General features: G+C 42.0%; 1 protein-coding gene across 1 annotated transcript; it reads left to right on the top strand.

The window, feature by feature from the left end:
• Nucleotides 1-2621: 2621 nt before the first annotated feature.
• Nucleotides 2622-14161, top strand: LOC308287761 (rac GTPase-activating protein 1-like; the record flags this gene model as incomplete). The annotated part of the gene is made up of 17 exons (XM_080729014.1): nt 2622-2744; nt 3339-3452; nt 4783-4985; nt 5804-5949; nt 6369-6438; nt 6767-6820; nt 7006-7083; nt 7205-7322; nt 7494-7645; nt 8679-8843; nt 9159-9254; nt 9425-9623; nt 10037-10142; nt 10388-10520; nt 10721-10832; nt 11229-11337; nt 14071-14161. The coding sequence occupies exons 2-17, from the start codon at nt 3359-3361 to the stop codon at nt 14159-14161; spliced, it is 1926 nt and encodes a 641-aa protein (XP_080585140.1). The 5' UTR covers nt 2622-2744; nt 3339-3358.
• Nucleotides 14162-60948: the final 46787 nt, after the last annotated feature.

The raw sequence follows: 60948 nt of genomic DNA, 5'->3' as shown, positions 1-60948 counted from the left end.
GAGCATAATGCAAATATTCAATGTGACTGTCGTAACACTTCACCCATTTTCAACATTCTCTTAATGTGTTGGTCTTTACTAATGGTCATTGTAAGATAGCACAATTTACGTAGACAAACTCTGTCTCATTGTTGGGCTATGGACAGTTCAGAAAGTTTCCAAGCTGTGAGAAACTACAGTCTTTCTCTTCCTGGAAAGCTGTTCTTGCATTAATACCAAAGGTTTGATATCTTGTTTGAAATGACCAAACAGGCCTTCTGATGATGTCACTGGTAGGCAAGTTTCTGAACTGTCCACAGAGGCAACTGTCCAACTGAGACAGAGCAAGTAGACAGAAATGGTGGCATCTTATACAGTAATGAGCACTAGTGAGGACAGGGTGAAAATGGGTGACGTGGTCCTTTAATAGTGTGGAAAAATAGATTTGTCAGGTGGACATGTTCCAATTATTTGGCCTCATTAATAATGAATTAAAAGCTAATTGTATGGGGCCATCAGAAACATTTAGGTAAAAACAATTATCTTCTGAGAGGAACTGCTCCATTTCGCAACAATAATGATTTCCCGGATTACTTTTGGCAGCACATTCTTACTCTTGACGCCAAATTGTACTTAGAGAGAGAGAGAGAGAGAGAGAGACACACACACACACACACACACACACACACACACACACACACACACACACACACACACACACACACACACACACACACACACACACACAGATAGAGAGAGAGATGAGTTGTCAGTCCAAGAGAAAGTATGAAATGGTTGGTGTAAAAAGAAGTTCCAGGTAGTTAAATAATGTGCTTATATAGAGTTGAATAATTGATAAAGACAGAGAGCCTGTATTGACTGGCAACTCCTATTATCTCAAATCAACTCTAATGGACTTGCAGCACTGAGAGGCATTGTAAAAACAAAACACACTACTAACATTGGCACGCACACACACACACACACGCACGCATACTAACATTGGCACGCACACACACACACACACGCACGCACGCACGCACGCACGCACGCACGCACGCACGCACGCACACACACACACACGCACACACACCCTCTCTCTCTCTCTCTCACACACACGATCAAGACCAACCTGCCACCCAACCTTATGGCAGGGCGATTACGACAGCATGAGGGCCAACATCCACAGAAAAAGTATGGGAACTCCTTTTTTGGGGGTCAGTTGTGTTAATATGAAGTCCATCTTCCCCTTCCACGCGTGACAGGAGGTGGAGGAGATGTAGGCCTCCCTTCTCTGATGCACTAGAAATGACAGGCCTTCAAAGAATAAGGACGTTTTCAATGACAGGTTAGCTGGCAGTGACATTCTCGACCTGCTCAACTGTGCATAAGCATGAGCACACACACACACACGCACGCACGCACGCACGCACGCACGCACGCACACACACACACACACACACACACACACACACACACACACACACACACACATACAGACACACTCACAGTTGAGCAGGAGAAGGAGGGGGTCAGACCAGCTCCCTTGAATATTTGTAATGCTCCAACTATTTGTCTAATAAGATTAGGACTCTATGATATTGGTTGTCAAATATGTTTATATGTTACATAAATGGTAAGTTATTTAATTGAAATACACTAATTGTATCTTTGAATGTCTGTGTTCTGATCATTAAGCCTTACTACACAGTTGCTGCACTGCACCTAGATATGTCAACTGGAAATGATTAATGATGCTACAGGACAGGCGCTCTAAAGAGGACACACACAGTTTGCTACACGTGATAAGGTTTTCATGCACACATAATGTTACTATAGCGGCTATAGCCATCATTCTGACACCCCTGCTACAGCCTATCTAATCTTGATATAGTGACAGCAAACTATGCCTACTGTATATTTGACACACAGATAGCACACACGCACGCACGCACGCACGCACGCACGCACGCACGCACGCACGCACGCACGCACGCACGCACGCACGCACACACACACACACACACACACACACACACACACACACACACACACTTCAATAGTTGCTCTGTTGATTATTTTGATTTGGATTCTAATCCACAGTTAACATTTTTATATATAAAAAAACTAAACTATAAGATACAATAAAATGGTTATGTTATATATATATATATATATATATATATATATATATTGGCAGAATCTGTTTTGTGCACCTTTGACAGCTGTTTCACTGTGCAATGCATATGAGAATAACATCAATTTCTAATCAATTGAGCAATTATTGAAGCTATCTCCCCAATAATCCGAAGGGTACGTTTAGGTCTGATAAAGTGATAAATTGTGTACCGTGCATGTTAGGATCATGTATACTTTACATTATTTCAACCCAAAACACCAAAGTGTCCATATTATGCTTTAATGACTTCCACACAGTCAAGTCAAATTTACAGAAAGACTAACTATTGGATATTGTGCCGTTACAACACCGCCCCCCGCCGGAGGGGGCGACAGAGTGCACTCTAGTCTCTTCCAGGAAACGGAAGCAGAAAGGAGCGCTGTTTTTGAAACTTCAACGCACAGCAGAAGAGAGTCGAGTCGAGACTAGACTAGTCACTAGAGTTAGTAGTCTTTAGTTTCGACACACTCACAGTCGCACACAGGTGTGGCTTTCATGGACAAACTGTCGTGTAACTCTGTTCAGTGATCTAATAATCTTAGTTCTTCTTAACCTCTGGAACCCGGAACATTACAAACGAGAACTGGTGAGTACGTTTCTTTCTGTTTTCTACTTTATAACCGACATTACGTGATGGGACGTTAACTGCTCAGCTATTCCAACTGAAGCGGTGGGAAAGGTACTAAGAACACATGTAGGCTACACATGTGTTGTACTTAAACAATTCTGCAATGTAGAAATACTCCGTTACAAGTAAAAGTCCGACATTTAAAATGTACTTGAGTAAAAGTACAAAAGTATTGCTATCAAAATGTTCTTGAATTACCAAAGGTAGAAAGTACTCATTATGCAGAATGTCCTGTTTAAGTGTTTTGTAAAGTAAGAAGAGAGAGTTGCCACAAAGTAACCAGTAACTAAACTAACGTTTTCAAGTACTTGTAGTGGAGTAAAGGTACAATATGTAGTGGAGTAGAAGTAAAAGTATTGGACATTGGAAATACTCAAGTAAAGTACAAATATATTACTTAAGTACAGTACTTGAGTAAATGTACTTAGTTACTTACTTTACACCACTGGTTTATATAGTAACTTTATTATGTCTCAATGCAACATCAGCCAGCTCAACTTCACCCATTTCTCTGTGCTAAATGCTAATGCTGCTATCTATTCTATGGTTTAGCTGATCTCTAGTATACAAACATGATGATGGAGTCGTCTGGTGGTGTGAACCTGCACAACCAGTTTCAGAAGCTGCTGCAGCATGTGGAAGTCCTGAACGAAGGCATCGAACCACGTAAGTAAACCACTGGTCTGGTATCAGTGGTATGGCTCTGGAATGTGACACCTCAATGTGTGCTTCACTGCTTGGATGTTGATCGGTGGAGGATAAAATAACTCAAATGTTCTACTAAAGTAAAAGTATGAATACTACCCAATGTCGAGAATACTCTTATTATGAATAGTTCTTGTTTACTTGTAACATACTGTTACAAGTAAATGTCTGGAATTCAAAATTCACTTGAGTAAAAAGGTATCTTAAAAGTACCAAAAGTAGTATGCAGAATGCAGTATAAATTGTAGTATGAACATCTTTTGAAAATAGCAGATCTGATCTACAAGCTCACAATGCACATTGCTTAATACAGTTTAGAAATACATTCTTACTGTTTGTTACTCAGTCACATACAGTAGCTATATTGAATAAAAAACATGGTATGGAATGGATGATGGTGGTGGCTACTTTTTGTTTCACCGATTGGGTCTGAAAGTTGAATGAATGTCGCTGCTTATGGAAATCATAATATACTGTAGGTTAAATCCTAGTGATAAAAAAATAAAGCATCCAGGATACTGGTTAGATTAACTGTGCAGTCTTTGAATATAAACATGACCACATCTGTAGTCTAGCGTATTCTGTGTGCATGTATATTGTGGAAAGTGTAGGTGGGGTGCAGCCCAAGACAGATGTGACTGGGAGAGTCATTGTGGTGGGGGTTAGAAGTGGCTTTTCAAGTAATTCAAATAATTGAGAACATTACCATTTGAATAATAAAGGAGTATCACTATTGTTCTTCTATTTAGTTTGCATTTGACTGGGTATTGGGTAAAGGTTTCCTTAAATGTCCCTTTCTGAAGGACAGTTGTATTATTTTCATTGGCACTAAATAATAGACTTTAGCCGACACATTATAATTATTTTAACAGATCACTAGGGCTGTCACGAATCTCACAAATATGACATTTTAGTTGACAATTAACTGTCGCTCAAATAATTGATGTCGTTGAACATGAAGGGGAAAAAAACGTTACTGTTTGGCTTTCAAGTCTGTTTTGTAACGATAATCAAAATCTAATGTTTTCAAATAGAGAAAAGTAAAATTTGCCTCTGAGATGTAGTGGAGTAAAGTAAGTACTCCAGTATGTGTAAAATACCTCAAAATTGTACGCGAGTAAATGTACTTAGTTACACCACTGGTTTTGATCTTATTAACTCTGATTCAGGTTCTAAAGGGGTTGATTTGACAAACACATTATAAATCAAAAACATATATTCCTGTAAGAAGGTTCTGGCTAAGGCAAATCACGTAAGTAAACAAGCTGTTCTCCTGTGTCCATCAATCCAGAGTTCATCCAGCTAGCGATGAACTTCGAGGAGTGCCGTAAGAAGTGGTTGCAGGCCGATGTGGAGCTGGGCTCCTGTAAGGAGGTCCTGTCTAAGGCAGAAACAGAGAGGGGGTCCCTGGAGGTCAAGTTGAAGCACGCCCGGAACCAGGTTGACGTGGAAATACGACGGCGGCAGAAGGCCGAGGCAGAATATGAAAAGCTGGTTAGTATATTCATTATTATTACCCGGCTTGTTTGGAAGCTTGATTCTGATTGGTCGAGCGCTGAAATCAGCGGTGAATTATAGGCGTATAATGACTGCTCCGCTCTATAATTCACCGCTGCCTAATCAACGGCTCAGAGCAGCTGCTGCATTCAGGCTGCACTGCGTGGATTTAGTGCCGTATCCAACATCTTCCATGTAAACACACACAGCGTCATTTACAACTAAACGTTGCTCTGGAGAATGTTTTTAAAAACATTTGAGGCGATAAATAGACGACGCAGTAACAGAAAATGGATTCTATTTGATCTGCACTTCCTTGTTTTCCAAGGCGACCGTGTTACGCTGGGGAGGACGCACTTTCAGCCATCTGTAAACAAGGAAATACTTGTTTTTTTAGTTTTGAGTCAAATTATACATTTTATTTATTAGCCGGGTAATAAGTCACTTCAGGCTGATAATTCCCCTCGGCTCCGCCTCTGGGAATTATCAGCCCGTCGTGTCCATATACGCCATAATGACGCGCACTGCGCGCAGCAAGACCTTATCGCATACTTAAACTTCCGTGTCATATTAAAATCTAAATGGTTTTCTGTCGATTTTCACAATGCCCTTAAGACTGTCGGGTTGAATTGCTGGAGGATTTTCGATCATTAATAACTGTCCTGATCAATAACTTATGCATATGTTCATACCTTATTTTGATGAAGATAGGCCACTGCTTTATAAGCCAATGCATTACTTACTTATGTCCATTAACACTAATAATAATAATCACACTAATAATGTTTCTGTTTGCTTGTTTACGGTGGCTCCAGGAGCGTCAGCTGCAGCTCATCAAGGACCTGTTGATCTCAGAGAGCAGCAGCAGCAGTGTTCACCTGAGCGAGGAGCAGCGCTCTGCCCTGGCCTTCCTCAGCGCTCACTCCCAGGTCGCCAAGGCTAACCTCAACAACAGCCGCAGGTGAGTGAGTCCTATTAAGGATGGGACGATATGAAATATCATGCCACGATTAATGTGACCAAAAAAAGTTTGATTTACTATATTATCGCGATAATCAAAATATCCCCAACATCCATTATCCTGGGAAGAAAAATTTGCCAAAAATGGCAGATCTACAAGCTCAACCCGTTGTGAGCTTGTTGTAGATCGGCTATTTATTAAGAGATTTTGTATTCTCAGGTCCGTTTTACAAATTATAAAAGGGTTTAAGTGGTACCAGATATGCAGCTCGGCAAAAAAAGTTGAATTGATCCCAGACTAGTGCATGACGGAGGATAATTTCATGATAAATTTTAATCTCCACGATTGTGAGTGTTTTTTTATTACGATAATAACGATTATCATCCCATCCCTACTCCTGATTGTGTGCTTTCTCACAGGTTAACCTGTATTAATGAATCAGCCTCCATGCTGTCAGACATCAGCTATGACCAAACAGATGACTCTGTGGTATGTTTAACCCTTTTTATATACGTATCCTATAGTTGTGTTATTTATTGTATAATAATGGCAGTAATCCACTGATTCAACCCCATGACCCCTATACTAGTTTCCCTATTCTGGACATGGTCATAATAGGCGAAAATAGCTGATCTGCAAGCTGACAACCCATTTGGTGCTAACTAGTGCTTAGCTTGTAGATGGGCTATTTTTGGTGAAGAGATTTGGTAATTATTACTACCATAAACGATTTGAATTTTAGAACTTATGTACAAGATTCATTATATTCTTCCATCAAATTAAAATTACTTGTATGTTTATCAACATCTCTCTCCAGGACTGGGATGCCTCTGTGATGAAGAATGTGAGATTACGCAAACGTCAGAAAAGAGTGAGTGTCTCATTTCAGTACGATTTTTCTACAAAGCCTATTGAGGTGTCATTTGCCTTAATATATGCAGCCTGTAGGTTTGATGGTCAAACAAACATTGACAATGGCTTGCTAGACACTTTTTTTTAAGGATATCAAGTTCAGTTAATGTTAAAGAGTATTTTGTCCTTTTTTCCCATCCTCAGCGTTCCTCCAGAAAACTCTGCGATGCTCCTCCACAGGCAGTGAAGAAACCCCGTTCCACAGGCCGTGCGGCAGAGAGGGTAATACTGACCTCTGGCACTAGCATGCTCAGATTTGTGATGTTTTTTGTTTAGTTTTTTTGTTCATCATTTGAAGAGGAACCGTGTTTGTTGACGATGAAATGCGTGTCTCATTATTCAGATCAATGAGTCTTTGGGAACCAAAACCACCATCACTGTCGTGGCCAATGGTGGGCCTGCTGAGACGATGGTCTCCACCATTGAGACGGTGCCTTACTACTTACGCACTAGAAGGACTGGTGAGATTGAACCTTCTAATCTAATCCATCTTCATTTGAGCCTTGATCAGTGATCATGATCTCACTGAAACCTAGGTTGTAAGCAGAAATATTCTGTTTTTAAACCAGTCTTGACCACAAGTGAAGTTTGGTGATTTTGAGGTGTGACACATCATCATGATTTCTCTCCAGGCCCAGGTCCAGCATGGGCCGATACCACCACTACAGATCAGTCTGATACGGCCAGTGAGGCTCCCAGTACGCCAAGCACTAATGTCCCACATCCGCCCAGAACTCCCAGAGCCAATGGCGGAGGAAAGAAACACCAGTTGATCCCTAAAACGGTACATATTTCACTGACCTGTTATGACTCATGAGATGGGTGTCAAGTCCAGCATTACCATAGAAGACCCAACCCCACCTCCTTTGGTCTTATTTTGTTCAAATCAAATCCCTTGACGCATTTCACAGGCAAGCTCCAGCTCATGTCCATATGGTCTGTGGCCAACATCAAACTGATTCATATTTTCTGATTTCGAAATTGATCTGATTTGTATTTAACCATAAACAATACATTTAATTGAATAATCAGTTTAGTGATGTATTATTATTAGTTCATGTAGACATTTGCTATTCACATCACCAAAATGCAAATGCATATCCTTTAACACATCGGGTGCCCACGTGGTGTCTACAAGCCAATCTCTTTGATGTCGCTGGAGGCCCACGACGCGTTTGACGCGTTGTACAGTAAACTATACTGTACTGTAGCTACTGCACTTGGCTGCCGCGGTGATGAAACAAACTCCATTTCCCAACATGCAGCGCGCAATTACGTCACCCGGACGCGCTGTGTGTCTCGTTGACTTCCTGTCTAACGGCTGCACAAAAACGTGGTTTTCTCCTAATCTAGCTTTTAAATCACTTTCATTTCAAAACGGCAGCCTCTTCTACCTGCCATAACACAAACAATGTGGCTTAGAAATGATAAAAAACGGTCCTGACTGAAAGAAAAGATTTTCGCGAAATAAACAGGACATACTCCGATTACATTTACTCGGATTACTTTTCTCGCCAGTACTCTCGCCGGTAGGTAGAATGACGCGTTGCCATGGGCACCAGCAACACACACACGTCATACATCCGGGCACTCGATGTGTTAAATTAAATTAATAATATTTTTCATTTACATTATGACTATCTTACTGTAATTTTGTGGTCTAAATTAATCAAATATTCAAAAAGTAATTGGCAGATTAATTGTGTATACCGTATTAAGTGTTAGTGTGAGTGTTAGTTGCAGCTTGTGAACTGAAATGTCTGCTCGCCTCATCTGGGTGCTATCTAAACTGTCGTGCACTCATCTCTTGCATCAAGGTTATCAAGTCTGAGTTCTGTGTACCATGTGGAAGGAGAACCAAGTTTGGCAAGATGTACCTGCGGTGCCAGGACTGCAGGATGGTGACCCACCCAGAGTGCAGAGACCGCTGCCCCTTGCCCTGTAACCCTAGTGCTTTTGGCACCCCCATGAGGACCACAGAGGTACTGCGTTGCATTTTGAGGCACATGGCATGCATTCATTTCCTCCATGTTTCAATGTTTCTTCACTATACCAGTGGTTCTCAAAGTGGATTTCAGGGACTCTCTATGTTCCTTTATGGGGGTCTACATTGACCCTTACAAGTCTGTAACTTTGACAGTGTACAAATGGAACCAAATGGACCCTAACAGGCCCATTTGGTTCCATTTGTACACTGTCAAACTTAAGGGGAGACCTTCAAATGTATACGTTTGAGAACCTCTGCACTATACTCACACCAAAGCCTTTTCATCCATGTATCCTGTGTGCAGGCTGCGGCGACGCTGGCTGACTTTGCTCCGCCCACTGCTCCCATGATCCCCATCCTGGTGATCCAGTGCATCAGGGAGATTGAGCGTAGGGGAATGCGTGAGGTGAGGATGGCTCCAGGCCTTCATTATCCTTGTACAGCCCTCATTTTCCCTGTCTGTATTGTAGGAGATATGCTCTATTTTTAGTCATTTTAATTTAATGCACCTGTATCAACTGTGAATGGGTCAAACAAATGACTACTTCTTTTCTTGGATCGTTTCCTTTTCCACAGGTGGGCCTGTACCGCCTTTCTGGCACTGACCGCCTGGTCAAAGAGCTGAAGGAGAAGTTCATGAGAGGGAAGACTCTGCCTTCCCTAAACAAAATAGACGACATTAACGTCATCACGGGCGTCCTCAAAGACTTCCTCAGGAACCTCCCGGAGCCCCTGCTCACCTGCCGCCTCAACAAAGCCTTCATGGAGGCAGCAGGTTAGTTCCTGAGATGCTACCAGAACTGAAAATTACATGATTATTCCTCTTCTGAAAGTGACAGTGACTGTCTTTGTGTGATTATTGCTCTTTCTAATACAGCGTTGTTGTGTAAAGATCATTAAAGTATCTTAAATGGTGTGTTATAATTTAAAACAAGCCTTAAAAGGTCTTAAATACAGTTACATTTAGAATGTCTGCTATACACAGTTAAATTGAGAGTTTAACTTTAATTCACTGACTGGAGGCCTTCAAAAATATATGGTTTTTGAAATATCTTCAATTTAACCTTCTGAAACGCACAGTCACACAGTTGAAGCTTAGTGTCTCCTTGGGTAGTCATAAAGGACATCTTGCTACAGCAGAGGTCAGAGAATCCCAGCTGTCAATCATTAGTCTTGTTTTGCCCCCAGAAATCCAGGATGAGGGCAACAGCCTGGCCATGTTCTACCAGACTGTCAGTGAGCTGCCTTACCCCAACCGTGACACCCTGGCCTGCTTGATGATTCATCTACAGAAGTAAGTCCTTTTTAAACCCATTTCATTTAGGCGTGTTAGAAGTCGCCCTAATGTATCAAACATGGCTAAATAATAATACACATAGCCAGGATAAGTTGTGTCCAGTTGCTTGCTTTACATTTGTGAGAGGAGTGAGTGGCTTATTGGAAGCAATGATTCATGGAATCATTGTTTTCTATTGTCATTATTATTGCCCCCCCTTTGACTTTTCATAATATTAACTTGATGACCCCACTCCTTCCCAGGGTGTCCCAGTTTACGGAAAACAAGATGGACGTGAACAACCTTGCCAGGGTGTTTGGCCCCACGCTGGTAGGCCATGCTGTCCCTGACCCAGACCCAATGACCATCTTACATGACACCAGCAGACAGCCACGGGTAAGTACAGTGGAGATGACTGAAATGATGCTCTGTGGATGTGAACAGTGTTTTCCCATTTACAACATGTGAGCACTGATCCAGCCCGTTCCTGCTTTGCTTCAAGATATTCAAATAAACGTTAATAATTTGCCACATGACTTGACCTATTAGGCAAAACTCCCTCAGAAAAGCATCTGACCAATAGCTCCTGTTCCCAGGTGATCGAGCGCTTGCTGAGTATCCCAGCCGAGTACTGGAGTCAGTTTGCCCATCCAGATAACATGAACATGAACAACGGTGAAGACATGCACACACCTGATCCCCACCAAGGTAAATAATCCTAATGGAGTATATTGACCAATGAGAGTTCTGCTATTTTATGTGGGAGGGAAGAGATGGACATGGGCATAAACTACATTTGTTGTACAACGAATGGTACTGCCACAGTCCTGCCCTTTTCTTACACACCTCGTATGTGCATAACATAAAAACATATTCTTGACATATCTCTAGAATAATTGTGAGAAACAAGACCTAGATGTGTCCCTACTCATCAATGGGACTGTTTGTAATTATAAACTTTTGTTCAAAGTGCTTTATAACACAAGAAAACAACATTCAATTCAATCAAAAATGGAAAAATATGGGGCGGGTGATAAAACGTGGATAACGAAGAAGAAAGAGACTCATTTTAAGATGTACTGTATTCATGGTCATTCTTTGCAGTGAGCATATTGGGACCAGTGACCACTCCAGAGCACCATGCGATGACTAAGACCCCGTCTTCCAGCTCGCTCTCCCAGCGCATGAAGCAGACCCTCTCCAGCACCACCCTGTAAGTGCACACTCATACATACTGTACTCTGATTATTAGGGATAGCATAACTCTTTTACAGTTAAAGAAAATGAGTTACCGGTAAACACTAGCGGTTAATGGTGACCGTTAATAAGTCGTTTTAAAATGCGCCAGAACGGCTTGGAGCGATCAAGGACAGTCCTCCGCACCAATTCCGCACCTGTTGGGGCCGCTAACCACGTCAGTAGGCTACATTCCCATCGCTGACACACACACACACACACACACTCTCGCTGAGTCAGAGCAGACTTTGTGCTCTGATTCTGAACACCCATCCACTCACCCAAAGATGAAATAGCTTTACTCCTACACATGAAGCAAATATGGATTTCATCGCAAACCCCCAAAGAATCCATAATGCAATTTCTGGGTTGCAACTCTCCGCCATACGTTGACAGAGATGAGCTTGCCTTGTTCGTCAGGAAACACACAGCGATTGGATTTTCCAAAACAGATCCCATCACCTGTCAAATTGAACCCTGTTTTAAAGAGAAAAAACACAACTTGCGAGTGTTGATGCGTGACCGCATCAACACGTTTTTAAAGGGTAAAATTGTGCATTCTTGAACACATTTCCTTAACGGTTACGTAACCGATAAGGCATTTCGGTTATCGGTTAAAAAAAATGTCTCCATCTGGCGATCCCTACTGATTAAACGCTATACTGTGTACTGCAATCATCAGTTTTATTTGCTATTATATAGTGTGTAGTGTGTTGATAATATGATTTAGGGGCATGCCAGGGATGGGGCGATATGAAAATTTCATGTCACGATTATTGTGACCCAAAAAATGTATGTGCGATATTATCGAGATAATCAAAATATAAAAATATAACATTATCCTGGGTGGAACATTTGCCAAAAAAGCGGATCTACAAGCTTGTAGATCGGCTATTCTTTGGCAAAGCGATTTGGTAGAGAGTGAAAAAAAGACTGTATCAAGTACTGTGATTGCTGGACTATAAGCCGTGCCTGAACATAAGCCACGCCAGCTAAATTTAGAACGAAAAACAAATGTGTACATACATATACAGACCTGCCAACCCATACGCATTTTGCGTAGTAAGCACGCATTTTTAGTCTCTGTACGCAGGTACGCAAACTCCTCTAACGGCTACGCATTATCGGGTGATGGTATTCACAACACATTCTGCATTGTGTTCGTTGTGTTGTGGGCCAAAGTGAGGCAAACATTTTTGCTCCATGCCGTGTAGTTCCTCCCAGGCACCACATGAATGGTGTGTGAATGGGGCGCATGGCGCTGGGGAGCACTAGAACGGAAGCGATGCTCGTTTTATCGACAGAAGAAGAATGATTGGCGGACTGTTTGTTTTGGTAATAGAGTTATAGAAGAAGGTTTTGGTTTAGTTCAGCATGCACGCATCTCACAGCAACGCAGACGAGTTATCGATCGGATACATAACGGCGATATTAATCAGATTAATGTATAAAGAAGATGATACGGAGAAGGGCCGTGGTGTTGCGCGAGTCGATGCACAGCGACTGTTCGCCCTGTAGTGCTGCCAACGAGTCTAACAGGTAATAAACTTTTAAAACCCTCCTCTGAGGTGAATTCACATGTCATAGCAGCCACGATGGTGAGAATTGGTGAAATCTTGTACTATGCCTAACCTAACCCTATCTGGCGACGCTGGTGAAACGAAACAACGAGCTGCTCCGGTCCGCCTGGAGTTATACTTCGTCATACGACGGTTTTGCAGCGAGCAACCAGTCGGAAAATGTCAAAACGTGTGACCCATCGAGTATGAATGAATGAATGAATTAGGCCTATGTGTATTGTCAAAAACATTAACAGTGAACACATTTATCACCTGTGAATATATGAATGACATTAATGGTCTATCAGTATCAACAATGAGTAGCCTACAGCCTATATGAATGAATATACAGACTAGGCTGTATGTGATCTATACACAATGTAGGCCTATATATCAATTAATGGATGGAATAGAAACCTACATGAGTTGAATACTTTCAACTTAATGCAAATCATGCACAGAAAGGTGGTTTTATTTAGGCTGCTCAATGAACAATGTTTAACAAAGACACAGGTAAATATTTAAAGGTAAATAGCCTACCTGACAATGTAAAGCTATTTTGCTATTTGAATAACATGATTATGTTGATGTATGTTCATTCATTAAGTCACTGGTGAGACTGTTTTGCTAGTCTATTGTTAACTAACTCTGAGCAAGTGCAGTTAGTATATTTTATTAAAGATTTGTCAACAATATTGCCAAAGCAACATTACTGTATTGCCTGGTAATACTAGGCTACTTTTTCTCCTGACCAAATGGCATTTTTATTTAAAAGGTTGTTCTAACATCTTGCCTCCTCCTATTAGTGTAAGTCAAGACATGCAATGTGCTACATTTCTGGTGTGAAATTTTGTTAACATAACTGTAAAGGTCCCACCCAAAAAGGTGCATGGAACCCCCCAAAATATACGCTGTTTTGTGCGGGAAAACAACAAAAATTGCAACGCGGGCGCTGCGGGCGCCGCGCGGGCACTTCGTGCCCGCGCATGAGTACTCAAAAAAATTTGCCAGGGTTGGCAGGTCTGCATATACAGGCTGCACTTGACTATAAGCCGCAGGTGTCTCTTGCGCTTTCTGCTATTTTTCTGTAAAAACTGCCTAAAACGGAAAATATTGTGAATTGGACTGATTTTCTCTCTTAACCCTTGTAGATTCGGTAGCAGGAGTAAAGTATCGACTTCCTCAAGTAGACAAGGCTCTACCCGACAGAATGGCTTCTTTGCCTCTCCACAACTGAAGTGAAGGTGAACGGGAGAAGAGTATTGTACCACTGGGTTATCTACAGCAATAACTGTATAATGCACATATAATCATATGGGAAAACTACTGTGCAATTTAAATTGTATTTCTTAACACTAACTTTCTTGCTCTGAAAAAAGACATTTATACATAATATATATATTAGCGTTGATTAACATACTGTGCGTGCAAACACTGCGTTCGGCTGTGCTTTAATAATGAAACAACTCCTGAACCATATACTCCAAGTGCCATTGTCTGCTATACCTTTTATGAGCTATGCAGTCATTCAATGTGTTGATGCATCATCTAACCTGTGGTTCTAACTGCAGAGGCAGGTGCTCTAGCACATTTGAAGCATACCTTTGCGTTTAACTGTTTTTATGATTTCTGTAAAACTGCTACAAATTGTTTTTATGTTATAGATTAGTTTGTCTATATTTGTGTCGCATGAAACTTTTTTTTTTAAAAACAATGTAATGTAAAGTGGCCTTGACTTTGTATTACTGAGGGATTGTATTACACTTTGCACTGTATCTGTGGAGCCAGCCATATATAGGTATTGCCTGAAGATGCACACTAGTCTATATACCACAAGAGGTTGCCATTGCGTCATTTTTGATATTGCTAGCATGTAAATATGATTTCTTCACTGTAAAGAGCTAGTCATTTCCAAACACTCCTTTTTGTATGATGATCAACAATCATAATAAAAAGGATTACCACTTTTCACTGCCCTCATTGAATTTGACGAGTAGGAAGGCGACAGATTATTTAAATCAATAGTATGTAGAAGTGGGGGATATGGTGTAGGGAACACACCCAAAACCAAACTAAACAGACACTAGAAGAGAGACAGAGGACCGCCCTAAACCTCCTCTGGGGAGGTGACATTTCTGTCATCATTAACTCAGTCGGTGCCATATTTAAAGTGGGATGACCTCTTATATTGCCGGTTCGCCAACAAAGGGTTAAAAAATTAGTGTGCACGCTGGTGCACACATTCGTGCACAGATCATGCACTATGCATGTGCATGCTTTTCACAGCTTTCAAACAAAAAAATCCGCTTGGAAATCCGTTCAGGCATTCAGGAGAAAGGAGCCCTTATGTTTTCTTCAAATGTAAACAAACATGGCTGCCATGTTTGAAAGATGGGGTTGGTATGGGGGTTAAACATGCAATTTCGTGATCGCGATCATGCCTAGTACACTGTTGGAGGACCAAAATTTTTTTTTTCAAAATTTTTTTTTTCAAAAAAATTCTTTTTTTTTTTTTATTAATTTTTTAAAAAAGACGTTCAGAAGACGTCTGGCAGGGAGGTCCATAGTGAAAAAGACGTTTTAAAGACGTTTTTATCATAGAAACTTCTTTTTTGGCAGGGTATGTTAAGGACCCTCCCCTTCTGATTGGAAAATAGTAGGAGAACACAATAGTTAGGAAGACTGACAGCAATCTGATCATACACTGTATATAAACCCTTTTATTTGACTAGGAATTCACATTGAGATTGAACATCATTTTTGTGAGACCTAGCCAAGATGGGACCAAATCAGAACAATACGGAACACGGCAACAAGTACACAAACTAAATTGATTAGAACAAAATAAACAGCAATAATTAATACAGTGTTTCTAAACATCAGGTCATAGCATATTCATTATCTGCCCTTTAGAATCCACAATCGAGTGATGGTCAAATGTCTTTCTTTCTTTGGCTGCAAATTGTAGCTAATCTCGGCTGCTATATTTCAGCAGGTACCGATATACAATACAACCACTTTTGACATTGTTACTACTATGCAAGAATAAAAACGTAGGTTTTATGTATATGAGCAGTTTACCAAGATTAACGTAATGAATAATTCTTCCTGTGTATTGCCAGGGATGCCCAATCAACTACAAAATACTGTGGTTTAAACAATGTTTACAGCTCTCTACTCGGTTGTACGTATTATATTTTGTTGTGTTGGGACTTGGGATTGTGTCCTGCACTGTTGCATATTGAACTACTACGCACATGAATGCATTGATTGTGTGGACTGATAAAATTAATCCATCCTTTGTTCAAACTGAAATGAGATTATACAAAGCCAGAGTTGAACTAAAAATAATCAAAAGACGTGTCCTTTTGTATTTGAGGGTGTGTTATTTTTTTTGCACACTTGGAGTACATAGTAATTGTAATTGCACAGAATATATGTGCCTAAATCGGGTGAAGCATCCATTTGGCAAATGGACTTTTACTTATAAAAAATAAAAGGCAATCTGGAATGCAAAATGTGCGTAAATCCTTTTACACTTTCACAGTTAAATTATTGCCCAATTACATACAGTAAATGTGTCATGTAAGTTGTTATATTCATGTAACCTAATGTTTAACATACTTCATCTTCATTTTCCTCCGTGTAAATTAAATGTTTCCCATTGTTATGCAAGATGTACTTCAGTGAAAGGGATCAGAACATACTAGCAGTTATAATCCCATAGACAGGCAGACGTGGAGTTGAATGATAATGGAATTTGGCTCATTGTTCCAACAGTCATTACAGCCTATCTCCATAATCTATTGGCTGAGTGGGCAGGCGATGAGGTCCGATATTATGAATTAAAGAAGGGATCATTTATGCTTCTTACAGTTATTCCATTAACAGTAGCCGTGGAGAGAGAACCAAGTCAGCCTGAACTCATTGACATACATTTTATACAGCTTCATTCAACACAGTGCTTTGGCAACACAAAAGGCCCTTTGAGATGTGAGCCTGGCTGGTTGGAGGAGAAATGAGAATATGCTATAGTGAAGTCTTCTACGAAATAAGCGTATTCTTTGCCTCTCTCCCTCACATGCACGTGCGTGTGCACACACACACACACACACACACACACACAGATGCACACCATGCATGGCTCAGAAAAGGCCCTTCAAAGAATGTTTGAATTTCAAATCAACATTAATAGTTCATTAGCCTGAAATAAGGTCTCCTGAGTGTAAATCTGTCCTCTCACTGGGGGATTTAGTGTTTATTTATACTGTACGGTGGAGTAGCATCCAGTCAGCGGCTGCAGACATCAAACAGCTGGCAGTGCGTAGCTCCGTATTCCACCAGGCCCCAGTGTGCATTGATAGATCTCAGCCAAGCTGTGGGACTACAAGGGCCAAATGAGTAACTAGTCCAATTAAGAGCTCTTAAATAAATTACAATGTAAGCTCGTAAACACACAACAACATCGCTATTTAATTCCTCTCTTTATATGGTGAACTGCAGGCGGTAATGACAAGAAAAAACAAACAGTTATCAGCATCCCTGGAAGCTGAATACAATTCATATGCATGCGGTTATTGCTCTTTATTGATTAATGTTAAGTCAATAGGTACTGTACCAGTCATGTGACTGAATGGTGACTGGAATATTACTTGCTTTAGTTTGTGTTCAATAATGTCAGCACAGCACAAGTCAATACCTGACTCCAAGCCTAGCCAATTGAACCCATTTAATCAATACACACATTGTAAATCAATCTGTGCATTTGTACATTCCTGTCATGTTAACCCCTAAGAACAAAAAGAAAAAATATATATTCATTGCGTGTGTGTTTTGTTTATACAGGAGAGTGAAGTGAGTAGAGAGTACTGGCACTTTATGGCGCAACACAGGTCCTGGGAATCAAACTTGGGATGTTACAATGAGGTCTGTGGTGTGCCAGCCCGCAATTAACATTTTTGCGACCAAAGGTCGCAGTTTACCATGAGAAATGTCACAGCTTGTCTGCGTGTAGACGTGAAGCCGTGTGTGTACACATTTTTACAGTCTATGGGTTGGCTCCCTTGACACATCACTGTGACATCACAAGTAACCTATCACCTATGTAAAAGTCCATATATGGTTATTCCCCAGAATCCCTTTTATGCCCTTATATGAAGATCCCTGATGTCATCGATATATATCACTGGCCAGATGGCCAAGACATGGCCCATATCTGTGTGGCTGGTTCAGATAGGGATCTCCATGTATGTATGGGCATACAATATATTGTATGTTGTGATGTCATGGGAACCACTCTAACAGAATCCCTTTTATGCCCATATATGGAGATCCCTGATGTCATCAGTATTAAGTGTCACTGTCAGGTTTGAAGTCTAGAAAAGGAGGATGAAAGATTGAGCAGGGTAAACACAGCTGCAATTTATATAACAATAATGGTTACATTTAATTTATGTGTACCAGTTCGCAAACATTTACAACTAGGCTACTATTGACTATATTGTCAGTGTTTGCTCTTTGGCTTACCCAAATCAAACATAATTACAGCTTGCAGCTGTCATTACCATACTATGACATGCACGCATGCCTGTAAAACGGTTCTATTGGTATTCCAAGTTTTGACACTGTTGTTATATGCGACTGTTGAATTATGTGACCGTTCTTCCAGATCAATATCCTTTCCAAGAGGTGTCTTAAACTTGTGGCATTAGGGAGACAACTACTGACACATGCTCCATCCATTTTAATGTTATTGTTTAGCAGTAGGCTATATAAAAAAATAAATCACCATAAAGCCAAACCCATGAACCCATGGGGCAGGCATCTGCACTCTATACACCCACACCTACAGTCACTTGCAAATAATGATATGGCAATTTAGCCTCCAATGTCCCCTCTTTCTATTTGTTCTCTCCCTCTCCATCCCTCCTTCCCTCATCCTCTCCCCCGCTACCTCTCCCCACCCCTCCTTTGAATTGAATCCCCGTCTTCGTCGGCTCCTGTGCATGGTCGATACCTTGTTACCACAGAGAAATCAATTATCTCGGCCAAGCAGCAGGGGAAAGAGGCAATAATGAAAGAATGCCCCTCCCTCCCAGGCAATAGCCATAGCCATTAAATATGAATTTATCATTGGCTGAAGAGAGTTATGAAGCCAGTTGTACGTATAGGCCTGCCTGAGTGTTATGCTCTCTTTCCATTGTGAGCTCCAAGGCGTTAACTGGTTTTAAGCGTTTGTCAAATTGAGGACATTATTGTGTCCCAATGCTGTGCCCTAAACTTAAAATGTAACTTTTACAATGCTGGAATAAGAAGGGTGTGTTCTGGAAAGTGCCATATCCATTGTCTGTCCTGATTGACTGATTGATTTAATTGATTGAATACTTTATTAGAGGTTTGCATAGGAAATGCACGGCACAGGACAGTACAGTTCAGATACAAGGTCTACTAATAGGATTTAAACCCAAGAAAGCACAAATTCACAATGGCTTGTTTATATATTGGTGTCTACCAGTTCAGTCCCCAAGTCCCCAGCAGAGTTGGTACTGAATGCATAGTAGCTAGACTACCTTTCACCAAAAAGCTATTTAGGGTCTCTGTGGTGTATTTCCACCTCATACACTGAATCTGAATGATAGATGTGTCAAACCGAAGCCACGGTGTGATGGCAGACAAACATGGCAACTGGCGCCGGACTGGAGTGTGGAGGATGCCATGGCAGAGGCATTTCAATTAGACATTTGAGCGGCATTTTCTCAGGTGACAAGGAAGGCGGTGGCGGTGCCACGGATGCCTGCAGGGGTGTCGCACCAAATTCTGGGCCCTGGGAACAAGGATTCACTGCGGGCCCCCCGACGCATTTATCGTATTATTAATATTTACGCATTATCTTGTGCTTTAACTAGTGAAAAATAGCAGATCTACAAGCTCACAACGCGGCACCGAGAGCCGCACTGCGAGCTTGTACATCTGCTGTTTTTGAAAAATCATGAAAATGTGTCTTTGAATATTTCAAATCCTTCTAAGGTTTTTTGAAAAACCTATGTCAGTGGTGCTCAAACTTTTCATGTGAAGGACCCCCAAAATAACGTGTATTTGGCCATGGACCCCCATCAAAAAATATCTATTCCCAGGGAACCCCCAGAAGCAAAATTTGAGTTACAAATGTTCGCTTAAAAAATACATATATTCAAAGATTTGCACAGATTTTCACGACTTGTCAAACATAGCAGATCTACAAGCTCGCAGCATGGCACTCTGTGCCGCACTGTGAGCTTGTATATCTGGTATTTTTCAATAGCTAAATTATAAAATAATCAAGGCCCCTCCACCTTGGGGCCTAGTAACTCAGTCCCACTTTTCCCCCCCTTGTGACACCCCTGGATGGCTGACTGGGTAGGCGGGCAAGCCGGCGTTCTCTGCCTACTCTGCCTGCCCATTTGGGCCTTTAATGAGCCATTCCCATGTCCTGTCTGACAGCTGCTGCGAGGAGGGCACCATAAGAAGAAAAAAACCATCGCGGCCATCACCACCACAGTTGAGAAAAAGGGAAAAGTGGGCAAATGAGATGGAGGGAGGAGACAGTGGGTGGATAGATAGGGAGGAAAATGTGTAATTCGTGCTTGCTCTTAAGGCAGCAATAAATTTCATTTTAATGGGGCACCACAGCAGTAGAAGGCACTCAGCAGTCTGTTGTGTTTGATGCCAAATTGTGCAGAATAAACAGATTTGCTGTGCAGCTGGTACACACAAGCACGCACGCACGCGCACGCACGCACACGCACACACACACACACACACACACACACACACACACACACACACACACACACACACACACACACACACACACACACACACACACACACACACACACACACACACACACACACACACACACGTACACTCGTCCTCTCCTTCTCTCCACCCCTCTGAACATACCAGACAAGAATTAGAGAAATCATCACAAAAAGATGCAAGTGGTTTGATTTATTTTCTTCCACTCAACTGAGCACTCATCCCCAGCTGTCACACACTGTGAAGAAAGGGTATTTGTTTTATTATGGAAAGGAGTGAGCAGTGTGGCATTAGTAACAAACAACATGTCACATCTGACTCTCTCCCCAGATGCTCTTCAATCTATCATACCAGTCCACACACACAGTCTGTCTGAAGTCTCTGCAACAATGACTCATCAAGGCTTAGAAAGAACACATCCTTTCTTATTAGCATAGAATATGACAACTATATAAAAATAAACATTCACATGATAAATATTTTTTAATTAAAGGATAACAAAACGTCAAAGGCAATTTTTTCAATATGGTCTTGATCTGAAAAACAAACAAATACACGCCTGTGAGCTGAACCTTTGAAGACACAGATCTATTTAAAACTTACATTTGAGGCTTAACAACCACCAGGCGCTATATACTTTGTCGTGTTGAATAGCAACAAATAGCAATTTCTTCTAGTTTTGAAAAGTTTTTGAATTATATTAAACATATTTGCATGCACAAAATATAGTGACACCAGTTTGAAAGTGGTTAATTAATTTCACATTTCACCTGTTGGGCTCTTGGTAAGGTCATACAAAAGAACTATGTGTAACAACCTTCATGGAGTCAATTAAAGCTCCAAAAACCTATTATAGCGATAAGGCAGCTCGCATAAAGACTGGCTGCAAAAGCATAATGTCATGGACAGGCTGCATTAACTAAATCTACCCACTGCTATGGAACTATTTCCATTGAAGTAGTTCAAATAAACTGAACCACACATATGGCATGAAGAAGGAGAAGAAGTAGTAGTAGAAGATCACATTATTGTCATTTAACATCTAATTAACATTAATTTGTTCAAATTGAAGGTAATCTTTCTTTTTGTCTGTCCCTCATCAATACATATAGGCAGTCTCCTAACACCTAGTGTTACATCAGTAGTTTGCAACCAGTGGTCTGGGGACCACCAGTTGTTCCAAAGAGCAAAAAGGTTGAACACCACTGCTTTAGCCTACATCAATACACTAAAGCCCCTATCATAGTAGGCACCGTCTTTATAAGTCATAAAACTACAACATTACGTCATTACTCACGGTGAAGAGCTATCCACCGCGAACCCCGACATATCTCTCTGTTTTTACTTTCAGACAGATCGACCCATCATCCCGTTCACTGATTGGTCGATCTAGACCAGTCAGTCACAGTGATAGGACTTCATCGTGACTGACTATGATGGCCTCCACTTATTTTCTCACTTTAGGTGGATAGCTTTACACCTACAATTTGCGGTGAATATCTCTTCACCCTGAACTCTGATAGAGGCTTAACAGAATAGTTCCCTACACCTATGCATTATATGAAAGAGGTCAGAACATAGTGTGCTCCACAATGCAGAGCCTTTCTGGGGTTCAGTGCCATGCTCACAGGCACTGTAGCCAGGGGCGTCACAAGGGGGGGGGGGGGGGGGGGGGGAGTGGGACTGAGTTACTAGTTCCCAAGGTGGAGGGGCCTTAATTAAATGCTTTAACTATTGAAAAATAGCAGATATACAAGCTTGCAAGCTTGTAGATCTATTTTTCAATAGTTAATGCACATAATAATGCGTAATAATGCGCTCCCAGTCTAAATGGGTTAAACCCCCTCCCCCTATGAAGAACATTCATGGAGGGCCCGCAGTGAATCCTTGTACCCAGGGCCCAGAATCTGGTGCGACACCCATGACTGTAGCAGAGATGGTTAGCACTTTGCATGCAGTAGCCTACCAGTCACCCTCCGGTCATCAGTTTACAGAACACCCCACTGTCAGTGCCAGGGATGTCACCAGCGACCTCTGAATGTTTGGCCAAACCCAACCTTATGCGAGGGCAGTTATAAACGAGAGCATGTGAGCACCAACATCCACAGGAAATTGATGGGGACTCCTTTTTTGGGGGTCAGTTGGAGTGTTAATATGAAGTCCATCTTCCCCTTCCACGAATGACAGGAGGTGGAGGAGATGTAGGCCTCCCTTCTCTGATGCACTAGAAATGACAGGCCTTCAAAGAATAAGGACGTTTTCAATGACAGGTTAGCTCACACACGCACGCACGCACGCACGCACGCACGCACGCACACACACACACACACACACACACACACACACACACTCTCATAGTATTGACTATTACTGCTCCCATGTTTTATTTATGGCTCTTGGTTGTAAGACTGATCTTTCATGCTCAAAGACATAGGCATGCACACGCACGCACACACACAAACTCAAATACCTGCATGCAGGTGTGTATTTATGTGTGTATGTCTGCATGAATGAGTCTCAATATATGTAATTGAATGTGAGTGGGCGTGCGCACAGGTGCATGGTATGGGATAGTATGAGGGGCTGTGTGTGTGCGTGCACGAATGTGAGTGTTTGTCCGTATATGTGTGCAGTGAGGTACACAGTATACATGTACAGGTGTGTGTGTGTGTGTGCGTGTGCGCGCAGTGTATGTGTGCGTGTGTGTGTGTGTGTGTGTGCAGGTGTGTGCTTCTGGCTGAGAGTTTGAGATTGTTTTTTCTACATGGATGGACACATCTATAAATATATATCTGTCCCCTCCAAACCATACCCTGCAAATCTTCTAGCCATGCAGCCAGGCCTAGACACAGTCGCAGACATCATTTGTGTCTATACGTGTGTGCAGTGGTGGAAAAAGTACTCACGTTCTTTACTTAAAGATGGGGGGGACACGCAACAAAGTTTAAAATGATGCTTATTTGATAGCCTGATTTAGCTGTTTGGGGCGGGTTTTGGGCGTGTCCCTCCCTCTTTAAAGGACCATTTCACCTCTGGGACAACCAGATCTTATTTATTTGTTGTTTGGGACACGATCAACACAATCCTGAGTTATGGATCATAATACTGGTCATATGGTGCAAAATGCATCATATGACCAGTTGTTGCATGCTGAAATACTAAAATATCTAAAAACACAGATTGAACACAAAAAATAACTCAGGATTGTGTTGATCGTGTCCCAAACAACAATAAAATAAGATCTGGTTGTCCCAGAGGTGAAGTGGTCCTTTAAGTAAAAGTATCAATACTACAATGTAGAAGTAGTCTGTTACAAGTAAAAGTCTGGAATTCAAAATGTAGGCCTACAAACAAAGTATTGGCATCAAAATGTACTAAAAATCAAAGTACAAAATGTTTGAAAATAGCTCACAGTGTGTCGCAATGCAACGCGTTGTGAGCTTGTAGATCTTCTATTTTCAAATTTCTAAAAATATAGAAAATTAGGATAACGTGGTTCATGTATGTTTTATAATATAAGAATGTATATCTGCAAAGTAACTAGTAACTAAAGTACTGTGTGTGTGTGTGTGTGTGTGTGTGTGTGTGTGTGTGTGTGTGTGTGTGTGTGTGTGTGTGTGCTTGCGTGCGCGTGTGTGTGTGTGTGTGCGTGCGTGCACGTGCGTGCGTGCATGCATGCATGCATGCCAGTACGCATGTGAGTGTGTGTGTGTGTGTGTGTGTGTGTGTGTGTGTGTGTGTGTGTGTGTGTGTGTGTGTGTGTGTGTGTGTGTGTGCGCATGTGCATGTGTGGCATATAAGGCTTTCGCTGCACATTTATTTATATTTGATCATCCTTTTCACATTATGCATACGGGCAGGGGAAAGGGGCCACAGTAGACCAGGCACGTTTATGTATTCAGGGTGAGCTAAGCTTCTCAATGTGTGTGACTCTCCTATTGGCCACTAGGATGCACTGTTGCTCCCTGTGTAATCCATCATGTCATATGACACCTCTTACTGTATCTACAGGAGATGGGTCCTCTGCAGAGGCACACCCTGTGGGTTTTCTTCCCTCCACCTCTGGATCATATTGTGGTTCCCTTGTGGTTGTCGGGAGAGATGCTATAGCGGTGCTGTCAGCAGCTGCATCATTTGCACAATTCGAGTCAAACTGGATTGTGGGTTGAAATTCGAGTTTAGCTGATAAAGTTCCCTTTCTGACCGTGGAAAATAATGCATCTCTGTTGACAACCATTAATATCTTCATCTCCTGGAGTTTACCTCCGGGGATAATATTACACGTATGGTGGATCAGAGTTCATACATAAATGCATGTTCAGTGGGAACTACGGTGCGCGTTGGAGCCTTATCGTACCTGTGATTCACATGTTCGAGGTTTTAATCTAGACTGCATTATGATTCAGGTTGTGACATATTATTTTCACCTTTCATCACACCATGCACGCAGTGCAGTTGTTAATCCTCACTATGTTCATCATCAGCCGACTATACTGTAGCTCTCTTATCGTCGTTGTCGGGCGGAAACCTCGTATCTCCAAGTTTCAAATTTGTATGTTTTTTTCGCAAAGCAAAGCCCTGCTTCATCGTACAAGGCCGTCGCACAAAAGTAGTGAAAACAGCAGATCTACAAGCACACAACGCCTAGCAGTGCGAGGCGTTGTGTGCTTGTAGATCGGCTGTTTTCACTAGTTTAAGTCAGTTTTAAAATGATGAATGCAAAATGAACGGTTTTGGACATACAAGGTTTCCACCCGACAACAACATTATGTTTTCATTATTCCCTGCTGTTTCCATAATGTCAGTGTAAATTCCCCAAAAAGGAAATAAAGAATGAGAAGAAATTATATTGTCTGCATTTTGTAGATGCAGCCCCCAGCCAAGATATGGCCCACAATAGCCCTACCAATCGGGCTCAGCCCTATTGGCACGATATGTTGTGTGTTGGTCTGGCGAACGGGAGACTGGGGTTCAAATCCAGCTCATCATGAATCACTATGGATTTATTAATCCCGCAGAGGAAATAGTTTCAGCAGCTGATGGTTGCTCGGACGGCCATGAAGAGGGTCTGGAGTGAGCTGTTACAGTTCAAGTTGTCCCAGTGTCATAGTTTGTGTTGGTCCTAACACCCTAATTCATACATCATATTATTAAAAGTTTACCTTCGTGAATTTAGTTTTGTGCTGACATTTTTGCCATTGAGCTAATAGAGCTGACCTGCTTCATGCTCGGGGGATAAATTGAATCTTGACCATCAGGGCAAAATCTGTGTCAGATCCTGTGTCCAGGTGGGATATGACCTTTGACACAATCTAATGTCTCAATAGAAGAGCACGGAAACAAAATACAACCACCCCAATTGTATAAGTTATATTGTATAAACATACATACAGATTGGACAAAATTACATTTTATTACATAGTGAGGCTTTAACAAATGTAACACCATATACCTATCCAACATATTTGGTGTCTTTTCTTGAGTTTTTGGTGTAAATCTTTCCAATATAACAGTTTTACAGTTTCCTCAGAATTAACCACTTATTGCAATGGTATTGCATTCAGTTTGCCAGTACGTGTAGCTCTGCTCCTGTCATACTATTATCTGTGCAAGCATGACACAGACTATGAGCTCACTAACCCCCCAGAAGCAGAGCCTAAGACATTGGGTTATTGCATGAACATGACATCTAACCCTTCAAGGGCATACATTAAGATCCACAGACATTACATCATACAATCCACAGAATTATACATTTGACATCTTGAACAACTAAATGCCACAGGGAGGAGGCCCAGGGAGGTGGAGGGAGTTTGAGCCCTAGAGCTTGCAGGAACAGTGCAGTGAACCAAATGCTGAGCATGAAGTACTGTATGAAGAGTGAATGGTGCTTTGCTTAAAAATTATTATTATTAGCACCATTATGCTTATGCTTTAGCTTGGTGTCTGACCAGGGGGAGGCATTATAGAGACCAGGATTACTGCATGTCTTTTTGTGAGGGTACCTACTAGGGATGGGTATCGCCTGCGATACTTTTAATGGTATCGATTGCATGACGTCGATACTATCGGGTATCGGTTCACGTAAAAAACGAACGATACCTCGTTTCGATACTCTGGAACGCACCCCTGGCCGGTCGCATCTGTAACAGTTGGGCTACTGAGAGTTTAATGACTGCTTTAGTAGGCTACACTCGTTACTGTGGAAAATAGCCGACAATAGCCTATAATGTAATATTATTATGATGATTATCCAACGTCTATACTCTCCGCTCCGCCACACTGTGTGATCATCATCAGCGGCGGTAGAGCAGTTAAACTTAAATTAAAAGTATCGAAAATGGTATCGAAAAGGGTATCATATCGATTCCCAGGTATCGAAAAAGGTATCGTATCGATTCAAAGGTGAACGATACCCATCCCTAGAACCTACCCTAGGGGACACGGGGAGAACATGCAAGCTCCACACAGAAAGTCCCTTTCGCCAACCCCACCTAATGTCTGATGACTGTATTTGGGGTAACACTTCCTCCCCAACACTTTTTTCTTTCTTTTTTTTTACCAGATTTGGCATTTACAGTCTGTGCCACACTGCTGCCCTGGGAGTAAAATAGTCTAAACTTGGTTGTTGCTTATATTCATGCAAACTATAGTGGATTGACAATTATGTATGCATAATGCATTGTTCTCAGTGCATATTTCAAGCTTGGTCTCATTTAATGTTTCATTCCTTGTGCTGATAAGAAAAAAACATTACTTAGCGAATGAGAAAATTGCTTTACAATAAATCGTTTTATAACCTAATTTGCATTCCAAAAAAGGTTATTTTGAGGTAACGGTACACCACATATATACAGTTGCATGGTTGCATGTAAAACACACCCTAAAAAAACACAGACATACTGTACATAATATGAAAGCATCAGATTCAGAAGCAGAGATATGCACTCCTTTTTGTATTGCTGAGACATGAAGGCCCCACATTTCATCGTGTGAATTTACCTTGATCCACTAAATATGTAATGGTAAACTTTTAATATGTTATTTGGATGACCTTAGGATCACATTAAACCATGAATGATAACTATTACAATTTCCCCTCAGTCAAAGCACATATTGACTATTAGGACTTGTGTCAGTGCTCAGGGACCGTTAGACACATATTACTGAGCAGTCTGGGAGGAAAACCTGTGCCACAACACAGAAATAGCTACAGAGACAGCAGAAAGCTCTGAATCCACTCGCCTATGGGCAAATTGAACCATATCATTGCTCCCTATCACAAGTGACTCATTGATATAATATATATTTATAGAAAAAGTGATTTTGGGTTTCATGACTCTTTAACAAGGTTAACAAAGTTATTGTACGCCCTACAAGACCTACAGCTTCATCTACAGGTATTTGAGATTGTGTGCAGCTGCATTTAAGGCACCCTCCGGCGCTATGGAGATACTATTTGAAATTAGACAGGCAGTTCTACAGGAGTACAAACAAATCCACAGGCTTTTTTTTCCACAGGCTTTTTTCTTTTCTTCGATGCATAGAATGTCATGCTATTGATATGGCAAGACATTAATTTAGCTGTCTGAGAAGGCCCTTCTGCAAAATAAACCTCATTCTGTCCTCATACCAATCAAGCTGAACTTGCACATGTGTATATATCATGATACAAACAAGAGATTGAGTAAGCAAAACTTTCACTTCCTTACTTAGTTAACCGGAGGAGGTAGTGTATTCCTATTCATACACTTCCCGGCAACGGAACGTGCCGCGACGCTGCTGCGGCAGGTGCCGGACCGTTACCTAACCCTAACCTTAACCTTAACTCTAACCCTAACCTCAGTAAAACTATACCTAACCTTAACCTCAGTAAAACTATAGCCTACCTAACCTTAACCTTAACCCTAGCCTCAGTAAAACTATGCCTAAACCTAACCGGTGGCTTGGCGGTCCTATAGACTGTTTTGGGCTGCTGGTCCGTGCTGTGGCTGCCAGTTGGTCCTGCCGGTCCGTGCGGCGGCTGCCGGTCCTACCTGCCGGTCCGATCGGCGGCTGCCGGTCCTACCTGCCGGTCCGAGCAGCGGCTGCCGGTCCTGTTCTGTGCCTGCCGCGGCAGCGTCGCGGAACGTTCTGGTGCCAGTGGGTGATTGTAATCGCTCCTTCTGGACCGGAGTCCCCCAGGGGTCTATACCAACTAAGTCCTTCCTTTTTTACCTGTACACTAAATATCGTAGCCAGAAATAGCCCATCTACCCGAATCTTCGCTCCCGAATATAGACAGTAGACACTAGTGTTTATGGTTAACAGTTTTTCTTATTTTTTCCATGCAACTCTGACCTCCACCATGGACCATAGGTCACTAAAACCACTTTCATGCACAAACATCTGGCATCTAAGAAGTGTGGTTTAAAAAATAAAATAAAAACTCCACCTTTCTCATTAACTTCTGTTCCTGAACTGCATCCTCCGATCCGTCTCAATGATTTGAGATAGATTGAATGTGGGGTGTGTGTGACCCACAATGATTTCTCCAGACCAAGCACTTCCCAAAAAGAGCCAAAGCATACATAATTGCCATAGAGATTGTTATTGAGCGAACCTTAATTGCCTCATTTGAATTATAAAATGAGATTTTGCTATTCTCTTCTGATATCAAAGGCAACCCTGCATCGCCTGGGAAAAGGCACTCAGTGAGCAGAGTGTTGGAGAGCTTTCATGTCAAAGAAATGAGAGCGTTCTGCCAGGACATATTCAGCATATTCTTTGTCGTTGAATATCAATGAGTGAGAAATATAATCAGGGTTTGATTTAGCAAATTCCTGTGGAAAATCATTAGTATCTTCTGAAAGGTGATTGTTGTTGCTTATTATTGTACTCTTTTAAATATCTCTGCAGCCTGTGGAGCAGACACCAGCTAACTGAAAAAACATCCAGCTCAAGTGGAGGTTTTGTCCATCATTGATAAGAAGAGCTGACAATGGATTTCCAAACTAATTCATGCCTCTGCAGCTGCTCTGTCAGTGTCCCACAGGGGAGAGGGCGTTATAGTGAGATACAACTATTCTGCCAAACGCCAACCTGCCTGCGTTGGGTTGGCTGAAAGCCTTGCATGCAGCAGCCCAACCCACTAGACCCTTGAGCGGCAGTTGATCGCAAAAGCAGTCCCCACAACAATATTTACTATTCTGGCCCCCTGGTTTACAACTTCTAACGGCACTGAATCGACTCATGCACATCAAGGTCGGTTGAGACGGCGCGCCTCCGTCATGGTCAATAACTATACTTTATCGGCCCAAAAAAAGTTGTCTGCGGTGGGCAGAAAAAAAGTGGCACAAGTGGGATGGGAACCCAGGAGGTGTGGATTGAGTGACAACTGGCCAATCACAGCGTGTCTTTTCCGGGACTAGACAGAATCTAAATTAGTTGTATTTCACTATCATGCGGGGAGCGGGCTAAACCAGCTAACTCCACCCCCTCTGGTGGAGTTGGCACAAGTGTGCTATTCCCACCGGATCTGAGGAGAGGAGGGGAAGAGCTTGTGCACGGACGCGTGATTGGCCAGTAGCAAAACGCTCTTGCCAAAACATTATTTACTATTCTGTCCCTATCAGGACGCAACTTGAACGGCTTGAGTTGGCTCAAGCGACGTTCACAACGTTCAGCATAGCAACTCACTCGATTTAGCTCGCTGTGCCGCTCGTGGCTCAAGGTCGCTTGAGACGGCGTGCCTCCATCGTGGTCAATAACTACTTTATCGGCCAGACCGGTAAGAAGGATTTCTGCGTTGGCCGTGGCCTCTGCTCAGATCCGGTAGTAAAAAACAACTTGTGGAGTTGGCGGACCACGGCCACATTACTATGACTCACATATATAACCATAAACAAACCCGATACGTCTTGAGATCTACTAAAAAGAAAAGAAAAAACACACAGCGTCCATTTAGGAGCGAGAGGCTGCTCCTCCCCACTGCATCAGTTTTCAGACATAGAAATAGAGAAAGTAGATCCAGGCTGAGAAAACCAGCAAAGAAGTGATCCTGCCTCCATTCTTGTTTACTGTATGTGCGCTGAAGAAAACAGACGAGCGTTACGGGAGCTGCTGCTACTGTACAGTGTACACACCCGCTCCACCCCTCATCTGCTCAGACAGGCTGTGGCAGGGAAAAGAACGAATGCTTGTAATGGCGGCTGGGACGCGATTAAAAAAACGAGCGCTCGTTTAGCAGTAAAAGAGTTAAAGCTTCTGTCCAAGCAGCCTGTTCTGGAGTTCTGGAGCCTGATATGGGAGCTTGACAGGCGGGTGGTGCGACGTAATATATGGTGAAGGAAGCATAGCCTGGCGTTCCATGGGTGTCCATTTTGTACAGAACTGTCAGTGGTGGAAAAAGTACTCACATTACTTCAATGTAGAAATCTGTTACAAGTAAAAGTCCGGAATTCAAAATTCACTTCAGTAAGAGTAGAAGGTAATCAAAGGCATCAAAAACTTTTCAAATAAAATAAAAAATTACAATATTTTGAAAATAGCATATCTACAACAGTGAGCTATTGTGAGCCTGTAGATCAGCTATTTCCAGATGGCCGAAATGTATAGGTATAGGGCTGAAGTGGTTAATGTATGTTTTGTAATAATAATCTAAATCTACAATGCAGCTAGGAAATAAAGTTTTCAAATAATTGTAGTGAGTAAAAGTACAATATTTGTCTCTGAGATAAGTAGAAGTAACAGTACAGAAATTTGGAAATACCGGTACTCCAGTAAAGTAAAAATACCTCAAAATTGTACTTAAGTACAGTACTTGAGTAAATGTACTTACTTTACACCACTGAGAACTGTAGCAGCAGCAGCAACATAATAATAATTGTGTGTGTGTGTGTGTGTGTGTGTGTGTGTGTGTGTGTGTGTGTGTGTGTGTGTGTGTGTGTGTGTGCGCGCGTGCATGTGCGTGTGCGTGTGTGGGAAATCTGCTGGTTTTCTTCAGTTTTCTTTCTTCAGTTCAGTGTCTTGTTCAAAATGCCCAACATATCTGCCACACATTCGCTCATTGTTCATGATTAACCTGGCTGGCTTTGCGCTTAATTAATTAACCATTGCAACTGACACGTATGTTTCTGAGACGTACATAGGGCTGTGTTATCCGCCTCCCCAGCTGTTGCTTGTCAATCATTACAACGGTGCTGAGGAATACTTTATATGATGACAGACTTGTCCCTGTGTCTAAAAATAAAAGCATATATGTTGAAGTAATTAATCATTTGTTCTTCCATATGTGGCAGTTTTTAAAGTGGTTGTTTGGAAGTAAAGTTGCAGAAATATGCTATCAGCAAGTACAGTATGCGAGTGGGTCTGGAAAGATGTGTGCCTACTGCCTAATTGATATATGCCTTTTTCTCTTAGGCAAATGAAATCACAAACACCATATATGATTAAAATGTTAATTATTATTCTTTCGATAGAACTCCTTATCCATTTATGTTAGAAAAAAATAATGAAAAAGGGCGAATTGGGTTGACGTTGGCAGTGGAGCACACTTCATTAATTTAAGCGGGAGCATTCCCAGCGTTGATGTTGACGTGACGCTCGAAACGCCCAGTGGAGCCGGAGGGTAAGGTTACAGGCCTCCTCCAATCATGATTGAATGGGGGTGGGCCTTATGTGCACCAAGGCCTGCCCCCACTCGACCATGATTGGAGGAAGGCCCCACTCTATCCTGATTGGAGGAAAACCTGTCTTCTCCCCCAAAACTGAAACTGATTTTTTCTCCTCACAGGGGGATAAGGCTGAAGTCCAAATATGGACCAAACACTCTATAGTAACTAGTATCAGAACATAGACCCATTTTGTTGTTATTTTAATTAAATTAAATCACTTACCCTACTTTTAAAGTGATGCTTTCAGATGAGCTTAGTACATAGGGGCTGAGAAATAGGGATGAAAACTATGATTATCAGGTCCAGATGGAAGACCAGTCTGAGTCAGTCTGAGTCGCAGACAGAACAGCTATCAGTGTGAGATGGTGATGCGGTAGGAAGAACCAAGATGAGCCCATGGCAGACCAGATTGGAGCCTGTGTTCCTGTGCAAACAGAGTGGGCTGATACTGACATGCTGTCCAAGTTCCCCTGAGAATCCATTGACCGCCTGCAGATGGTCAAACAAACATTCTGAAACGATGCATGCTTCATAGACGAATCCCATGTAAACAACACCAACGGTAGGTGCATAATGTTGTGTTCCATGTACATGGGGGAATGTTAAAGTAATTGGCAAAGATTAGGGAAGAACTCAATGAACCATGCATTGACTAGAGGAGGCTTTTCATGGAATGCTTAATGCCCATTGATCGTACGAGAGTTACATTCTGTATCATTTTGAAAAAAATATAATATTTGAATTACCACAAAATGTAATAAAAATGTATCCTCCATGTTGTAGTAAACAATGGTTTCTTTCTATACAGTACGTGTAAATCAACAATTGCAGTGTTGTTGAACATCTTACAATAAATGCGAGAAATCTCTGTGCGTGTGTATGTAATCCGCGTATCTCGAGATCCGTTCGTCCCACCGGCTTCAAATTCGATATGCGTTTTTCCGGAACCGACGCCAAAGGTTCGGAATCTCCGTATGCGGAGCTGATGTCTGGCTGTTCCGGAAACCGGCACAAGCGCTGACTCATTGTGACATCACTTCTGCTAACTCATTCTGCAAATAGACGATTCTTCCACACTTTTACTTAGCACTCTAGGTCAAGCATGCAGAGCTGATGTCTGACATCAGGGTGTTCCGGGAACGCCACAAAAGGCTCTGACATCACGTCACATGAGTCAACACACAGACTTCGGCACGCGCGTTCAACGCCGCAGCGGGGAGTGCAGTGCCCGGCCTCAACCCGACCCGACCCGTAACACGGTTTTCCAGAACCGGCACGCGCGTTCCCCACCGCAGCGGGGAATGTAGTGCCCGGCCTCGACCTGACCCGATACGCTAAGATATGAAGAAAAGCCTGGGTAAAGCCCCCAGTAACTGTGGCTCAGCCAATCACAAGCCGCGGTCGTCAAGGCATCACCTACGGACACTGGTCAAGTGTCCGTAGTGCAGAGGGGCTCACATGAAAATGTATTTTAGTTGTAATTTTTGCGCAATTTTGAGCTGCCGTTGGATCCCCGCCCTTCTAGACCTTGGAATGCACAGGGCTCTTCTAGGCGACATGCATTCAGACACACCACCTGGTAGTCAGCCACCCATCACTATTCTATCAAACACCAATGATGGAAGAAATACATGCAGGAAAATCCACAATACTAGTACTTGCCCGTTCGAACATATGTGCTCCGAATTATGTGCAGAAAAGTTTGGGTTATGAGGTGTCCACAGTATATGAGGGATTGAATGTAGGAGTCTTAGAAGTAATATTGCAGAACCCAGAATTATCAGTGATGTCAGTCATCTCCAAATTTGGGCACAGTTTCAGGATGCAGCTGTTACCATGGCAGAGACACATGCCCAGTACAGGCGGCGGTTTCAGTGATGTCAGTTATCTCCAAATTTGGGCACCGTTTAGTATCAGTGATGTCAGCACGCGTGTATATCAGACAGACATCAGACAAAAACTAAAGGTAAATCTAAAATATGAAACAAAAGTTTATGAAAAAAAGAAAAATTGACCTTTAACCCATTCATATTCCCCGAAAGATCTGACTGATTCCATGACCTTAACACTAGGGGCACATACACACATACACACACAAAAGCAATATAATAATACTGCACAATAGCGTCAGTGAATCCAGTTTGCCCATGTCTCAGATACATAGCCTAGTTGAGGAAATGCACTTCCATTACCTTTGGATGCCTACAAATCATTTCAACAGATCGATGTAGTGCACCACATTTCTTCTTTTGCCTCACATTGCTGAAATCGTAGGCTTATACGGCAGAATACGTTTTGCTCTACTGATTCAACAGCATGGATTGAGATCAAATAAAGTTCCATTATTAAAAATCTACAAAGTGCCTTTGAAACAGAAAACTAGTGTTAATGTTGGCCCTCGTGTGTCCCTAGTGTAAAGGTCATGGAATCAGTCCGATCTTTCGGGAATATACAACAAGGGTTCATATTTTAGATTGTAATTAGAGAAAACAAAATATGAGTGTTAAAATGTTCTTTTCTTTTCTCTAATTAACCCTTGTTGTAAAAAAACAAAGTTGTCCTTTATGCAAATTCCATGACAATTTTCATGGTATCTTATCTGGGACCAGTGTTGGATTGAGGGACCCACCAAACACCAATCAACCATTGCCTAAGGCTAGCCTATACAACATTGGTCATCATGAGTGCAAATTTGTGCAACGTGAAATACCAAACCAAGCACACAAGGAAAATAGATACATTAAAACGATCTATATACAAAATCCATTGAGTTCATGACAGGTAACAGCACCTTTTGAGGGTCTCCGCTATTACTATTATTATACTAACCATAATACATTGCTTGGCTATTTGAAAATAAGCCCATAAGCCCATCTACATAGTCCCTGGCACAACATATTCCAGATGGGCATGAAAATATTGGAGACCCACTTGTGTAAACTGTAAAGCATGCCCTTTGCGGTTTAAAAAAGAGATACGGTGAGAAGCTTAGTCATCCGTAGAGTCGCTGCTCCTTTGCATGGAAAGGAGTCAGATCATCTGACTCAGATGATGAGTTTTGGGCATCTACTATGAGTGAGGACGCCTCCTGGTCACCTCCTCAGGAAGGTTTTCCAGGCAAACCCAGCTGGGAAGAGGCCATGGGGTAAACAGAGGACCAGGTAGACAGATTATTATACTGTATCTCCATGCTGGCCTGGGAATACCTTGGGATGCTCCAACCAGGGCAGACTCATGTGATCAGGGAAGATAATTAAGATTAAGTAAGGGTTAATGTATTCTGTATATACCGGTAGGTAGGCTGTGAGGATGGCTCGTCATGTTCTTCTCAATGAATTGTGAACAAAGGACCTCAGTGTAAACAAGCCATAGTGCTTTCTTGGGTTTAAATCCTATTTAGACCTTACTGTACTGTCATGTCTTTTCAGATGCAAACTGCTAAGAAAGTATTCAATCAATCAATCAATCAATCAATCAATCAATGTTTTTAAATAATCAGGCATAAAAAAAGTGTAACAGCCAAAGCCTAGACAAAATATTTCATCATCTGATTTTAAGGTTTGCATCCTTTAAAACCTTTGAAAAGTATTAGGCCAATAGGCCATGCTATATTGTATATGGATGTAATTATTAATATCTCTGATATTAATGACTATCTGTCTGTCTACCTTTTCTACCCTTTTATGCCCATATTATGTAGATACCTGATGTCTGGTATGCCCATCTGAATATTGTGTTTTCACCCAAATCATTCTTATAACCAAAATTCTAAGAACTGAGGTGAAAGGTTCACTAGAAGTTCAGGAAGACATGTTCATTTTAATTTTGTTTAATTTCTCAAGAGTGTAGCACTAATTTCTTTTTCATCTTCAAAATCTCTGAGAACTCCTATGGTAGTTCTAAATGTCAAAACGCTGACACGTGAATTTGTAATTGGGCCTTTTGCGGCCTGTAGTCGCCCCTCTGGTGCCTGTGTGTTACTCTAAGCTGTGGACGGCAGAGAATATACTTCTCTATGGGCTTAATGAATAAAATGAGATCTCTCAGTAGAATGAAGGCAGAGCAGGCAGGGTCGGAGTTCAACGCCAACCTTTCAGCAAGTAATTGGCTGAATCTGTGATCCCTCCCGACCGGATTCATTATCAGACCCTTTCACTTCTCACTTCCACTGCTCTCTCTTGACAGCCGTGAACTGGTAACTGACCCAGATCTACTGTACGACCAGACATTACCGAGCCTTAAACAGCCCCGATTACAGTCCCTTGCCTTGTATTTTTAGTGTAGTCCACCCCAACGCCCATCATGAGAAAGCCAAATGAAATATGCATTAGGGATGGTGGTCTGGGCTCGGATGAATTCCTTCACTTTGCATGAGGAATCAGCTGTCTGACAGTTGGTAAGGAGGTACTATTTTCCCCATGATGATAGCCCATCCTTCCCATCTTAAGGAGTGTAAGAAATATGTAAATGTATGTACTATTTTAACCACTTAAACCCTGTATGCCTCGTTGTATGTCACATACTGTAGTAAAAATGGTTAGCTTAAGCTCACAATGCGGCACAGAGCAATGCATGGGAACTGTATAATTTGAGACAGGTTCTTATGTACAGATACTCATAAAGATACCCTCTTTTCATTTCCAGTATAGTGAGTCTCCTAAACTAGCCGAAATCCTGCATCTGTCAATCCATTTAGACCATAACCCCAAGCCTCAGACGAGGGTAAAGCCCAATGAAACCGCTTTAAAAGTATTAGCAGAGAAAATGCAAAACCATGTTATTACAGTTATTTTATTTTCGGAACTCTCCAATCTTGGTGGCTGATAGTTCTCAAGAGTGACACTAAGAAAATGTCAACCATATCTTTAATATTAGAAGAATAATTATAAGATGAGTAGTAGAAATAGGACCTCCAAAACATGCCTTGAACTGAATGGTGTACGACCACTGCTGCCGCTTTAGAAGCTGTTAACGGGAAACATCCTCGGTACCCTCAGAAAACCAGATTAAGCCTGGCTTACACTGGCTGCTTTTCTGTCTCGGCTGAAGGAAATACTAGGCACTGACACAAGGCAAAGAGCTAATCTTACCTCAGTCAGGTTATGGGGACATGTTGGAGATAAGACTTGGACCACTGATAAGACTGGAGACCCCTGCAGCCGGACCATGGGGCGATGAGGGAGAGATCCTCACGTGCGATAGGGAAAAAAAGGAAGCATGTGTTGAGGTCTGTGACTGAGGCTCACAGCAAATTAATTACACTGACTTTTACCCTTTTCTTTGGCTCCTGCTGACACACTTTCCGCTTTTATTGAGTGCTCCGGTTGGTAGCTGGAACCCCCACACACATACACTCACACACACACACACACACACACACACACGCGCACACACACAATTCCTGTGTCAACAGACAGAGGAAGCAGAGACGTGGAGGTAGAAGAGGATCTCACACAGTGAATGGTGTGAAGGAAAGATCGCGCCTTGTGAGCTAAATCTAAATCTCGCTCAGACATGCTGCCTCAATTTTGTTCAGCTTTCATTGTTCGTGTTTAACTCTGTGCTACACAACGTTGGACACACATTGTGCTTCTGTTTTACACTGTGAAATTCAAGAAATTTAGGAAACATCTTCTCCTTCAGTAAGCAGGACCCCAGCCTGTATGAAAGTGTGCCAGTATAGGCCTATATACAGTATATCTCCCTCTCTAATCACTACAACGTAGCCTACCACCTTCCATCGCAGCAGAGTGCACTGTGCACCAGGTAGTAGCAGACATCGACGAGCAGACTGCTGAAGCGGACAGCTCTTGTCAAGCTCATCGGTAATTGCATGACATACCATTAAAACCTCCGACAGAGCCAGAGGGAATTGTACATCCGGCCAGTGTCTTTACAGTACATCACACGCATGCACACGCATGAGCCTGTCCACATATGGTAGTGCAGACATACACTATTCATTTATATTAACTGATAAACTGAACACAGGTTCACTCATTCACTCGATTAGATATCCAGTGCAGAAATCTAGTGCCAGCATCTTAGTAGCCTATTTTATTGTATCCTTATATTTGTGTTTTGTCTTTTTTTTTATCTTGGTGTGAAGATATGATTCTTGCCTCGACACGCCTAGAAATATGTAATATTTTTGGTTATCATACTCTCTCACCGATCCTATGTTGCATCTCAATAAAGGTTTATCTCATCTTAACTTAACTTACTGTATATATATGGGGAAATCTCGCTCTTTCGATGTGTCATTCTTTCGACAACCTGCGTCGGCAGGTTATAGCTACTCACCCGCGTCACAGTTACTGAGGTTAAGGTTAGGGTTTGGGTTAGGTTTAGGCATAGAGGTTAACATATACCCGCGTTAGCTACTCACCCGCGTCGGCAGGTTAGCTTTTCACCAGGTTAACATTCACTTGCGTCGGAGGAATGGACCGTTGAACAGATGCTATGTCGCAATATCGACACGCTCCCACCTTATCTTATCTTATCTTATCTTACCTTATCTCACCTTATCTTATGCTCAAACCAGCCCTGTATGAAATAATACAGTTAGTGTAGTGTGTAACCGTCATTGGACGTGACATCTCTGTGTAACCCCTCAGCGCTCTGCAACAGCTTGTCACACAGTATATTAGGTCATTATTCTATAACTGGGAATGTTCACACTTTCCTTGTTAAGCCTCCCTCACACGCACACGCACACGCACACTCTCTCACACACACACACACACACACACACACACACACACACACACACACACACACACACACACACACACACACACACACACACACACACGCAGCACGATGCATGCACGCACAAAAGTAGCTGGTGCTGCGCTCACTTTGCAGACGGTTGGCGTGTTACTTTCAGCAGCGTTCAGGTCCCACAGGGCCTTATTAGAGAGAATGGTAGGAGGCTTCTCACAACCTCAGCACTGGCTCGCTGGCTCCCCTCACAGCAGCCAGTGAGCAGGGGTGTCACACCAAATTCTGGGCCCTGGGTACAAGGATTCACTGTGGGGCCCATGTGCTTTAACGATTTTTCAAAAATAGCAGATCTACAAGCTCGCAGCGCGTCACTCGGTGCCGCGCTGTGAGCTTGTATATCTGCTATTTTTTAAAAATCGTTAAAAAAAAGAAAAGTTTCTATGTCAGTTGTGCTCAAACCTTTTCATGTGAAGGACCCCCAAAATGATATGTATTTGGCCACGGACCCTCATCTCAAAATATTTCGTTCCAGGGACCCCCCAGAAGCAAAATTTGAGTTACAAATGTTTGCTTGAAGAATACATATATTCAAAGATTTGCACACATTTTCACGACTTTTCAAAAATAGCAGATATAGAAGCTCACAGCGCGGCACTCGGTGCTGCGCAGTGAGCTTGTATATCTGCTATTTTTCAATAGCTTAAGTATTCGCCAAAATAAAATGCCTGGGTTTCCGAGGCTATACTTAAGTATAAAATAATTAGGGCCCCCTCCACCTTGGGCCCTAGTAACTCAGTCCCATTTTCCCCCACCTTGTGACGCCCCTGCAGTGAGGAAAAGAAGAGAGGCTCACATTACCAGGCTCACATCATCCAGACTTCAGACACTTCCCTACTGCAGTGGCTGCGCAGCGCCGAGCCCGAAAGGTCATTGGCTTATTTGAGATTCTGTTTTGAGAGATGCTAATAAAGTAGACGTGCAGATCGCAGAGTCTGCGTTTATGGCCAAACCGTGTGCATGTTGTATGAAGCTATATTATTAATAGATTCAGCGTTATGTCAACACTTTTATGAGGATTTCACGCAGTGCACGTTTTAACCACACTGTTTTTGGCTATATTTCAAATAGATTGTGTGGATTGACTTTAAATTTTGGAGGCTACTGGGCTGACGCAGACCATGGAAAACTATTACATCTTGCAGTGTGAACTTCTCTCCTCTTCACTTTCACTTATCTCTTCCAGAAGTCTGGAATTAGCCGGCACCATCGGAAATGCAGATCTTGGGGACTCTTTACAAGAAACTCAGAGGTAGCTTTGAGCTTTTCCCGCGTCTAGATAATGGGGTTTAAATGGGATATTCAGTCGCAAGCATTCTGGTTAATTGGACATCAAGCGCGGCGTGTGCAAGGGAGATTAGGCTTCTGAGGATACGTCAGAATAAAGGGGAATGCTGTATTTGCTCTCTATCAGATAGTTTGTTCTAAATCTGTATTATTAGACGGGGAAGGGCTTCTAATTCAATTTCTCATTTTAATTTACTTGGTGAAGATTAACGGCAACTCCAGAGAGGAATGTTGTGGGATTATCCTTGTAGTGTCCATCAGATGGTAGGTTTCACATGTTCTGTACAGGCCACGGCCAGGGGCGTCTCAAGGGGGGGGGGGGGGGGGGGGGGGGTTATTCCAACCAGACAGTTCCTTTCCCCTCCATCAGGCGACCCGGCTGACCAGGGGGGTACCTACCCTATAGGGGACACGGGAGAATATGTAAACTCCACACAGAAAGGCCATTTCTGTTTTGCCTGTTTTCTTTTGAAGGTTCTCAACCTTCAACCGCTGTCTTGGGGGTGACAGCGGACCCTAGAAAAAAAAAAAAAAAAAAAAAAAGGGAATAATATTGGTGGAATATATGTATGTGTGTATGTACATTTGTGGGGTGGGAGGGCTGGTGGGGTGTATATAGAATGTGAAAGCATGTCAATTTTTAATGTATTTTTTATATACTATGAGTCTGGCGAAGAGGAGTGATCCTGTGCCGGAGAACCTTTTCAATAAACTTCAATAAACTTCAATAAACACTTCCCTTCTCTTATAGGCTGGCTACAGACATTTAAGCACAAAGTTGAGTGAGAGTTGTGTGGGGGAGGCGGGGGGCAGAGACAGCACAATGCATTGCGGATGGAAGTCACATGGTTTGAAGTCTAGTGAGAGTCCTGTGGTGTTCTGTTGCATGCATCAACACCACCCAACTTGCTTAAGCACAAGCACTGAGAGTTGTAGGCAAGCAGTAGAGGGCAGACAAGCTGCACTTGATGAGACAGAAGGGCAGGGTTCAACTGCCAACCAATAGGAGAGAAAGGCCATGATGCAATCCCACACAGCTGTGTTCACTTGTAGTTTGTACTCCACAGCAGCAGAGTCTGTCTGCACTGCAGTGACATGAAACCTCCATTTCAGAACGAAAAATATTATAAATAAATTAAAGTTAAGTATGTGTAACAGTAAACATTCGACAATAACAATGAATATTACAAATATGTCTTTACATGTCATACATGGTGACAGTGATGCCTACACAGATGCAATTGATTAAATAAAATGTAAGCTTTATACAGTGGTGAAAAAAATACTCAAATTTATTGCTTAAATAAAAGTATCAATACTGAAACATACACATACTTTGTTAAAAGTAACTTTTTTAAATAGCAGATCTACAAGCTCACAACTTGTCACATGGTGGCACGCTGTGAGCTTGTAAATCCATTTTACCTGTCACCAAAAAGCAGCAGGTACTCTGCCTTCACCCGATGACACCTCCAAAAGAACTACATGGCCAAATACCATATCTGCTTCCTCCTCAAGCAGAACCGCCCACTTCCGCAAAGCATTGTGGGAAATGTATTATTTTTTGGAACAGACTTTGACTGAACACACAACTTTGACTGAACTTAGTGCGTTGGAGTGCGTTCCAGTGTGAGTGCAGCCATAGGCGACACACACACACACACACACACACACACACACACACACACACACACACACACACACACACACACACACACACACACAGTAACAGATTCCCTTGCCGAGCCCTTGGCTTCAAGTGTCTAAACTTTCTGTCTGTACTGTGTGTTTGTTGGGAGGCAGAGTAATAGGCAGCAGCGCTATAAGCAGAGACTTGCTGCCTTTGCCAGCCTGTCGGATTTCAAGTTTATTAAGTATATCAAACCAGGGCTGCCCCCCTCAGGGAACATTTGCAATCCAAAGCTCTGCTTGGTGTCGCCTCCACCAGCGTCAAGCTGTCACAAACACTCCACTTAATTTGCAAAGCAGTGCACAGAGGGGGAGAAATAAGAAAATAGGAACCGAGCGTCATTTTCCACGTACCGTGTTTGTGTGTGTATACACCATTTGCATCTAAATCAAACTGATGAATGTTGTTGGCTTGACATGTTTTACAACTTATTTTGTTGTATAGCCTACACAACATAATACTGTATATACAGTATATTCTGTTCATAATAGTATAGACATGATCATGGAGTAATTTCTTTTAAATAATAATCATTGTCAGTAGGTGTGCAGATCTACATGCTCACAACGCCTCGCAACGCGAGGCGTTGTGAGCATGTAGATCGGCTATTTTCACAATGTTCACCTCTTGCTTATTTAATATTTCACAGTTTGGTCAGTCCTGTAGAATATTCGACTATTCGAATACTTTGAGGTTGAATAATTCGAATACTAAAAATCACTATTCGTGAATGCCCTACTGTCCATTGTCCGCACAACAAGTGAAAAGCTTCCCCTGATTGGTCCATGTGTAGATGGTGACGTAGAATACATACTGCGGTATTTTCAAAACAACAATGGCTGCCCTCGATGCAACAAGTGTAACGCTGAAACGATAAAACAAGCAATAAGTGACTGACTGACTGATTTCAAGACACTTGTTGTGGCCATCCAAGCAGACATCAGTTGCAAATGAACCAGTGAGTGAATTGTTGAGAAGCAACCCCCCATCATACTTACTCACAATCCTGGCACCTCCCGGCTTGAGAAACTGACGGTCCGTTCCCCACACACTGCGCTGCACTCCTCTGGACCAGATATGCAATTTATCAGCTGGGAAACATGCAAGAAGGGGCTTAAGGTGGGAGAGCCCTGTGTGTGTGTGTGTGTGTGTGTGTGTGTGTGTGTGTGTGTGTGTGTGTGTGTGTGTGTGTGTGTGTGTGTGTGTGTGTGTGTGTGTGTGGTCACGCTACACCAGAGCAGTACTCAGTATGCTTGGGCTCATTTCACTCTCCAGTGGACAGAGGAGCCTGTATGGACCCCGCGGTATTAAACAACCAGAGGCACTCCCACCCAGTGGTGTAAAGAAACTAAGTAGATTTACTTAAGTACTTGTACTTAAAGGGGAAGACCACCCATTTTCAATATTGAACTATGTCATTAATATACCTTATAGGAGTTGTGTGGAAATCGAAAAAAAAGTTCCCCCCCTTCTGTGTTGCCTAGAACTGGAAGATTGATTTTGGGGTTTGTATTGTAAAGTACAACGGTGTGATGTCATCAAGTTGTACTTTACAATACAAACCCCAAAATCAATCCTCCAGTTCTAGGCAACACAGAAGGGGTATATTAATGACATAGTTCAATATTGAAAATGGGTGGTCTTCTCCTTTAAAGTACAATTTTTAGGTATTTGCAATTGAGTGTTTCCAATTTCCACTTTACTTTTACTTCTACTCCACTACATCTCAGATCCAAAATGTTACTTTTTACTCCACTACATTTATTTGAAAACGTTAGTTACTTGTTAATTTGCAGATATAAATTATAATATTATAAAACATACATGAACCACATAGATGAACCACTTTAGCCCTATTATACCTTGGTTATTTGTAGTTCTGCTATTTTCAAACATTTTGAACTTTTACTTTTGGTACTTTAAGAACATTTCTATGCCAACATTTTCATACTTTTACTCAAGTAGCCTATATTTTGAATTCCGGATTTGTACTTGTAACAGAGTATTTCTATACAGCAGCATTGATACTTTTACTTTATAGGTAAAACATTTGAGTACTTTTCCCTGCACTGCCCCCCGCGGTATATAAAACTACCCGAGGCGCTCCCACCCACAGGCCTGCCAGCTCTCCCCTCACCGCCTGAGGGGGAGGGAGGACCTGCAGGGCCAACGAGACAGAGACTTATGATGAGCCCTGCGTGGGGAGTGGGAGGGGAAGGGGGGTCAGGTGGGGTTGTATATGTGACTGGGGTTGAGAGAGAGAGAAAGAGAGCAGGGGCGTCAATTGGGTATGGCAGGGGTATGCAACTGCCATACCCTGGGTCCAGGGGGGAAAATAAAAGTTACTTTTAAATATAAATCCATGAATGTCTCTTTGTCTATCTGTGCTGGTTATTATGTTGTTAAATTACAGTAAAATAACTACAAATGCAAAATGTTACAAAATGGTCACTTTAACAACTTGGTATTCTCCCCATTTTGACAAAATGGTATATTCCCAGGTTCCTCAAGTCAGCTGCACAGGTGGAATTCATTATTGTTAATTGTGGCACGTTTACTAACAAGTTTAGCTGCACTTGAACAACCATTCCAGGCTGCCATATCCAGCCCCCCAAAAACGTAGAAACGGGGGAAAAATAGAATGTACTTCTTAAAATAAATGTATCATGCCTGTTGCTAAGGTATGGCAACATGATGCCATACCTTAGCTTTTTCTGAACTGACGCCACTGAAAGAGAGAGAGAGAGAGAGAGAGAGAGAGAGAGAGAGAGAGAGAGAGAGAGAGAGAGAGAGAGAGAGAGAGAGAGAGAGAGAGAGAGAGAGAGTGTGTGTGTGTGTGTGTGTGTGTGTGTGTGTGTGTGTGTGTGTGTGTGTGTGTGTGTGTGTGTGTGTGTGTGTGTGTGTGTGTGTGTGTGTGTGTAGGGACTAGGGAGTAAGTAATGGGAGGGAGAAGCTTTTATTTTATGTGTGCAGAATTCTATATGTTATGTGCGCAGGGTTACTAGACCATGTGTTTGTACATATTATTTGTTGTCCTTTAACGTGAGGCATTTTGAGTTTACTATGCATGAAATGTGCTATACTATACGTATAGCACATATACCCATATACCCTATCTCTGTTTTTCCCCTCCCGTATACGTACAGTATGTGAAGGCCTGCTTATGTCTCTATGAGCGTTGGTGCATGCCAGTACGTACAAGAAGGAGACAATGGTTGACTCAGGATTTGCAAACAGCCTGAATTCCTCTATAGATGGTATGCTAATGTTACCTCTGCGTTACAAGCGCGTCAAACATCTCTCTCCGCGAGTGTGAACATGAAGAATGACTTCCAAAGAGATAATAGGACTTTTAAGCAGGACAACGGATTACTCACTCCCTGGAATTATGCAATTCATTACAGCCTTTCTTTTTATAACTATAGACTAATTGCATTAGTCGTGATGGTTATTTCATCAGCCTGTCACGCTGATTGCGTTGTGGAAAAACGAATCGACTTTTCCGAGGAAGACATGAGCCATTTTCAAATCGGGCCTGCAAGGCTCATGTGTGTGCCTTTAGAGCAAGGAGTAATGTTTGATTTATACAATGGTCGTACAATGGTGTTATGCCATAAAGAGCAGGTCTATAAGCTCACATTGTGTCATGCTAGGGCAAAAAAGTATAAATCAGGCTTAATGGCACAGTCTGTCTGAGATTATGGCAATGACGACATATTGTATAGTAGATGATGATCACATAGGTTGATCTCACGTTATTACAGTCACTTCAAACTCTAATTTCTTGTTTCTTTTATTGCCGTCTCTTTCTTTATTGCCCTTCCCCGAACAGTCTCTTTCAGTCCTTCAGTCCTCGACCCACCCAGCCTATCTTTTGGATCCAGATAATCAAACACAGTGGCCAGCAATATTATGAAGCAAGAGGAACGTGGCCAGCCATTCTGATAGCCAATGACCCATCCATCCATGACAAACAACCATGGGATTGTGTACATTCTGACTGTGTAGGGCTGAAGTGATGCATTGTGTCAAACAAAACCACATTTACTCTCAAGCCATCATTGGCAATGCACCATGGGAAGCGACAGGGATGGATGATTTTTCATGGTTTCATGCTTACAAGAACAGGAGCGAACAACACGTTTAGCTATATGTAGTGGTGTAAAGTAACTAAGTATGTTTACTTAAGTACTGTACTGTACACTTTCTCTTTTATTTGTATACTTTACTTGAGTATAATTTCCAATTTCCAATACCTTTAATTCTATTCCTCTACATCCAGTGGATCCAAATTTTGTACTTTTACTCCACTACAATTATTTGAAAACTTGCAATTTGCAGATATAGATTATAATATTATAAAACATACATAAACCACGTTAGCCCTATTTTATACCATGGCTATTTGAAAATAGCCAATCTACAAGTTGATCTGCTGTTTTCAAACATTTTGTACTTTTCCTTTTGGTACTTTAAGTACATATTGATGCCAACACTTTCACACTTTTTCTCAACTAGATTTTGAATTCGGGACTTTCACTTGTAACAGAGTATTTCTATGTTGCCGTATTGATAGTTTTACTTAAGTAAAATATGTGAGTACTTTTCCCCCCACTGGTCCACGTGGACGGGGGCGTCAGCGGCTCTTGCTGGAATAATGGTGGAACACTGACTGTGTTCCCAGTTTTATCTCCATCTCATAAAGAGGAGATAAAGCCCTGGAAAATAAGTATTGCTGAAGGTTTCTCATCGGAAGTAGAGGAGGTTACAGGGCTGCATGTTTGCCATCTTACCGGATCTTCCTGTAGCCCTGCACTTCATCTCGTTCTTCAACATAAGGGGGTTTCAGACGGAGCACGGTTGCCGCGTCATAGTAATTCATTTTCAGTGGGAGGCGGGGGCGGCTATTTCGTCCGTGCGGAGAATTTTAGAGGCGGCGAGGCGAGCAGGCGCTGTCCCGTGAATTCTCCGCAAGTGTGCTCGTTAGTGCATGCGCACGCGGGCGGCGGGAGCTGGATTGTGGTCATCTTTGTGAAATACCAAGTGGCGTTTACTCACTGAGCAAGTGTGTTTGTGTCTCACCGCGGCGCTGACACAAGCGGAATGGACCAGAGTCTAGTCTGCTACAGTGCAGAACTTCCAGAAGCAGGCCTAAATAAGCCAGAGACATTTTCCCGTCGCACATTTTTACTAAATACCATATTCACAATCTCAACTCTCAAATTCCTATACTAATCAACTCCAAAGCCATGCTAGTAATAGTGCTATGGAGAGAGAAATCACTGCATCTCACCGTTTGTTTGCTAATGAGGATGACATTTGTTGCCACATCTGACACATTTTGTGAGTGAAACAAGCTAATGAAAACAAGCCCAAAAGAAGCAACCATTTTTACCACTTTAGCCCTATTACATCAGCTTTATATTTTAATAATCTTGAAAGCAAGACCCAAATAATCAACTACACTAAGGAAAATAAACATTAACAAAAGCAACACGCAACTATAAATATTTACTAGTAACTTTACATGAAGACCTAAAGTCGCTTATAATGAGCAGACCTGGTGCTTAGTTTGTGCCAATAAAGCAGCAGTAAAGCACCAATAAATGCCACAAACTGCCAGTCTGCCAGGAGTTGGAAAGAGTTTCTTGTAGACTGTTTGGTGTGGACTGTGGAGACACCTGTAAGTGTAGCAGTATGGGCGTTTCCCACCACCCATCCTCCTCCCAGTGGTTAGCTAGTCTACTGATTGAGAGCAGTAGGCCTACTTAACCAGTATGGCTTTCAGCTGCCAGTTAGCTGTCTGTCTCTACAAGCTGGGGGCACTGTGTGTGGACCGAGGTGGTCCCCCAGCTCACGCTGGTCTTCTGGCTTTAGCTACACTTGCATCTTGCTCTGTGAAGCTGCTGAAGCATGGTGCTACAAACACTCTGTCTGGAGTTGTGCGGCGATCATCACCATGCACATCCGTTTATTAGGCCCTACCCGGCGTCTGCTGCTGCGTACGTGACATTGGTTGTGTCAACTTCTGTGTGCCGCCCGAACTAAAGCGGGCCGGTGGCATTGCTGCTTTGCTGTCCGTAGAGTTACCATCCATTGAGAAAAAGGTTTGATTGATTGATTGAAGACTTTATTAGAAGTTTGCATAGAAAAAGGTACAGTTTCATGACGGTACAGTTCACTGGTACAAGGTCAAGGTAAAAGGAGATCCTAGAAAAGACTAAGCTCCATAGGAAACCATTGAAGTATCTCATATAACGTTGAATGACAGACGGATAGAACACAGCACTATGCAGTAGATGTAGTAAAAAAATAAAAAAATAAAATAAATAAAAATAAACAGTGCAAAAACATATATACAAGTAGGTAAATACAAAGAAAGGCCAGGGGAGGCTGGGCTAGGTTTGTTATTGCCAGTTGCGAATGGCTGCCGCCTGTAAGTGTTTTTTCAAGGCAATTTTAAAGGATGCTAGGGAACCACACTCCTTTAAGGCCTTCGGTAGGGCGTTCCACATTTTGGTTGTATAGCAGAAGAACGAGTTTGACCCTTTGTTTGAGTTGCCTTTGGGTGTGTGTGTCTGTATATATATATATATATATATATATATATATACATATGTCACAGTTTTTTTGAGTTTCAGTGAAATTGAGAACCGGAGCGCTCGTCGTGCGGCGCGGGGCGGAACAAGCGGTCGATTTGTTCCACAACGCCAATGTAGCGTCGGCAGGAATGATAGCGCCTCACCCCACGGAGGTTAGGGTTAGGGTTAGGCATAGTTTTACTGAGGTTAAGGTTAGGGTTAGGGTTAGAGTTAGGCATAGTAAGTTAATGGCTAAACACATCTGAGCTAGGCTAGTAGATAAACAAAGAGAGAGTGGTCGCAAACGAGTGACGTCAGCGACAACACAAGTGAATGGCTGTTGTCGCCATCTCATGGTCATTATGCAGAATTACACAGGTGCGCTGATAAGAGACTATCAAAGTGAATTGATCCAGGAGGTGGTAGGGGTGTGTGGTGAACGACAAAACGAGCACTCTTACCCCAATCTCACTGAGTTACCCAAACTGACTGTAACATATATATATATGCACGCACACACGCGTGCACGAACACACACACGCACGCACGCACGCACGCACGCACGCACGCACGCACGCACGCACACACACACACACACACACACACACACACACACACACACACACAGTGTGTTCAGATTGGCATTAGGAAAACGGAAATGGAAAGTCTGGCGTGATATCAAAGAAAGCACTCTTTGGTATTTTGAAAAAGACATCTGCATATAAATACTGTTGCATTGCTACTTTCAGCTTTAGGGTAAAACACATGGCAGGCTGAGGTCTTCCGTTGAACCCTACAAGAAGATGAGATGAGACTGGTGTAGCTTCTGACTTGAGCTTTGACTCAAGTTGCACCACTCAAAGATGGACAATGTTGTGGTATAAGTCAAAGATTGTTTTTTAAATATAAACCATTTCTGTAAAAAATATTACATGACTGCTAGCGTTTTTTAAATTCACCAGTGTAGTTCAAATGGATTTACATTGTAAGATGAAAGAGGCTATTTGCATATTTGCATATTTTCTTCCAGTCACAGCACTCATCCGAAGGTTAAGCCTTCTTAAGAAAAAGTGGTTTGGTAAGAGACCTCATGTTGCTGGGGCTCACTCTCAAGGGTTAATCAACCAATTTAAGCAATATATCCAAACCCAGACGTTCCAATTGATGGTGGTATTGATTAACGTTTTCTAGCATTTTCTATAGTGTGCAGACGTTTTCACAGAGAGCCTCTGTGGGAGGTGAGCAGTCTGTGAGTCCGTGGCAAATTTCACGAACCACAAGACCAATTAGCACTGACGTTCCTGTACACGCTGCAAGAAGACCAATCAATTAACACCCTCAATCTTTTGACACGTTTTATATTATATTTAAACATTTAAACTTTGGCCACGTGAGGTAGATCCGCAGGGAATGCATGCCGCTATAATAGACCCCATGTTGTTTCTATTTCAAAGTTTCTCTTCCCAGCAGCCAAGATGTGTGCAGTTTCATATACAACTTTGCTCTTGTGTAATATATGAGATGTAACAAATAAAATATGATATCCTGAAGAATTGCAGGTCTGGAAACATCAGCTCAGGGTGCGTTCAATTTACGGACATACATGAGACATTCAGTGACCTTCCCATCGACTCATGCTAACATAAACATCAACCATATATCTAATATATGAATGCATATCATATGCATTGACCTGGCTATATCCCACATCAATAGTATCTTCTCATCAGATATCAACACCTCTGCTCAGCTATCATCCCCCTCTGAAGCCCCCTTGACCCTGCCTCCGGCACCAAAGCCTCTGTTGATTAAAGAGATGAGGCCTCTCATATACCAGGCCCATGATGTCTGGAGTGGCAAGCCGAAGGGGGCTGCTTGCATCACCAACACCACCGCTTGTATTAATGCGCAACCATTGCTCTCCCCCGCATCTAAATGTTTCATTACAGACCCAGCGCAGACACAATTTCGCGGCCTATATGGGGCCGCTCCCCGGCAAGCGCGCTCTCTTAAGGGAAAAGTAAAGCATGACAAATTGAAATAAATGAGAGAAGGAGAGAGGGGAGGAGAGGTGGAGGGGCACAAGGCCTTTTCGCAGATGCCTCTTTGTATTCCTCTGCCATCTGCCTCCATCTCACTTTCTGTCAGCACTCACACGTCCTACACTTCAATTCCACTGCGGCTTTGCCATTTATTCATCTGTACGTTAGTGGAGATGAGAGTGGTGAAGAGGACATTGTCAGCTGTCCTAATGATTGTGTAGTGTTTTGGTCAAAAAAGTTGTTTCATGTCCATTAATCCATAATCACTTCACCATTATTCAGTTCAGTATGTGCTGTACCATTCAAAAGACACTGGTGGACGGTGAGAATGTATTCACCATTTCATGCATCTTACATGGTACCCATCTACCAAGGTTATCTTACACCATGTACACATCATCATATCCCTTTGACAGGCGAGTCTTCTCAGACATGATACACAAGTATACTAGCAAATTGACAAATTGAATCCGAAGAAAAGCCCAACAACCATCTAATTTCCTTATCAGCCAGAAACCATGTGGGATTTGCAGTGTTGTTTTGTGGTTTTGCTTTTCTATTGTTTTAGTGTTAATCATGTATTGTAAACCATTTATTTTTGCACTATAAAGCACTTTGAGCTGCATTTCTTGTCATGAAAGGTGCTACCGTGCTATACAAATAAAGTTAGTGTGGTTGCCAGTAGGGGCAACCAGACTATTGTTCTAGTCCAGAACACAAACGTAAACATAGCCAATCAGGAAGCACCAAAAATATTACATAGCCAATCAGGAAGCAGCATTCTCACCATTATAGAGTAAGTCCATTTTAGGCCTAGAATTATTGAATGCTTTAACTATTGATAAATAGCAGATATACATGCTCACAGCGCGGCACCGAGTGCCGCGCTGCGAGCTTGTAGATCTGCTATTTTTGAAAAAGTTGTGAAAATGTGTGCAAATCTTTGAATATATGTATTTTTAAAGCAAACGTTTGTAACTCAAATTTTGCTTCTGGGGGTGGTCCCTGGGACTAGATATTTTGAGATGGGGGTCCGTGGCCAAATAAATATCAGTTTAGGGGTCCTTCACATGAAAAGGTTTGAGAACCACTGACATAGTAGTCTCTCAAGAACAGACTAACTGAGCTCCAGTTGAGTGAAAAGGACAATGGCTGGCCAGATTGCTGACATAGAAACATAGGTTTTTCCAAAAACCTTAGAAGGATTAAAAGATACTTTTGAATCCATTTTCTAAAATAGCAGATCTACAAGCTCGCAGTGATGCACTCGGTGCTGCTCTGTGAGCTTGTATATCTGCTATTTTTCAATAGTTAAAGCATTCAATAATTCTAGGCCTAAATGGGTTGAGTTCAATGGGGGAGTGGTAGTAGTCAAGCAACCACACTCGTTGCCCGAAGTTCTGGGGAAACTTTCTTTCACTAGATAAACTTTTTTCACTAGATAAACTTTTTTCACTAGATAAACCTTTCCGCTGCCATTGGAAAAGGATGGAAATTGATGGGAATCAGATTGAATTGGAAATTGAAGGACAAACATTTGAGGAGTGGTGCTAGCTTTGGTCGAGCTTCACATGACAGTTAGCTTACTGCAGAATATAGTCACGGCAACCACACTCGCAATTTCCGATTGCATGTTTCTAGTTAGTGTGGTTGCCAGGGCAACCACATTATTACTCTGGGGAATTTTGCAGTTTTTACAAACTCTTAGTCTCATTGACTTGAATGGGACACTCCATATATAGTGAGTAACTTTTAGGTATCTGACCTTTCCCATTGACTTTGAATGGGAAACACCATATATAGTAAGGTAACTTTTATGTATCTGACCTTTCCCATTGACTTTGAATGGGAAACACCATATATAGTGAGTAACTCTTTTGTGATGTAAGAGTAAGGTAACCTTTTAGGCAACCACACTCGCAATTTCCCAAATTGCAATTTCTCTAGTTATTATTATTGTGGTGACATGTGCACACATGAACTCCATTCATTCAAATCCACACATACACATACACACCTATGCTAGCCTCACTCCCCCCACACTCACTCACACATATCCCCGTGCCTTCAAACTCTGAAGCTCTCACATCAGCCAAGCTCCAACGATATTCCAACGCAGAAGGTGTGTTACCGTAGCAACAGAGCCCTTTCATCTGCAGCCGGCACTGATTCCTCATTGTGTATGCAGATTCCGTTTCCCCCCCTCCACCCCTCGACCCCCCCCCCCCCCTCCCCGAGCCAGTCAATCACACTTTCATCTCATCTCTTCCCTCTGATTGGCTTGTTCCTCACATGCTCTCCTTCAAAGTATCGACCTTCATACATGACTGACTGCTGAATGACAATTTGGGTGGGACTGGGTCACCTGTACTGGTTTATACATGTGTGTGTGTGTGTGTGTGTGTGTGTGTGTGTGTGTGTGTGTGTGTGTGTGTGTGTGTGTGTGTGTGTGTGTGTGTGTGTGTGTGTGTGTGTCTGCATGCGTGTATGTGTAAAAGGCAGAGGAAAAAGAGTGTGTGAGAAAGTCTACCTGTTGCACTCTTAAGTGCCATAACATCTAAGGACTCTTGTTGGAATCCAGCAGTTCTTGTTGATAATCTGGAATAATCTGAGGTGAGAATTGGGATCATAGTTGTGGCTCAAAGGCTTGCCTACCCCACCTGCTCTAAAAAATAAAATAAAAACTACTCTCCCTGTTACACAACTGTTACATCATGTGAACAACCCATCAAGCAGAAGCAAAGGGCACCCCTCGGAGCGCAGCTCTTCACCAGGCTGGGTGGCCTAACCAGGCCTGTGTCAGTCTATAAAAAAGATCTTTTCACTCGGTGTCAATTATCTAATGTAATCCTGGGCGCTACACTCACTCTGCCAACCTGGGGAGACAACAGACTGACCTCACGCTTCCTTCTATGCATGAGGAGTCCAAGCCGCTTCTTTTCAACTGACAGGGGGGGCGTTTCCCCGGTTGGACGTAGCGCATGCAACACGTTATTCCAACCAGTTCCTTTCACCTCCATTAGGCGCCCTGGCTTGCCAGGGGGAGGCAGTATAGAGACCAGGAGGCAGTATAGAGACCAGGCCTGTGTCAGTCTTGGCTTGTAGCCGGCAGATGCGAGCAGGGGTGTACTGTGGGTTTTTAGCTGGTCAGCAGGACCAGCTCTTTAAACAGATTACATTGTCCTGAGACATTCAGGGGACCTAGGGGACCTATTTGCCGATTGGCTGTCCATGTCACATGGTCACCGAGCTCATGATCCATTGGCCAGGCCCTTCAGACCTGTACTGCTGTAATGAAATATTTTGTCCAGCAGGGAGCACCATTCCTTCACACTGAGGCGGTGCCTGTGGCCAGCCTGCTTGTGATAAATGAAACAGAAGAAAAGAGAGGTCTATACTTGAGTAAAAGTACAAAAGTATTGGCATCAAAGTACAAAATGTTTGTATGATTGCTTGTAGATCGGCTATCATTCTTTGATTTTCACAAGTCATTGTTGACATCATCATCCATTTAAGCTTTATAATTAGCTTCATACTAACATTAACATTATTTTTCTTCTTTCAATTCTAAACGTAGAGATTAGGTTATGAAAGGAAGGTGATTAGGTGATGAAAACTAGCAAAACTATAGCAGCCATTCACTTTAATCAACGCGATGCATCCAATGTAATTGTGATGAGGATGTCAAACAAACGTTAATCACGTCGTATTTAATTATACTTCATCTGTTACAGATGATTGTCCAAATAAACCGTACGTTATTTAAACTGTGAGCCATTTATAGACAATATGCAGTGTTGCCCTGGGCATCGTTGTAGGCTGTAGTAGGTGATGTGTCACACCATCTGCATACCATCTGCATTAACATATGAACTGAACGAGTATGCAAGTTGTCAATGATTTAACTCTATGACCATGATATGGGCTTTGGTGTGAAGTCATGAAAATATCGTACCCTACACAATTTACAAAAGCAACACAAAGTACATTCATTGATGAGCTGCTTCTTCCTGTCATCTGATCAGTGTCCACACAGTAGATTAATTCGAGTTGCATTTTAATATCAAATGAAACAGAGCAAAAACGATGTGCTGAATGAACCAATGCGAGTCTTTGAGAATTACAGTTAGTATCTTCACAAATAATGAGCACATTTCTAGAGACACGGTAACACATTCATTGTACTAAATGACAAGAAAGCATATATTTAGAACGATATGTAGCAGTGAAATACCACAAGATTTTGGAAAATGCCTACAATCAATACACTTATTTGAACACCTTGGTTACATTAAGTTCTGCATAATGCGTACTTTCTGCTTTTGGTACATTTTAATACAAATACTTTTTATACTTGTACTCAAGTATCCTACATTTTGAATACAAGACTTCCACTGACATTGCAGTATTGCATGATACTTAAGTAAAGAATGCGAGTACTTTTCCCACTACTGCCTAATAAGCATGCTAGTTTTAGTACAATCAGACATCACAGATAGATTTATAGAGTAATAGGCTCTAAGGCAACTTCAAACTTGCTACAGGCGTCTTTTGTCATGTTAAAAAGATGAAAACATGACTGCCGTATGCTAACACGCTAGCTTACTGCAGTTAGCCAAGCAATTGTACACTATCATAACATCCCATATTGATTGAATTAGTCCACTGTTTTGCAACACACCATTACATCCGAGGCTATAAAAACGTCTGGCATCATTGAGCGTTAAGGTGTGTAGTCTTTCTATAGGCAGAGTAATTTGTCATTGTCAGACAACATTAATTGAACCAAGACGGTGTGTGATGGTCGAGTTCCATCGGAGGTCCGTTCGGCCCGTCATGTCGCAGCAGGACGATTATAACCACTGTCCAATGCTGATGTGCTTGTACCCACGGAAGACGGAGATGGGCGGGCGGTCATATAACAGCAGGACTCCTCACGGTGGTTGTGGCGGACGCGCATCTTCTGTGGCGTTCATGTTTTAGTTAAATGTGATGAAGCAATGTTAATGTAGGACCCCTTACATAAGGGGAAAATGTAAATAATATAAGGAATAGACAGGACATTCACAGGCGTCTACTGCAGATTACATCCCACAATAGTCAGTCAGTTATATGTTCACTTTGTCACGTTCATTCAAAGCATTATGGGAACATTGAGCAGTCATCATCATCGTCATCTCAATATACTTTTCCAAATACAAATGTGTTTAAAAGCATTACGTTAGCGAAAAACATCCGAAAACACCATACATGGCTGGTCAGCTGAATATGCGGCCAAATGAGAAACTACGTAATCACTCAGTCCTAACGTCTTTTGCATTTTATACCGAGGCTATGTATGGGGCTGTTAATCATTTTGTAGGCAGAGGAGCATTTCTGCCCCCAGTTTCCGTGAATCTTTTTACTATTTTTACTATTTACACATTTTTCTTCTCTTTGTTGTTGAAAGGAAAGTGTTAAAATTATACTTTAGTCGTTATTCTTGTCTCGGATCTGTTGAAAATAGCGAGGGACAGAAAATGCTCTGGGGGCAGATTCTCCTCTGCCTACAAAATGATGTCACGGCTTAAAAGCCCCATAGCTAGGTGTTTGGTAACATACAGATGTTAACAAGTTGTGATGACAAAGAACCAATACGAATTCATTATGAAACAGACTATTATACGAGACAATGCACAGTGAAAAAAGGGCAAACATGACCACAGATACAATACATTTACGACTCAGCTTTCCAAATGAAGTCCAATTGCCGGAGGAGAAAGATTAATTTTAACCGTGTATCTGCTTTTTTTGTTGTTGTGGCAACGGTTTAGCCATGTATGGGTGCTAGGTGCTAGCAAAGAACAAACCAACTAAAGCGATCGCCTGGTCTTCCTGGTTGCTGCTTCTTCTTTTCTTTGGGGTTTATTGGTGGTTGGTGTAACCTTAAAGGTGCATTACCGCCACCAACTGGACTGAACAGTACGCCAGCCAGTTAATGTCCAATTTTCTTAATATTAGGGTTGTTTTGTAGGTTTTAAAACATTGAGTTCATTTATTACACTTTTGAAGCAGCCAGAATAAGCTTTCTATACTTAAAGTACCAAAAGTAAAAGTACAGATGCGACACAAAAGTAAAAGTACAGATGCGACACGTTGTGAGCTTAGTATGCACTAGTAGGTTAGCATACATTTAGGGCTTGCAGATTTGTCTCTGGTAATATCTGTATGCCCATGATAAAAATGGACATGCTGGCATAAGTTATGGAAGTATAGATTGTGTAGTTAAGTGCCTGAGTGTCGTAAATAGTAGCCATCATGGACGTTTTCATTGCAAGATCCAGCTATTAGACCAAGCCCAATCGGGCCATCTGTTGCTTGCTTACATGCATAGCTTGTCAAATGCTAACAACAATGCACTTGTGTGATTTCTAATTGCACTTCTGGGACAGTCTAATTCATGCTTTGTATCAAAACGTCGCTTTGTGCCGAAAATAGCAGACCTACAAGCTCAGAGCATGTCGCAGATTCTAGACAGCAAAGTTCGAAAATCATTTACAGTAGCAGAATGTTAAATAATGCACAGCACGTTTTCTAAAAGTGTAGTCCAGACTATACTCTAATGACAATGAAACATGACAGTATGTTCGTAGAAATAAAGAGTAATGCATGAGTTTGAGAAGTTGTGTTTTATTATTATTACAATGTTGAGTCGACAACGCAGCCCATCGATCTGCCAAGTGGACGTGAGGTGGGGAAAGAAGAAACATGCACAGACGTTGGATAAAGTGCTACTATACATATGTATATAGACATATATTTGGCTAAAAGTTGCAATAGTACAGAACACTATGACAGCAGAGAAAACAAACATGAATCACCTTGGCGAAATGACAAGCACAAAACTATTGCGGTCGTAATGAAATGGTTTCTCTGGCTGGAGCGGCTCCGTCTATTTCCTGGTGGCTGAAATAAACGTCCATATAACATTTGCATTCGGTAGTTTACTGGTCCGAGTAGAGCACAACAACCTCCCAGGTCCATCTCCCGCGTCCTGTGTACGTCGTCACATCCGGTTATTACAAAATAAAGGCGCTCCTTAATATTATCCCAATAATACCACATCTCCCTTTCTTTGAGAACAGAGGGTGGACCACATAAATGCAACAAGTTAACTTTAGGGTTTAAACCATATGGCTAACAATCATCAAAGAAAAGGAAACTTTTGTGTCACAAGACAAGATTTTGGAAAATAGCGTACAATCAATACACTTATTTGAACACCTTGGTTGCATTCTGCATAATGCGTACTTTCTGCTTTTGGTACATTTCAATACAAATACTTTTTATACTTGTACTCAAGTAAATTTTGAATACAAGTCTTCCACTTGTATGATACTTAAGTAAAGAATGCGAGTACTTTTCCCACTACTGCCTAATAAGCATGCTAGTTTTAGTAAAATCAGACATCACAGATAGATTTATAGAGTAATAGGCTATATGGCAACTGTAAACTTAGCAGGAGTCCTCCAGGCTATGGGGGAAAGTAGCTGTTGGAAAAAGTACTCAAATGTTTTACACTTGTTTTTTTAAAAGTATCTTAAAAGTATCAATACTGCACTGTAGATGTACTCAGTTATAAGTAAAAGTCACACACACACACACACACACACACACACACACACACACACACACACACACATACACACACATACACGGGGGGGGGGGGGGGGGGGAGTGACAAAATTCATAGATCTAGAACACAGACTTCATAGATATAGAACACAGAATATGTACAGTACAGTACAGTGAGGTACAGTATACAGTACAGTAAAGTACAGTAAGGTAATACGCAGTTATTACTGTTGTTTGAGCACGCCCGAGTTTTTTCAAAACTTTTTTTTTCCAAAAAACATTTTTTTCCAAAACTTTTTTTTTTTCAAAAAACATTTTTTTTTTTTTCAAAAAACATTTTTTTTTCATCTGACCAGCTTATATATTGACTGTGTCAATTCTTGTTTAACTAGTGGAGGTTGTTTTTGACCGATACGCGAGGTAGACACACACTCTCATGGGTACGCACGGGCAGGTCCGTGGGCTGTGTTCCACCTTGCCCCACCTCCTTGGATGCCAGGAAGATGACGTACATTTCTACGACAATTCCAAAAAAATAACTGAGCAGTGAGGAGCCATTCTATGGCGCTCAGGGATCAATTAGGGGTTAAGAGTCTTGTTCAGGGACACACATTGATACATTGCTGGCCCAAACTGATTCCAGTTTGGGGTTGATTGGATGTACAGTAGAGTTCATGATATATGGATTTCTTGTTCAATTACAGGCAAATATTATGAACATGAAAATCATGTTGGACAGTCACTGTTACATACGGTATGTAACTCAAAGCGCGAGTTGTGAGCTTGTCGATCTGCCTACTGAGTCTCGGTCAGAATGATCCTATAAAGAGGAGAGCACAATAAGACAACTGTAAAGATCTGCCAATCAATTAACCATGGCAACTGAGTGAGAGTTCACAAAACATTTGAATAAAATGCTTACATTTGGGAAGTGAAAAGTTTGCTCCCTCACATCGAGAAAATTGATGAAGACAGAAATGACTGGCAGAGGTTTCATAATTTTATAGACGATCATTTTATTATTATTATCTGTTATTGTATTGTGTGTGTTAATACAGTCTTTGCGGAACATGTCCCACAACTCCCACCTATACAACACATTCTCATCCTCCTGGCGTCAGACCCTTGACGTTCTGGCACTAAGCTTTCCGCGTTTATTTGAGAGGCAGGGGGTGGGCTCAGCTGAGCCAGCTCGTCCATTGCAGACGCAGCCAGGCAGGCTCAGTTCCTCCATTGCAGACGTGGCCAGCGGCAGAGCACGGAGACTGTTGCCATAGCAACATTGGCTAAGGTGGAGACAGCCTAGACCAGTAGAGGGCAGTAATACGCCTGGCGCGTCCACATGAGTACTTGAGTAAAAGTATTAATATACTGCTACAAGGTTGTAGATCGGCAATTTTCAAATAGCTGAGGGCTTAAGTGTTTTTTGTATTCTTTAATATTATAATTAATATCAGCAAAGTAAATAGTAACTAAAGTTTCAAAATAATTGTAGAGGAGTAAAAGTACCATATTTGCCTCTGAGAGTAGTTGAGTAGAAGTAAAAGTATTAGAAATGGGACATACTCAAGTAAAACGCAAATACCTAAATTTGACTTAAGTACAGTACTTGAGTAAAAGTACTTCACACCTGTAAATGGGACATTCTGCATTATGAGTACTTTTACTTTTGGTACTTTAAGTAGGCTAACACTTTCATGCCAATACTTTTTGTATTTTTACTCAAGTAGGCCTACCTATTGAATTTCGGACTTTTACTACTTGTAACAGAATATTTTTATATTGCAGTATTGATCCTTTTACTAAAAAGTAAAATATGTGAGTACTTTTTCCCACCATTAAGTTGTTCTGTGCTCCATTGCTCATGCCTGTTTACTCCCTATGGACTATTATAGTAGCTGTCCGGACGTGCTGACAACAACAACAACAACTCATTAAGGTAAGCTATTTTACTTTCCCATTGTTACATTTTGCACCACCACTAAACGAGGGGTAGTTGTCAACATGTTAGTGCTTAGTGGGTCTGTGAGTTTAAACAGATTGTCTTCTGACAAATAGCCTTCCCTTAGCAAGCTAAAAACAAGCTAAGCTAACAGTAACAGCAACCTATTTATTTATATTCATTGGTTCTCAAAGTGGGGTCCGGGGACCCCCAGGGCCAGGGGTCTCCGAGGAAGTTCCAGGGGGTCCCCAGCTAAATGATAATTAGGAACCAAATGGACCCTGAAACAACAGCACCAAGAATATCTATATTTGTGTATTAGGCTAGTCATTTATTTTCATTGGTTCTCAAAGTAGGGTCTGGGGACCCCCAGCGGTCCTTGGAGGAGTTCCAGGGGGTCCCCAGCTAATGATTATTAACCTAATGGACCTGGGTCTGAAACAACAGCAGCAACACATCTGTATAGTGTTGTAGTCATTTATATTTATTGGTTCTCAAAGTGGGGTCCGGGGACCCCCAGGGCCAGGGGTCTTTGAGGGAGTTCCAGGGGGTCCACAACTAAAAGATAATTAGGAAGCAAATGGACCCTTTGGGTCTGTAACTCAGGGAGTGCACAAAATCTACAAATGGAACCAAATG

This window comes from Nannobrachium achirus (assembly GCF_963921795.1).
Source record: "Nannobrachium achirus genome assembly, chromosome: 6".
In the NCBI taxonomy this organism is placed as follows: Eukaryota; Metazoa; Chordata; class Actinopteri; order Myctophiformes; family Myctophidae; genus Nannobrachium; species Nannobrachium achirus.
This window is presented reverse-complemented; position numbering and strand designations above follow the sequence as displayed.